The sequence below is a fragment of the Balaenoptera borealis genome (genome assembly GCF_965194805.1).
Source record: "Balaenoptera borealis genome assembly, chromosome: 13".
NCBI lineage: Eukaryota > Metazoa > Chordata > Mammalia > Artiodactyla > Balaenopteridae > Balaenoptera > Balaenoptera borealis.
The window spans coordinates 32,100,674-32,172,762 of record NC_138870.1 but is presented as its reverse complement, the minus strand read 5'-3'; the positions used below and the strand labels follow the sequence as shown (position 1 = coordinate 32,172,762).

The 72,089-nt window shown below is 35.9% G+C and overlaps 1 long non-coding RNA gene across 1 annotated transcript; it reads left to right on the top strand.

The window, feature by feature from the left end:
• The first annotated feature begins 28,098 nt into the window (after positions 1-28,098).
• On the top strand, positions 28,099-58,281 carry LOC309608882. The gene is made up of 2 exons (XR_014233145.1): positions 28,099-31,243; positions 38,430-58,281. It is a non-coding gene; the product is annotated as an uncharacterized lncRNA (long non-coding RNA).
• The last annotated feature ends 13,808 nt before the right edge of the window (positions 58,282-72,089 follow it).

Here is a 72,089-nt window from a genome sequence, read left to right as displayed (position 1 = left end):
GAATATCTTTATTCACTCTTCTTAAAGTTATTGTAGACAATAGATTCTGATAGGTTTACTTTACAGACTCAGTTTTAGCTTCAACTTTTATTTCAAATCACACCTATCAACTACCCAGTCAGAAATTACTGCTGCTTTTTACTGAAACTTCCAGAAATTCCTCAATGTTTAGATACATTTGACAGAAACAGCAGTTGTCTCCAAGTGAACAGTCAACCTAAACAAAGAACATTCAAAGCTGCCTATAAGGACAATTGTGTGACAATCACAATGTTTCATTTTTTTTTCAGTTAGTCCAAAGAAGAGGCTATGGATACCAGTGGATTTCCCTCTCAGAAATGTACTGATGACCATCATTATCTAGGAGCCTCTCAAGAAACATGCACAAGTTGAAGACTGGGTTGTACAATGTGGCCAGTAGGTCTCAGGGCTTCTTTCCAGCAGACCACCAAAATGATTGCCCTGAAGGGCTAACCCCACAAGAAAGCTAGAGGGAGGAAGAAATTGTTTTCGGAATTTATTTTATTATTTTTTAATTGAAGTATGGTTGATTTACAATGTTGTGTTCGTTTCAGGTGTACAGCAAAGTGATTCAGATATATACATATATATATTCTCTTTCAGATTATAGTTTATTACAAAATATTGAATATAGTTCCTTGTGCTATACAGTAGGACCTGGTTGTTTATCTATTTTATACATAGTGGTTTGTATCTGCTAATCCCAAACTCCTAATTTATCCTCTCCTTTCCCCATAAGTTTGTTTTCTATGTCTGTGAGTAGATTTCTGCAGAATATTTATAAACAATATTCTTCCTGTAATATTTTGGTTCAGCCTTAGTGTTGTATTCATGTCATTTTATTTTAATTTCTATTTTTATTTCTTATTTGTGGAGCATTTTGCACTATTGTGGTGACTCAAAGCAAAAAGCAAAAAAAAGGTTTTTTTCCCTCTCTATTATGTTTGTATCTTAATCATTTGATCAAAACTCAGCAGCTAAAGAAGTTACAACTAACTTTATTTTTTCTCTTTCAGTTGTAAGTTCCCCTGCTTGATATACAGATATATTTAATATTTTGTACAGCAAGGTATTTCTCACAAAATGGAAAGAAATACAAATCCTATTAGATGAAAATATTTTCTGAATTATTGTTAAAACTGAGCTGGTTAAAGAAAGTTTCTTCATTTTTCTACAATAGTACTATTCCATTAAAAATAATACTTGCCATATATTAAAACTTTTGAAATAATAAAATTTCATGATTATTAAAAAAGTGATTGATTTTATGTGAATAAGATTGATTACAATTTTATTTATATAAAATATTTTTTTTAGAGAATAATACAGATAATTGAAAATTTTAAGTGTATCTGTTTTCTCAGCAGTTAAGCAGGAAGCATGCCTTGATATGAGAGAGCAGTTGTAATTATTACATGAGAAAAATAAATCAAATATCAACCATATGTCAATACATTACATAGGAAAAATATTTATTCTTCCATAGGATTCCTCAAATGGATGCCAAAGTCATAAAACAGATATCATATATTGTTTGTATTAATTTTATGCATCTGCCTATTTTTAGAGGCTATATTCTTTTCATGTTTTCATTAAGGGATAATTTAGATACAGTAACACTAAAGTATTTTACAGTTCTCTGAGTTCTAACAAATGCATATGGTTGTGTAACTGCCACAACAAGATACACAGCAACAATTACTCCCTCCAATTCCTTTAAAAATATTTGTAATCAACCCTTTGCACCACTTTCAGTACCCAACATTCACTGATCTGTTTTTGTCCTTACAGAGTTATGTATTCTAGAATGTCATATAAATGAAAGTAAGTCTTTTGGGTCTTGTTCCTTTCATTCAACATAATGCATTTGAGATTCATCCATGTTGTTTCATGTATCAGTAGTTCTTTCCTTATTAATGCTGAGTAATTCCACTGATGGATGTGCTATAGTTTGTTTATACATTCTCAAATTTTTCTGATATTAATATCGGCAGTTTAGCATTCTTTTGATTACTGCTTATGTAAGTATACCTTTTTTTTTAAACATCTTTATTGGAGTATAATTGCTTTACAATGGTGTGTTAGTTTCTGCTTTATAACAAAGTAAATCAGTTATACATATACATATGTTCCCATATCTCTTCCCTCTTCCATCTCCCTCGCTCCCACCCTCCCTATCCCACCCCTCTAGGTGGTCACAAAGCACCGAGCTGATCTCCCTGCTATGCGGCTGCTTCCCACTAGCTATCTATTTTACATTTGGTAGTGTATATATGTCCATGACACTCTCTCACCCTGTCACATCTCATCCCACCCCCTCCCCATATCCTCAAGTCCATTCTTTAGTAGGTCTGTGTCTTTATTCCCATCTTGCCACTAGGTTCTTCATGACCTTTTTTTTTTTTTTCCTTAGATTCCATATATGTGTTAGCATACTGTATTTGTTTTTCTCTTTCTGACTTACTTCACTCTGTATGACAGACTCTAACTCCATCCACCTCATTACAAATACCTCCATTTCATTTCTTTTTATGGCTGAATAATATTCCATTGTATATATGTGCCACATCTTCTTTATCCATTCATCCAATGATGGACACTTAGGTTGCTTCCATTTCCTGGCTATTGTAAATAGAGCTGCAATGAACATTTTGGTACATGACTCTGTTTGAATTATGGTTTTCTCAGGGTATATGCCCAGTAGTGGGATGGCTGGGTAATATGGTAGTTCTATTTTTAGTTTTTTAAGGAACCTCCATATTGTACTCCATAGTGGCTGTATCAATTTACATTCCCACCAATAGTGCAAGAGTGTTCCCTTTTCTCCACACCCTCTCCAGCATTTATTGTTTCTAGATTTTTTGATGATGGACATTCTGACCGGTGTGAGATGATAACTATAATAGATGATATCTATTGTTGTAGTTTTGATTTGCATTTCTCTAATGATTAATGATGTTGAGCATTCTTTCTTTCATGTGTTTGTTGGCAATCTGTATATCTTCTTTGGAGAAATGTCTATTTAGGTCTTCTGCCAATTTTTGGATTGGGTGGTTTTTTTTTTTTTTTTTTATTGAGCTGCATGAGCTGCTTGTAAATTTTGGAGATTAATCCTTTGTCATTTGCTTCATTTGCAAATATTTTCTCCCATTCTGAGGGTTGTCTTTTCGTCTTGTTTATGGTTTCCTTTGTTGTGCAAAAGCTTTTAAGTTTCATTAGGTCCCATTTGTTTATTTGTGTTTTTATTTCCATTTCTCAAGGAGGTAAGTCAAAAAGGATCTTGCTGTGATTTATGTCATAGAGTGTTCTGCCTATGTTTTCCTTTAAGAGTTTGATACTGTCTGGCCTTACATTTAGGTCTTTAATCCATTTTGAGTTTATTTTTGTGTATTGTGTTAGGGAGTGTTCTAATTTCATACTTTTACATGTACCTGTCCAGTTTTCCGAGCACCACTTATTGAAGAGGCTGTCTTTTCTCCACTGTATATGCTTGTCTCCTTTATCAAAGATAAGGTGACCATATGTGCGTTGGTTTATCTCTGGGCTTTCTATCCTGTTCCATTGATCTATATTTCTGTTTTTGTGCCAGTACCAAACTGTCTTGATTACTGTAGCTTTGTAGTATAATCTGAAGTCAGGGAGCCTGATTCCTCCAGCTCCATTTTTCGTTCTCAAGATTGCTTTGGCTATTCGGGGTCCTTTGTGTTTCCATGCAAATTGTGAAATTTTTTGTTCTACTTCTGTGAAAAATGCCAGTGGTAGTTTGATAGGGATTGCATTGAATCTGTAGATTGCTTTGGGTAGTAGAGTCATTTTCACAATGTTGATTCTTCCAATCCAAGAACATGGTATATCTCTCCATCTATTTGTATCGTCTTTAATTTCTTTCATCAGTGTCTTATAATTTTCTGCATACAGGTCTTTTGTCTCCTTAGGTAGGTTTACTCCTAGATATTTTATTCTTTTTGTTGCAATGGTAAATGGGAGTGTTTTCTTAATTTCACTTTCAGATTTTTCATCATTAGTGTATAGGAATGCAAGAGATTTCTGTGCATTAATTTTGTATCCTGCTACTTTACCAAGTTCATTGATTAGCTCTAGTAGTTTTCTGGTAGCATTTTTAGGATTCTCTATGTATAGTATCATGTCATCTGCAAACAGTGACCACTTTACTTCTTCTTTTCCGATTTGGATTCCTTTTATTTCTTTTTCTTCTCTGATTGCTGTGGCTAACACTTCCAAAACTATGTTGAATAATAGTGGTTAGATTGGGCAACCGTGTCTTATTCCTGATCTTAGTGGAAATGGTTTCAGTTTTTCACCATTGAGGATGATGTTGGCTGTGCATTTGTCATATATGCCCTTTACTATGTTGAGGAAAGTTCCCTCTATGCCTACTTTCTGCAGGGCTTTTATCATAAATGGGTGTTGAATTTTGTCGAAAGCTTTCTCTGCATCTATTGAGATGCTCATATGGTTTTTCTCCTTCAATTTGTTAATATGGTGTATCACGTTGATTGATTTGCATATGTTGAAGAATCCTTGCATTCCTGGAATAAACCCCACTTGATCATGGTGTATGATTGTTTTAATGTGCTGTTGGATTCTGTTTGCTAGTATTTTGTTGAGGATTTTTTCATCTATGTTCATCAGTGATATTGGCCTGTAGTTTTCTTTCTTTGTGACATCTTTGTCTGGTTTTGGTATCAGGGTGTTGGTGATCTCGTAGAATGAGGTGGGGAGTGTTCCTCCTTCTGCAATATTTTGGAAGAGTTTGGTAAGGATAGATGTTAGCTCTTCTCTAAATGTTTGATAGAATTCACCTGTGAAGCCATCTGGTCCTGGGCTTTTGTTTGTTGGAAGTTTTTTTTTTTTAACATCGTTATTGGAGTATAATTGCTTTAAAATGGTGTGTTAGTTTCTGCTTTATAAGAAAGTGAATCAGTTATACATATACATATGTTCCCATATCTCTTCCCTCTTGCATCCCCCTCCCTCCTACCCTGCCTATCCCACCCTTCTAGGTAGTCACAAAGCACCGAGTTGATCTCCCTGTGCTTTGGAAGATTTTTAATCACAATTTCAATTTCAGTGCTTGTGATTGGTCTGTTCATATTTTCTATTTCTTCCTGGTTCAATCTCGGCACGTTGTGCATTTCTAAGAATTTGTCCATTTCTTCCAGGTTGTCCATTTTATTGGCATAGAGTTGCTTGTAGTAATCTCTCACTATCCTTTGTATTTCTGCAGTGTCAGTTGTTACTTCTTCTTTTTCATTTCTAATTCTATTGATTTGAGTCTTCTCCCTTTTTTTCCTGATGAGTCTGGCTAATGGTTTATCAATTTAGTTTATCTTCTCAAAGAACCAGCTTTTACTTTTATTGATCTTTGCTATTGTTTCCTTCATTTCTTTTTCATTTATTTCTGATCTGATTTTTATGATTTCTTTCCTTCAGCTAACTTTGGGGTTTTTTTGTTCTTTCTCTAATTGCTATAGTTGCAAGGTTAGGTTGTTTATTCGAGATGTTTCCTGTTTCTTGAGGTAGACTTGTATTTCTATAAACTTCCTTCTTAGAACTGCTTTTGGTGCATCCCATAGCTTTTGGGTCGTCGTGTCTCCATTGTGATTTGTTTCTAGGTATTTTTTGATTTCCCCTTTGATTTCTTCAGTGATCACTTCGTTATTAAGTAGTGTATTGTGTAGCCTCCATGTGTTTGTATTTTTTACAGATCTTTTCCTGTAATTGATATCTAGTCTCATAGAGTTGTGGTCAGAAAAGTTACTTGATACGATTTCAATTTTCTTAAATTTACCAGGGCTTGATTTGTGACCCAAGATATGATCTATCCTGGAGAATGTTCCATGAGCACTTGAGAAAAATGTGTATTCTGTTTTTGGGTGGAATGTCCTATAAATATCAATTAAGTTCATCTTGTTTAATGTATCATTTAAAGCTTGTGTTTCCTTATTTATTTTCATTTTGGAGGATCTGTTCATTGGTGAAAGTAGGGTGTTAAAGTCCCCTACTATGATTGTGTTGCTGTCGATTTCTCCTTATATGGCTGTTAGTATTTGCCTTATGTATTGAGGTGCTCCTATGTTGGGTGCATAAATATTTACAATTGTTATATCTTCTTTTTGAATCGATCCCTTGATCATTATGTAGTGTCCTTCTTTGTCTCTTGTAATAGTCTTTATTTTAAAGTCTATTTTGTCTGATATGAGAATTGCTACTCCAGCTTTCTTTTGATTTCCATTTGCATGGACTATCTTTTTCCATCCCCTCACTTTCAGTCTGTATGTGTCCCTAGGTCTGAAGTGGTTCTCTTGTAGACAGCATATATACAGGTCTTGTTTTTGTTTCCACTCAGCCAGTCTGTGTCTTTTGTTGGGAGCATTTAATCCATTTACATTTAAGGTAATTATTGATATGTATGTTCTTATTCCCATTTTCTTAAATGTTTTGGGTTTGTTGTTGTAGGCTTTTTCCTTCTCTTGTGTTTCTTGCCTAGAGAAGTTCCTTTAGCATTTGTTGTAAAGCTGGTTTGGTGGTGCTGAACTGTCTCAGCTTTTGCTTGTCTGTAAAGGTTTTAATTTCTCCATCAAATCTGAATGAGATCCTTGCTGGGTAGAGTAATCTTGGTTGTAGGTTTTTCTCCTTCATCACTTCAAATATGTCCTGCCACTCCCTTCTGGCTTGCAGAGTTTCTGCTGAAAGATCAGCTGTTAACCTTATGGGGATTCCCTTGTGTGTCATTTGTTGTTTTTCCCTTGCTGCTTTTAATATGTTTTCTTTATATTTAATTTTTGATAGTTTGATTAAAATGTGTCTTGGCGTGTTTCTCCTTGGATTTATCCTGTATGGGACTCTCTGTGCTTCCTGGACTTGATTAACTATTTCCTTTCCCATATTAGGGAAGTTTTCAACTATAATCTCTTCAAATATTTTCTCAGTCCGTTTCTTTTTGTCTTCCTCTTCTGGGACCCCTATAATTCGAATGTTGGTGCGTTTAATGTTGTCCCAGAGGTCTCTGAGACTGTCCTCAGTTCTTTTCATTCTTTTTTCTTTGTTCTGCTCTGCAGAGTTATTTCCACTATTTTATCTTCCAGGTCACTTATCCTTTCTTCTGCCTCAGTTATTCTGCTATTGATCCCTTCTAGAGTATTTTTAATTTCATTTATTGTGTTTTTCATCGTTGCTTTTTTCCTCTTTAGTTCTTCTTGGTCTTGTTAAATGTTTCTTGCATTTTGTCTATTCTATTTCCAAGATTCTGGATCATGTTTACTATCATTATTCTGAATTCTTTTTCAGGTAGACTGCCTGTTTACTCTTCATTTGTTAGGTCTGGTGTGTTTTGACCCTGCTCCTTCATCTGCTGTGTGTTTTTCTGTCTTCTCATTTTGCTTATTTTACTGTGTTTGGGGTCTTCTTTTTGCAGGCTGTAGGTTCGTAGTTCCTATTGTTTTTGGTATCTGTCCACAGTGGCTAAGGTTGGTTCAATGGATTGTGTAGGCTTCCTGGTGGAGGGGACTAGTGCCTGAGCTCTGGTGGATGAGGCTGGATCTTGTCTTTCTGGTAGGCAGGTCCACGTCTGGTGATGTGTTCTGGGGTGTCTGTGGCCTTATTATGATTTTAGGCAGCCTCTCTGCTGGTGAATGGGACTGTGTTCCTGTCTTGCTAGTTGTTTGGCATAGGGTGTCCAGCACTATAGCTTGCTGGTCGTTGAGTGAAGTTGGGTCTTGGTGTTGAGATGGAGATCTCAGAGAGATTTTCGCCATTTGTTATTACATGGAGCTGGGAGGTCTCTTGTGGACCAGTGTCCTGAAGTTGGCTCTCCCACCTCAGAGGCACAGCCCTGATGCCTGGCTGGAGCACCAAGAGCCTTTCATCCACACGGCTCAGAATAAAAGGGAGAAAAAATAGAAAGAAAAAAAAGAAAGAGGATAAAATAAAATAAAGTAAGATAAAATAAAATAAAGTTATTAAAATGAAAAAATAAAAAATAATTATTAAGGAAAATAGACAAAAAAATTTTTAAGTAAAAAAAAAAACAAAGCAAGAAAAAACGGACGGACAGAACCCTAGGAGAAATGGTGAAAGCAAAGCTGTACAGACAAAATCTCACACAGAAGCATACACATACACACTCACAAAAAGAGGAAAAGGGGAAAAAATAATATATCTTGCTCCCAAAGTCCACCTCCTCAATTTCGGATGATTCGTTGTCTATTCAGGTATTCCACAGATGCAGGTACTTCAGGTTGTTTGTGGAGATTTAATCCACTGCTCCTGAGGCTGCTGGGAGAAATTTCCCTTTCTCTTCTTTGTTCGCACAGCTCCCGGGGTTCAGATTTGGATTTGGACCCACCTCTGCGTGTAGGTAGCCTGAGGGCATCTGTTCTTCGCTCAGACAGGACGGGGTTAAAGTAGCAGCTGCTTCGGGGGCTCTGGCTCACTCAGGCAGCGGGGAGGGAAGGGTACGGATGCGGGGCAAGCCTGCAGCGGCAGAGGCCGGAGTGACGTTGCAGCAGCCTGAGGAGAGCCGTGTGTTCTCCCAGGGACGTTGTCCATGGGTCACGGGACCCTGGCAGTGGCGGGCTGCACAGGCTTCTGGGAGGGGAGGTTTGGAGAGTGACCTGTGCTCGCACACAGGCTTCTTGGTGGTGGCAGCATCAGCCTTAGCTTCTCATGCCCATCTCTGGGGTCCGCGCTGATAGCCGCGGCTCGTGCCCATCTCTGGAACTCATTTAAGCGGCCGTCTGAATCCCCTCTCCTCACGCACCAGGAAACAAAGAGGCAAGAAAAAGCCTGTTGCTTGTTCGGCAGCTCCAGACCTTTTCCCGGACTCCCTCCCGGGTAGCTGTGGTGCGCTAACCTCTTCAGGCTGTGTTCACGCCGCCAACCCCAGTCCTCTCCCTGCAATCCGACAGAAGCCTGAGCCTCAGCTCCCAGCCTCCGCCCGCCCCTGCGGGTGAGCAGACAAACTTCTTAGGCTGGTGAGTGCTGGTCGGCACCGCTCCTCTGTGCGGGAATCTCTCTGCTTTGCCCTCCGCCCCCCTGTTGCTGCGCTCCCCTCTGTGGCTCCAAAGCTTCCCCCCTCTGCCACCCACAGTCTCTGCCCACGAAGGGGCTTCTAGTGTGTGGAAACCTTTCTTCCTTCACAGCTCCCTCCCACTGGTGCAGGTCCCGTCCCTCTTCTTTTGCTTCTGTTGTTTGTTTTTTCTTTTGCTCTACCCAGGTACGTGGGGAGTTTCTTGCCTTTTGGGAGGTCTGACGTCTTCTGCCAGCGTTCAGTGGGTGTTCTATAGGAGCAGTTCCACGTGTAGATGTAATTCTGATGTATCTGTGGGGAGGAAGGTGATCTCCGCGTCTTACTCTTCCGCCATCTTCTCCTCTCCCCTGTAAGTATATCTTTTTCCATCCATTTACTTTTCTCCTATCTAGATGGTTTACTTAAAATGAGTTTCTTGCAGAATTCGCATTATTGGGTTTTTAAAATCTTATCTGGGAACTTCCCTGGTGGCGCAGTGGTTAAGAATATGCCTGCCAATGCAGAGGACACGTGTTCAAGCCCTGGCCCAGGAAGATCCCACATGCTGCGGAGCAACTAAGCCCATGCACCACAAGTACTGAGCCTGAGCTCTAGAGTCTGTGAGCCACAACTACTGAAGCCTGTGTGCGCCTAGAGCCCATGCTCCGCAACAAGAGAAGTCACTGCAATGAGAAGCCTGCGCACCACAATGAAGAGGAGCCCCTGCTCCCCGCAACTAGAGAAAGCCCGTGCACAGCAATGAAGACTCAACGCAGCCAAAAATAAATAAATTAAAAAAAAAAATCTTACCTGACAATCTATCACTTAATTGTCATCTTTAGAATCTTTTTATTTAATATAATGATTGATATGATTGGATAATTGGATTAAAATCTGTCATACCAAGAGCTCTTTCTCAAAAGGAGAGTAGTTATCTACAGAGGATGGCAGGACTTTGCCTCAAAATTGTAAGGGCCTTGGCTCTGGTTCACTTGTAGGGGCCTGCCGAAGCCTCCAAACAGCAACCTGATCTGTCACTGCCACTTCAAACAGCACTGGATCTGCTGGTTCACATGGCCCAAGTGACAGAGCATCTTGCATGGAAGCCTGGACCTGTTGTAGAGCCTTCTCTTATTCTAGGCCCTATTTAAACCTGGCTGCTTTTCCAGTCACTTAGTAAATGGGCATGCAAATGTAGCACCCAAATGAGTTATATGTTGCCTCAAAAATCCAAAGAAGCTCACCCACATTAAGGATAGTGTTGACTAAAAAAAATGCAAAACCTAAAAGTTGAGAATTATGTTTTATTTGGTGGTCAAAACTGAGGACTTAAGTCTCAGCGCCTGGGACACAGTCTCGGATATTTCTGAGGGACTGCTCTGAAGAGGTAAAGGAGGAGTCAGGATATATAGGAGTTTTTGCAGCAAAGACCAGGTAGTTGGACCTTCAAAATATCAATGTTAATTTAAGAAAATCAGACATCTCAAGTTAATGAGTTTAATGCTTTTCTATGTATGGGAAGATGCCAAAATACTGGCTCATTGAAATCATTCTTTTGATATGCACCTCAGCTATCTGGGGCCAGTGTCTTGTGTTTTCTCATCCTGAGTCTCTTCAGGGTGCATCGTTGTGGGTCATGCAGTGCCTGACTGCTTGATGGTAGGCATCCTGTTTCCATCCTGAGTTTCCTCAGGGCTCATTGTCGGGGGTGGCTGTAATGTGATGGCTTGATGGCTACAGCATCCTTTGTTTACTGATATGGCAGGCAGCATTTTTTTCATTCACAGTCCCTCACTTTGGTCATAAATTTAACCAAAGTTTGGGAGACATTTCATGACCAATTTTTGTCCCACGGTGCTAGGAAGATTCATTCCTAGATCAAGCAAAAGTTCTGTTGGTATGCCACTCAAGGTGTTAATTTCTGAATTAAGCCCATTGATACTTTAAAATTCTCTGGATCCCCTGTCTTACTAGTTTATTATGATCCAGGAAATATTTTCCCTCATTGCTTCTTCCCATAGCTAGAATCACACCATTACAATTATTCTGTGTAGAGTTATAAATGTGATCTCCTTCCTCAAGATGTTTAGCCATCATTGATTTTGTTGGAGGCCTGGTTACACATAGGGTAATTTAAGAGACAATAATCTTATAAAATAAAAAAAATATAAGTAATACAGCTAGGAACATTAATAAAGTCATAGTGCAGCAGAGAGAGACACAAAGCAGAAATAATTTGGAAACAAAGAACAAATTAAAACAATGATTAATATAACTAGTTGTAATCCAGGTGCAATAAATCATCAAATCCACAGGAGAGCCAGATGGAGAAGCCAAATTCTGGAAGGATCAGGTAGAATTAAAGATAAATGTTTTATCTTTGTTTACAAAGATATGCTTTATCAACTTGTGGCAGGTCATAGCATAAGAAGAAAGGTTTTTCTGGAAAACAAAGTTAAAAGTCAGTATATTTCAAAAGTCATAAAGTTATAAATCATATTTATCAGTTCATCAGTCCCATGCAATTAATTCCTATAGATCTGGATGAAGTCATCAAGTTTTCCACTAGAGTTTTGTAGTTTTTTGTTTTGTTTTGTTTTACCCAGTTCAGTGGTATGATTTAAAAGTTATCAAAAACTTATATTTGTCAAAAAGTCCTTTTTATGAATTTTCTTGGGAGATCTTCAAAAGCATCAGAGTAAACCAATAATTGTGTATAAATGACAAGACTTAAAATGGCATGGTGAAAGATTTGATTATAATGCAATTGATTAGAAACTTGGACATTTCTGTGACAGACAACATTTTAGGATAACTAGAATCATGACTGATATCATTATATCAGGGCATATCAGATTATAGGAATTCCATATAAATTTTGCAATATCTATATTAATGACATTTACCCATACAATATAACCTAAGATTCATCTCCAATCACTTGACAATCATTTTAACAGACCAAATAAGCCTAACTAGTTTAACATTCCTCTCTGAGATGTCTCAGGGTTCCTTTGAAGCATCCCAGGGTTAACTGGAGGCTAAAAGAATTTTAGTTAGAATTTGATATTTGAGAAGTTTGTTAAAAATATCAAAAAGATTTTAAAACACATGAAGTCACTGTGAAACAATACTTATTCAGTTAAGCAAAGTGACAAAGATTTTAAAAAAATACAGATCAATTAAAAGCAAAGAAGCTCACACAATCTGTTAACCAGAAGCAGCACTCCAAGAAATATTTGTTCGCTTAACAGAGAGAGAAAATCAAACTCCAGTCTTGTACTAGCTTACTTTTAACAACAAAATCAATTTACTTAATTAAATTCAATCTACGTTTAGCTAATCCTGACCATGCATAAAACTCTTTTCTCAGGTTTCTTTTTTCACAAATCTTCTAAAACTTTCTGTATCCATATTAGTTTGTCCCTTATTTTTCCACAAAAACAACCAGCTCTAGGTCAAAAATTTTTTTTCCCTTAACAAAATATTTTTCCACCCCTCATACTTCTTTTGCTGAAAACAAAAATCCTCCTTTCCTTGCATACTGAAATGTTTCCTTTATTATTTCTAGTAGCTTTCATTACATATTACAAATGTAACTTTTAAAAACCTGATCTCTACCAAAAACTGACAAGCAACAAGTAATTGTAAACTGTTTGTCATACCAGCATTTCCTGACTGGAATATCCCATAGCCTCATGAAACATCTTTCTTCTAGTTTCCCTCTCATAAGTAGGTAAATTTAAACCTGTTTAGCAATTAATGTTCCAGTATCTTATTTTCTTTGGAAATGACCTAGGTATTCAATAAACTTCCATTATTTAACTTAATTTAGCACAACTCTAGAATTTTAAGTTACCAAACATCTGGAGAGATCATCTTTAAGTAAACATTTCTAAAACATAATTATTTCAAAAGATTTCACTTAAAAGCGCTTCTCTCACTTGCATTTAATTTACATATAAGAATGTCATCACACCAAGTTATTTTTCTTATTGACAAATTTGTAACAGATATAACAAAATCTTATTTGACTTTTATTAAACCCAGAGAAAATAAAAGTATTATACTTAATGTTGATGACTCTGAAAACATGTCTGTATTAATTAGATCAATAAAATAACTTTAATACAAGGTATCAACATAATATTGAATATTTCCCTGTTCACATGAAGCTGAAAATCATTTTGGTCTTTTTCTTTTTTCATATTTAGAAATATTTAATTTGTAAAAGCTTACTTTTAAGTCAGTTAAATAGAGCTCTTATAAATTTAAGTTTGATAATATTTTCTAGAAATAGAGACATCTCATATATATAATGTGTACACAGATATATAAACAGACTAAACTAGAGATCTCATGGCTTCACTTAAAAAACTTAGTTATGAATCAGGTATTACAATATAAATAAATTATTTTTTTATAAATAATCTATAAAAATATAAATATAAATAATCTATAAATCTATAAATAATATATAAATATATTTATTTATAGCTTATAAATAATAGTTGGGATAAATTAAATTTGCTTGCTCAGATGGCTAAGGCTTTACTCTTTGTGGAAAAGACTTTTAATATTTGTATTTGTCCTTACATGATATCACTTATATGTGGACTCTAAAAAAAAGAAAAAAAATATGAAGGAACTTATTTACAAAACAGAAATAGATGCGGACACAGAAAAGAAACTTATGGTTATCAAAGAGGAAGGAGCAGGGGGAAGAATAAATTAGGAGGATAGGATTAACATATACACACTACTATATATAAAATGGATAATGACCTACCGTATAGCACAGGGAACTATATACAATATTTTGTAATAACCTATAAGGGAAAAGAATCTGAAAAAGATTATATATATATATATATATATATATATATATATATATATATATATATATATATAAACTGAACCACTGTGCTGTATACCTGAAAATAACATGACATTGTAAATCAACTATACTTTAATAAAAAAATAAATTAAGAAAAAAAAGATTTGTATTTTTCCTTGATAGGCCTTTAAGGAGGCCAGATTTCGGCTGAGGGAGACTTTCTAGTGGCTTGAGTTTTAAAAGGCCATTGTTTCCTTGTTTGCCCCTTGGTTTCAGGTTGTACCTGATTGAGCTAATTAGGTCATTATGGGCTGTATTTACATTTCTGATTTGTAGAGATTTGCAAGACCAAGACAGTTGCTTTTAATTCCCCAAAGAACTGGTCTGTCACTGATGAGATATTAAAAGATAGATTTGTCCAACTATATATGTTCTCTAATTTGCTTTTCTATATCAGTAAGAAGATTTCAAACTAAACTGAAATTTAAGAGTTCTCTGTTCTAGACTTTAGGGTTTAATTTATCATGCCTTCAAAAGCTTACATAAGGCATTCAACAAGGGCCCTCTTTCTGAGTGCACAAGTTAAACCCAGAGCAAAATCACTACTATTATTTTTATTAGTCCCTGAATATTAGTTCCCAGTTTTTACTTTATTGTACAGCTTGAGTAACACTATTGGTTTCCTTTAGTATGTTTAATAAGGGCGGATCTATATGCTTTGTCTTATAATACCACACAGGGGAAGTATTCTACAGTGAAACATGTCTATCCCACAATATAATTAAGCAAAAGTGATGTAACAATTTTTTTAAGCCTATTTAAGTGTACTAATTTGATACACTTCCATCTCATTTCTGTCAACTTTTATACCTTTAAGTTTTCATTAGGATCCAATCAACAAGTTTTGGTCTTACAAGAAGAGTCCTAGAAGATTTTCTTTCTCTTTATCTGCTGTCCATTTTAGCTATTTTAATATAAAAAGCTCTGGGTCCCCAGAGAGAGGTTGAGCCAAGGAACTCAGGCTCTTTTGTCAATCTTTAAACTCGATTAATTGGCCTAACTGTTGCCCCAAGTAATTGTTGGTCACGTATCCCAGTGCAATTTTTTTCCTAGCCCTTTTAAATATATATATTTTAAATTGAGATAAATAGAGCAGACTTGTTTGAGTCTTTAATATTGGGGACCAGTAGGGGGGCCCTTTGGCCCATTTAGCCTTAGGTAGTGTAGTATAAAAACCTTGTGTTTTAATCCCATAAATGTCCATCTTATTTATCCCATTTTAAATAACCATCTAAAGATTTTTTTTATCCATTTGGAGTAAGTCTCTTTAAAATTTCTACCTGTTGAGAAAAAGTCTCCTGACTTTCCGTATAGTTTTTTTCCTGTTAATCAACTTAATTAACATTAATTACTCTAATGTTTTTATTAGCATCTTTAAGACCCATTGAGGGGAAGTGGAGACCACTATGAGGCTTCCCAAACTGGTGTTTCTTATTTGATTTAAACTAATGGAGATCTTAGGTTAACATATATATGTGTATTTCACCTTTTTATTTGATTTTCCACATTTTAATTTGATTTTTTTATAGTTTAGAAGTTTAATTATATACTTTTTTTTTTATAATTTAGAAGTTCCTCTCACTGAAGACTTAAGCTAGGGAGAAGTGAGAGGCTGTGTCCCAGGATTAAACTGTCTCAGTTTTTTCCTCCAAGTAAAACATAATTCTCAACTTCTAGGTTGTACATTTTTTGTCAGTCAACAATGGCAATCTGTTTTACTTAAAGTCCACTGATTTAAATATTAATCTCATCCAAAAACACTCTCACAGAAACATCTAAAATGTCATTTGATTAAGTATCTGGGCTTCATGGCCCAGCCAAGTAGACACATGAAATTAATGATCAAACATACCAAAATCTGACTGAGAAATGGAGGGTTTAGGGAGCTAGGGTTTGCTTCAAAGACTGGCAGTGTCAGTGTAATCATAACATAATTATGGTTAGACTCTAACGATGGCCTGTAACAAATCTAGATGTAGGAGTGAACCTTGGTATGGAAGTTTGTACCATAATCGACCAGGGCAAGTGAGTGAATGATTTTCCCTTGGAGACTTCCTGGGATGGAGAGTACATCCTAATTCCAACTTCCAAATGACGTTCCATAATTATTGTATGAGTAGTAACTTATTTTTCAACTGGATTTTTATTTTCCTTTCCTCAACAAATTGACAATTTTCCATAATATACAACATTCTCCATACAAATGCCTTGTAGAAAGAATATCTACATTAAAAATATATGGTAGCTAATATATGATAGTTAAAAATGGTGTGTTATACATTTTAAATGTACCCAAATATTTTGTATTCTGAACATTTTAATTTTGTTATTCATTTCTCATGTTTCTTTTTATAGTTTTTCTTTTATTTTTTGTTGCTTTAACTTTTATGGCAGGGTTGCCTTGTGGCCAATTGGTTATACAGCAAAAAAGCTGCAGCAGAAAGTCTGTGGCAAAGATGTTTATGACAAAAATACCAAACATGAGTACTGAGTATGACAGTACTATAAAATAGCTGAGCAAGTTGTAGAGTTTTGTCTTCATAGTCTGGATGGTTACTTTTAAAATGTGTTAATTGTGATGGCATCACACTATTATTACCTGAGATCTCAAGGCCCAGAATAAAGTTAGTGTGAAGTTCAATCTTGTGATAGTGAATGTAAATCACATATCAAATAGAGTTCTTAACAATGTCTAATTACTTTGACAAACTTCTTGTCAGATTTTATAGGTTATCACTGATCTCACATTGTATTATGTGTGAAAAGGAATAAAATGTCAACTCTGCCTATATCTTTTTTCAAAGAAAAATTAAAAATCATTCTTCTGTGTGTGTTTTAATTCTGAAAGTGAATTGCTTATTTAAAAGGTTATGCCTTGATTATTGGCCATTATGGTGAGCAATAAATGAAACTGTACCTGGGTTTCTAAATATATTAGAGTATCACACCTTACAGTTTACAGGAGGACCCAAAGATCAGCCATCACTTTAATACACTATGTTCATGATTAAGGCATAAGGCTTTGTTTAAACAAAATTAGTTCAAGGAATTCAATTACAAACAGAAAGATAAGTCATTCATTTACTAATTGGTCTTACCTCTTTCTGACACAGGACCACTGGCCTTTAGGCATAACTTATACATCTATTAAACAAGATCTGAATTATCATCATTAGGATCTAGAGAGATCGTCTAGCCCCAGCCCTGGCTGTCTTATACAAAAGAACTAAAAACGGAATTTTAAAATGAGGTATAATACTTGAACATGTAAAGATTAAAAACAAAACATAATGATCACATACCTATCATAAATACAGTAGTATCAACATGTAGTAAAGTATAGAGAACAAAGAAGTGTTTACATAATTGGCCATGAAGCCAAACACATGAATCTGAAGTCTTTAGTGTAACCCAAAGAAGGCAACATTGAAAGTATCAATAAATCAACCAATAATCACAACTTCAGAATAATAGTGAAATTTTAAACTAAATAAGCTTTTCAAAATAAGTCATGAACTTAAAAAAGACTAAATTTGTACTTAAAGGTTCAAAGTAGCGTTATTCAAAATAGTCAAATATTGGAAAAACCCAAAGGTCCAGCTACTTGTGAATGGATAAATAAATTATTGTATATTTTTATGATGGAGTACTATTCAGCAATAAAAAGAAACAAACTACTGATGTACACAACCACATATATAAATATTTAAAGCTTTATACTAAGTGAAAAAAGTCAGACACAAAAACTACATACTGTATAATTCCATTTACATGAAATTCTAGAAAAGGAAAAATTATAGAGAAAAGTATATCAATGGTTGTCATAGGTGAGAGATTAGAGAGATGATTGAGTGCTAAGGGGCATGAGTTAAATTTTTGAGAAAGTAAAAATATTCCATATATTATATACGGCCACATGTATTTTTCAATATGTATATTTATTTTCAAAACTCATCAAATCAGACACTTAAAATTGGATTACTGTATGGAAATTATGCCTCAGTAAAGTTTACTTTTTTAAGAATAAAAAAATGGGTGTGTTAATATTTTCATTTATATTTGAGGGACTTATGTGGATATTAACCTCATGTTACTAAGTATGATAACATCTAAAAGTATTACAATAGTGAGGTCACTGATATTAACAAAAAGGATAATATTTTAAAATGTGAAACCATATCCATGTTTGGAAATGACAAATTTCTAATTGCAATGCAAAAAAACTTTTCAGCTCAAGGACAGATTCTGATTTAAAAGTTGGTAATTTTCATAAGTACAATGCTTATTATATAAAGCTTTGATTGTCACAGCACTCATTGACTAAACACTTCTTAATTTCTTGTTCTAAAGTCAAACACAATTCTCTCATTTCACTGAACAGCAAATTGAGAGTTTTGTTATATCAATGAATCCAACATATAACTTTGATTTGTTTTAGTTTTGTTCTAATGATCAGTGATTTGAAATTTCATTAAAATTTCTTTCAAGTAAAGCTGCCGGCCCCAATTATGACAGCGAGTTTTTAAATGGCTTATATTATCAACTGAGATTGTGAGCAATAACTGAAGAATAATGCTGTGCATTTAAATTATTCTTTCCTTCTTTAAAATATTTACATTATTATATCCTTGATTCAGTCCTTGGATGTAATCATATGTCTAGAGGACATATAATCAGAAAATCAGAGCCATTAAAATATGCATTTTATTTTTCAGCTAAGTTAAATCAGTAGAACACTTAAAATTAGCTCTATATAAGCAGACAGTTTGGGTTGTGGCAATTTCCTCTCCAAAACCTACTTAAAATGGTTGTGTTAATATTTTCATTTGTATTTGAGGCATTTATGTGGATATTTTATTCCATATTACTAAATATGCTAACATTCAAAAGGTATAATAATAGTGACATTGCTAATATAAAAATGGCTAAAGATTGTTCATTCTATAGTGCTTTTTATAATGTATGTTCCACTAATTCATTTATTCATTTTTATCCATAATTCCTCATTTATTGCCAACTTATGCTATTATTGACTATGGGCTAAGAAGAAAATCTGTATTTTAAGAGAATTGACATCATTTCTCAAGTTCAATTGGCCTTGGGTTTTCCAGATATAAGATATAAGATGCCTAGTCAACTTTGAATTTCAGATAAATAACAAACAATTTATCATAATTATTTTCCAAATATTGCATGAAAAAAGTCATCTAAAATTAATTGTTGTTTTTCTGAAATTCAAATAACAGTATTCTACATTTTTTTTTGCTAATTCTGGCAACCCTTGTTGGTCCAAATATTTACGTCATTAACACCTATTAGGGAAAGAAAGCATCTGAGAGACAGGATAGCACAGTGAGTTAGAGTTTGAATCAAGGTAGACGCTGGTTCCAGTAATGTCTTGGATGTTTTCAGCTATGCTACTTTGAGGGAAATTATTTTCCTCATATAGAAAATGGAAATAAAGATGTTTTTATAGGGTTATTGTAATGGTAAAATAAGATAATTTATATAAGGTTCTTATCACAGTAAATTCAGTAAATGATGGCTTTGTTTTTATTGTTTTAGCCTCATGATTTGAATCTATTGAAACACATGCACACATATGTATAAAAAAAGCAAATCTAAGCAGTCCTTAATAATTGCATATTTGTTTATCTTTTGTTTCACTCACTCTATGTTTTCTCTCTTGGCAATATCCTTGCTTCCACTCTCATCTCCCTATAGCTTACCCCCAAAATTGTATCTTAAGCTCTAACTTTAAAATTTCAGTCTAAGATTTTCAACTCCTTATCAGATGTCTTTCAGGATTTTTTAAACAAGAATTTTAGACACATTATATCTAAACTTTATTTACCATAATTCAATGCCCAAGAACTAACTTCTTATTAAATTTATAGCCTCTTACTCCCTTTTACAGATCTTATACTCCAGTAAAACCAATCTAGAGTACAAGTTCTGTTTCTCGAGAATTGTTTCATCTTTATAATTCACTTTAATTCCAACTTTTCCATTGAGTATTTCCCCATCAGCTCAGCTGGAAGCTATCTCTCCCCCAGCTGAATTCTCATGCAATTTATATATATCTTCATTATGGCTCGTTACTTTGTATTACCTTTCTTGACCTCTTTGTGTCTCCACCCAGTCTATAAGCTCTTCTTTTTTATTCACAAAGAAGCTAACAGAGTGCCTTGTGTATTGTAGGTATTCAATAGATGTTTATTTATAGACATGTGGCTATTATCAGACATTCATCTAAGGGATGTTAAGTAACAACAGACATATGATTAAGGTGCAAGATGTGGAATCCCATTTGGAGGTTAAAAGCCAATGAATATAGGAAAGTATGAACATGAGTACCACATCATAAGTGATGAACGTAAGTACACACCTTCTCTTTCCTCTCTCCCTCTTGGGTTGTGATAGGAAAGCTGGCAGCATCTTAAATTGAGGCCATTTGTTCTATTGAGATATCTGGATGAGAAAGAAAACTCAGAATTTATTCCCCTTGAGTTTAACAGAAGCTGAGGAGCTAATGTAGGGGAGCCTAGGGGAATACCTGGGTTGCAAGACACCTAGAACATAAAAGAACATTACTTCATGAATTGAATTTCCACTTCCTTAATTCCTTCAAATTTCACAGGACCAATTATTTCTGTGGGTGAGGTCAGTATGATAGCAAAGGATGCTCATATGCTTTCCCCAGTGATGCAGGCTTCCTTCTGTTATAGCCACCTTCTTACTATGCTTGGCTGTTAGAGATCACTGGAAAGACAGACTTATACTCCATACTTACATTCTGCGACTCCCAGGGGGACATGTTTACATCAGCTTTAAGAACCTTGATTCCTTTCTCCACCGTTGAATTTATAAAATGACTCTCTAAAGGGAAAAGAAAAATATTCTTCCCAATAGAGATTACCAGTTACTGATCTAGATTTTATTTAACATTCGTGTCCTTTAGTCTCCATGGCATCCAGCACTCTGACATAGAGCAGATAGTTATAAAAACCTTTGTTTATAGCAGAAGCTTTTTAAATGGAAAAACTAGAATCTTTTCCAGAATAATTCAATATTTTAATGGAAGCATAGTTTAAAATAGAGCTATAAAACTACTCTACTACAATACACCTATAATTTATAAGCTATATATTATTATTGCTTAAAATTTTTCCCACATAGTTCTAAAGTTCAAGGTGATTGCTTTTATAGAACAGTATAGAATTGGAGAATGAGAAAAAAAAAAGCACTCTTGTCTACCATTTGATAACTTGGTGTCTGGATTGAGTTCCTAGTACACACTGGAGGTAGACGCCTTTGTATTGCTCAGCTGCATGTGTTAGTGTTAGAATCATACAGATTTGGGGTTAAAAAATTCCCTTTAGAGGCCATCTTGTTTAACCATCTCGGTTTATAAATATAAACACCAAGCCACAGAAACACTAAGAGACCTTGTCCAATTGATGAACTGTTGCAATAAGTCTAGGACTCAAGTTGCCTAACTTCCAGTATTAAAAGAACTTCCACTATGGCCTAAGCTGCTGTCTGAGTCAGTAGAATTTAAAGTAAACTATGTAAGTAGATTTACACATAAATTTCTTTTTTTGAACCATTTAAATTTTTACAAGTACACCATTGGCAAAAACAATGATTTAGAAGAGTTATGTGCAAACTTCCAGTCTTTGTGTGGGTCAACCAAATGTATCAAACATTGACAGAATTTTTCCTCTTTTCTCCCAAAGTACAGTTTTAAGTCATTCACTAATAGACACACACTTCTTGGATTGGCTTATTAAAGACTGAAAATTTTTCCATTTATTTTATGAAATAAGATATGAAATCAAATTGTTTTAATAAAACTAATATATAGAAATATTAAATCTCACTTCATGAAGTGAGAATGGCTCTTTGGTAAAGAAATGGAGTCTCACAAAGGAGAACAATATACTATCTCATTATTTTGTAGTCACACAGCAAATTTCTGGGAGAAATTTTGGGAGCATTTACTGATTTGGGTAAGAAAATATAATATCTAAAACACTGTCTTGTCTTTCATGAAATTACCAATAGAATTGATCAGACAGATAAGACTGTTGAATACTGTTTTTTTTTTAAAAGAAATTGTAATAGGAAAAATATAAATATATACAATGCTAGGCAGAATAGTATAATGATTCCATCATCTTTCTGTCATCCAACCTCAACAATTATAAGACTAATGGACAGTATTGTCTCATCTATACCCAACCCTCCTTATTAGAGCAGAAGCACAGAAAACATTCATAGGATATTTTCTAGCATCTTACCAGAGCATAATGGAGCATTGACCAAAGTCTGTGATATTTGATAAAAAATAAAAGAGATTAAAAATGTTTTTTGCTATATGTACATTGTTTAAAACAAGCCAGAGTAAAATTCTATATCTTGGGGCTTCCCTGGTGGTGCAGTGGTTGAGAATCTGCCTGCCAATGCAGGGGACATGGGTTCGAGCCCTGGTCTGGGAAGGGCCCACATGCTGCGGAGCAACTAGGCCCGTGAGCCACAATTACTGAGCCTGCGCGTCTGGAGCCTGTGCTCCGCAACGAGAGACCGCGATAGTAAGAGGCCCGCGCACCGCAATGAAGAGTGGCCCCCACTTGCCACAACTAGAGAAAGCCCTCACACAGAAACGAAGACTCAACACAGCCATAAAAAAAAAAAAAAAAATTCTATATCTTAGCAAACTGAATTAGCTATATCTCTGGATTTCAGAATCTAGCTTAGCATTTAAGAGAAATTTCTTAGGTGACTAATTTCTTAGGTGCTCCATCCATACTTGAGTCAGAGTAGGGCTTATTTTCTCCTCATAAATATTTTACCATCACCTTTTACACAAAAGTTTAATATAGACATTGAGCTCTATTAATATTTCATTGAATACTGCAATCACATATAGTCTGTATTATAATTTATATGATTAGTGACTAGTGGCTAAGTAAAATATTTTAATTAACTATCAAGAAATAGATCTATGACAAAGGAGGCAAGAATATACAATGGAGAAAAGACAGTCTCTTCAACAAGTGGGGTTGGAAAAACTGGACACGTACATAAAACAATGAAATTAGAACATTCCCTCACACAATATACAAAAATAAACTCAAAATGGATTAAAGACCTAAATGTAAGACATGAAACCATAAAACTCCTAGAAAAGAGCATAGTCAAAACTCTCTTTGACATAAATTGTAGCAATGTTTTCTTTAATCATTTTCCCAAGGCAAAAGAAATAAAGGCAAAAATTTAAAAATGAGACCTAATCAAACAAAACTTTTTGCATAACAAAGGGAACCATCAACAAAATGAAAAGACAATCTGCAGAATAGGAGAAAATATTTGCAAACAACGCAACTGACAAGGGGTTAATATCCAAAATATACAAACTGCTCATACAACTCAATGCTAAAACAAACAATTTGATCAAAAAATGGGCAGAAGACTTGAATAGATTTTTTTTTCCAAAGAAGACATACAGCTGGCTAACAGGCACATGGAAAAAATGCTCAGTGTTACTAACTATTAGAGAAATGCAAATCACAACCACAATGAGGTATCTAACATCTCACACCTGTCAGAACTTCTATCATCAAAATGAACACAAATAAATGCTGGAGAGGCCTTGGAGAAAAGAGAATACTTGTACACTGTTGGTAGGAATGTAAATTGGTGCAGCCACTGTGGAAAACAGCACAGAGGTACCTTAAAAACTAAAAATAGAACTATCATACGATCCAGCAATTCCACTCCTGGAAAAAACAAAAACACTAATTCAAAAAATTATATGCACCTCGATGTTCTAGCAGCACTATGTACAATGCAAAGACAAGGAAGCAACCCAAGTGCCCATCAATAGCAACTGGATAAAGAAGATATGGTATACACACACACACACACACACACACACACACACACACACACACACACACACACACATACTGGAATATTACTCAGCCATAAAAAATGAACTACTGCCATTTGCAGCAATGTGGGTGGACCTAGAGAATATTATGTTTAGTGAAATAAGCCAGACAGAGAAAGACAAATACTATGTGATATCACTTATATGTGGAATCTAAAAATAATACAAATGAATGTATATACAAAATACAAACAGATTTACAGACATAGAAAACAAACTTGTGGTTACCAAAGGGGAGAGGGAAGGGAGGAAGGACAAATTAGGGGTATGGGATTAACAGAAACAAAATACTATATATAAAATAGATAAGCAACAAGGATTTACTGTATAGCAAGGGAATTATACCCATTATCTTGTAATAACCTATAATGAAATATAATCTGCAAAAGTGCTGAATCACTATACTGTACACATGAAACTAACACAATATTGTAAATCAACTATACTTCAATAAAAAATATTATACGTTCAGGCTTTAAAAATCTGAGAAAGAAAAGTAAAAAGAAACCCTTCTAATAATCAGAGGAAATAATTAGACAAGTCTTAACATCTATTTACATTTTTTAAAAGTTGTTGGGACTTCCCTGGTGGCACAGTGGTTAAGAATCTGCCTGCCAATGCAGGGGACATGGGTTCGATCCCTGATCCAGGAAGATCCCACATGCCACAGAGCAACTAAGCCCATGCACCACAACTACTGAGCCTGAGTTCTAGAGCCCATGAGTCACAACTACTGAAGGCCGCTCTCCCTAGAGCCTGCATGCTGCAACTACTGAGCCGGTGTGCTGCAACCACTGAAGCCCGCATGCCTAGAGCCCACGCTCCACAACAAGAGAAGCCATCACAATGAGAAGCCCGTGCACTGTAACAAAGAGTAACTTCCGCTCGCTGCAACTAGAGAAAGCCCGTGAGCAGCAATGAAGACCCAATGCAGCCAAAAAAATAAATAAAATTAAAAATAAATAAACAAATAAATAAATAAATAGAAGCTTGGGGGCAATATTATAAATAAAAAAAAAAGTTGTTTAAAATCCAAGGGGGAAATATTAGTGCATTTTTTGGATTTGGTTTTGAGGGAAAATTGTAATACAAGGAATAAGTAGAATGATGTATACACAAACACAATGAGTACTTACCTGCTCAAAGAAGCTTTCTGTGACCCAACACCTTTGAGGCTAGGGTGGAATACATGCCTTTTCTGTATGCTACTATGAGACATCTCTTTGTTTTTGAGCAAGACTGTGATCTCTGAGAGTGAGGACACCTTTTCTTATTTATCTAGGTATGCCCAGAAAATATTAAAGGATGGAAAGATGAATGAATAGTGTTGGAGGACTTATTCACTGTGCTAAGAAAAGATTGTCATTTTCCCACATAGCTTGACTTGCTCCTTCTTGTTCCATTCTGTCTTCCTGGATGCAGTGTTGACTCTTAACAACAAATACCTGTTTTATATGGATAAAATTCTTTAGCAGGAACCATGGCTACTCCCAAGTGAGTGGGCTGAGCTTTGGAAAGGCTCTGGTGGAAGTGGCAGCTCAGTACTTGAAGCTAACTGACATACATCCTCATCCCCATCACTTTGGATTATTATCTTTTTCCCTTACGTGATCCTGTAGATCAGTGGTTCTCAAAGTGTGGTCTCTGCACCAGTAGCATTAGTATCAACTGAGAGATTGTTAGAAATGCAAATTCTCAGGCCCTTTCCCAGACCCACTGAATTAGAAGCTCTGGGGATGGGGCCCAGAAATCTGTGTTTTAACAAGCCCGTGATTCTGATGCATGCTAATGTTGAGAACCACTACTTTAGATCATTGTACCATGGTCTAAAATGGCTACTATGTCCAAATAGTTTTGAGTAATACTACAAATTTGTATATCTCATTGAAAACTAAAGAGCCCCTTTCTAGAACTTCAAAAACCCTAACATTTCTACCTGAATGAACTATTTCACAAATTTCTTCACTGGATTGCTTTCCTATTAAGTTAACATACTCATCTTTGGGTATATTTATTTTAAGTTGGTCTGTTTATAGTTCTGGTGATCTTTCTTTGATAGAACCATCCCACAATTTTGGTTTTATTTGTCAAACTCTAATACAAAGATCTATTACAACGAGACATATGTGAGAAACACTACTCTAACTATTGCAGCTTTTACATATGTGATCAGGGTAGGGTGGTAGACAGAAATCTAGGTTTGAATCCTTGCTTCATTATTATTGACCTTGAATAAGTTACTTAATACTTCTGAGCCTTAGTTTTCTCCTTTATAAAAAGAGAAAATACTACTTCATTGGTTTATGGTGAGGATTAAAATAGTACCCCATGCTAAGAGCCAAACACAGTCAACAGCTCTAGTAGGTGCTCAAAATACTAGTTCTCTACTCATCTCTTTGATTATCCTGCTCCAAAAGAATTTTTGAACCAAGGCTGGTCTTCTCAAACTTGACTGATGTGTCAATATGTGATTAATGTAGGGCTTGTTTCTCGAGGTTTGCTTTGAGATTCACATTATCAGTTTATTATTGCTTTGGCACTTGGCACATTTATTAGATGACTGGCTTTTTTCTAGCCACCCTGTACAAATAATAAATCCTATACCATTTACTCTTGTGCATGGTTTTGATGAACATGAATGTTTATCATTTAAGCAAGACATGGATTTTAGTATATTTAGAATGTTTCAGGGACTTCCCTGGTGGTGCAATGGTTAAGAATCCACCCGCAAATGCAGGGCACACGGGTTCAAGTCCTGGTCCTGGAAGATCTCACATGCTGCGGAGCAACTAAGCCTGTGTGCCACAACTACTGAGCCCGCGTGCCACAACTACTGAAGCCCACATGCCTAGAGCCTGTGCTTCACAACAAGAGAAGCCACTGCAAAGAGAAGCCCACACACTGCAACAAAGAGTAGCCCCGCTCACTGCAACTAGAGAAAGCCCTCATGCAGCAAGACCCAATGCAGCCAAATATAAATAAATAAATAAATAAATAAACTAAAAAAATATTAAAATAGAATGTTTCAGTGATTAATCACCAGTGGTTATGTATTTAGTAGAGAGCTTTATAGTGGAACTCTACTTTTCAAATTATACTTTTAACAAATTATACTTTTGACAAGAGAACATATGGCATACACCGTTGGTTGTTCACCATACAGTACTATTCTTTTCTTCTTTGTGAAGAGAACTCTATTTTATTTGAGTGATAATGTGGCAATCCCATGCTTCTTTGCTAATGACTATTTGAGATGAAGGTGTGTGACCCTGTTTTAGCCAGGAACCTGTCTGAAGAAGTTTACGAAATGCTCCTGAGAAAGATTTTCCTCCCCAATTAAGGCATAAGCTGTACAAGAAAAGTCATTTTGCCCTTGCCTTTGTCCTTCCTGCCTGGGATGCTGTAATTTGAGAACACAGTAGCCATTTTGCCATCACAGAGCAACAGACAGCAAGATTAAACACAGCAGAATAGGAAGACAGAAACAGTATTTCCTTAAGCCATAGAATCACCTCCAGAAATAATAACCTCCAGATTTCTCTTAAAGTAAACAAATAAAGGTGCTTATAATTCCAGACATCTTTGGTCATCTTCTCTCTCGAAGCCAAAAGCAATACAAATTAAATGCATACAGCATGAATGATAAAAATATGTTTATAAAAGTTCCAGGAAGCATTTTGTTTAAATGTATTTGTGTTTAATCAGCCATGGTAAAATTTTTGGAAATTCCACTAATGTTTTCCACTTGTCTGTCCTTTACTCAGGCCACACAGCTATGCTCCTCATGTTCTATTAAAAGCTGGTATTCAAATAGACATTTTAGCTTTGGAATTGCTACTGAATCTTCTTTGAAATGATATTTAAATGACAATAAATCCTCAAGTAATATCTTGTATAAGTATTGCAGACATTTGATAACTCTTCTATCTTATATGTACATGAGAGATTTTACTGTGCATGTGTTCTCTTGAACAGCAATACTGAGTGATTTAATTACCTTGTAAAAATATAAAAAAGCAAATTTATGTTAGTTTAACCTTTTTCCCACATACAATTTTTTATTAATTAGAACACAAAAAATTTAAATTATTTAAAAGTTTATATTTAATTTTGAGAAGGGGACTTTTTCAGTAAAACTTCTGAATGAAAGTGGCAACATATTTAAAATGTTATGATTTTCTTCCCTGTAAAAATAACATATAAACCTCCAGTTAGGCTAACCAAGAGAAAAAGAGAAGACATACATTATAATATCAGAAATAAAAGAGGTCCATTATTACTGCTCCCACTGACATTAAAAGGATAATAAGGAATATTATGAACAACTCTATGCTCACAGTTTTGTTAACTTACATGAACTGGACCAATTCCTTAAAAATAACACAAGACTAGTGAAAATAGAAGTCACTTGAATATACATATCTCTCTAGGAAAACACAGGAACACAGTAGTTTGCCCCTACTTTAATATCCCATGACTAACCAGCAAAGGGTGCCATAGTCACCAATTTGTTTTAACATAACATTTCAATTTTTGAAGGAAATAGAATAGGCTTAATATAATTTACTTCATTTGGGTCGCTTTTATTACCTGTGATTGACAGTTTTGCATGCTTCAGTAGGTGGCATTGTATAAGCACCTAAGATGAATATAATTTTATAGACTATTTATAGGTGACTCAGTGAAATCCTTTGGGGAAAAGTTCTGCACAGGACTGAATGGTCAAATGTTGGCAGATTCTTGGACACCAGAGATGTTGTGATTGGTATTTAGTATTAGTAGATCAATAACTTACTTACCACATTACTAATAGAGAACATAAAATATAGTGAGCCAGTGTTACTGATTATTTGTACTTGTACTTTATTATTTCCATCACCACTATATCTCCATATCTTCCTATGACTTTTTTGACTATTGAAGAAGTCCTTATCTTTACATGTTTTGTGGTATCATACCTGAAAATATTGTCCAGCAAAGCACATATGTGAATATAATCTATGTGATTTGTGTTTAAATTATCCTTATGGTGCTAAAATTTCTCATTATTCTAAAGCGTAGAGTAAGGAGGAACAATTAATAAAATCATGAACTGTGTTCTAGCTCTTGAGTCTCAACTTAATTTTTCCCCAGCTTTATTGAACCATAATTGATGGATAATATTCTGTAAATTCAAGGTATACAATGGGACCATTTGATATATGAATATATTGTGAAATGATTAATTACCATGATAAAGATTAGCTAACATATCCATCACCTCACATAGTTACTTTTTTTTTGTGGTGAAAACTTTTAAAATCTACCCTTTTAGCAATTGTCAAGTATACAACAGTAATATTAACTATACTCACCATGCTGTACATTAGACCCCAAAAGTTATTCCTCTTACAACTGGAAGTTTCTGTTACTGAATGCAAGTTTGTGTGCCCGATGTAAGATGAGGCCGAACAAACCAAAACATTGGAGTTTGGAGCAGAGAAAGTTTTTTTGTAGGGCCATGAAAGGAGAACAGGTGGCTCATTCTCAAAAAAAACCCAAACTCCTCAAAGGGTTTCAGCAAAGCATTTATAAAGGCCAGGTGAGGGAGGGGCGTCCGGGGTATGTGATGGTCTTATGCACAGTTCTCTGATTGATTGATGGTGATCAGTTGTTAGGCACCAGAGGGTCTGGGGGCTACTTGCTCATGATCATCAAGTAGTTAACTTCTTCCATTTGGTGGTTGTTTTTAGCATCTGAAAAACTCAGGAAATATGCATGAGATACTATTATCTGGGTACTTCAGAGAGCAGCTACAGCAGAAGATATGGGGGAGGAGTCCATTCTGGAAGGTCCCATTTGTACCCCTTGATCATCTTCATTCATTTTCCCTACTCCCTTGCCTCTGGCAGCCAACAATCTACTATCTAAATGACTTTTTTTTTGTTACCACGTATACATGACATCATAATGTATTTGCCTTTCTCTGAATGGCTTATTTCACTTACCATAATGTCCTCAAGATTCATTCATTTTGTTATAAATGGCAGAATTTCCTTCTTTTTAATAGCTGCAAATATTCAATTGTATATATGTACAACATTTTCTTTATCCACCCAACCATAGATGGACACCTAGGCTATTTCCATGTCTTGGCTCTTGTAAGTAATTTTGTAATGAATAGGGGGTGCAGTAATCTTTTCAAGATCTTTTTTGTTTTTTATTGAAGTGTAATTGACTTACAATATTATATTCATTTCAGGTACACAGCATCTTGATTGGATACTCTTATACACTACAAAATGATCATCATGGTAAGTCTAATTATCACCTGTCACCATACAAATCTATTACAATATTATTGATTATATTCCCTATGCTGTACACTACATCCACATAACATTTATTTTATAACTGGAAGTTTGTACCTCTTAATCTCCCTCACCTATTTCACTCATCTTTTCACCTCCCTCCCATCTGGAAACCACCAATTTGTTCTCTGAAGCTGTAAGTCTGTTTTGTTATGTTTGTTGACTGGTTTTTTAGATTCCATATATATGAACTCATATGGTATTTCTCTTTTTCTGCATGACTTGTTTCACTTAGCATAATGTGAACTTTAAGTTCACCAATGCTGTCGCAAAAGGCAAGATTTCATTCATTTTTATGGCTGTGTAATAATAGTCCACATCTTCTAAACCCATTCATCTATTGATGCACACTTAGGTTGTTACCATATCTTGGCTATTGTAAACATGCTGCAATGAACATAGGCATGCATAGATCTTTTCTAATTAGTGTTTTTATGTTCTTCAGAAAAATACTTAGAAGTGGAATTGATGGATTGTATGGTAGTTCTGTTTTAATTTTTTGAAGAAGCTCCATACTCTTTTCTATAGTAGCTGTGCCAATTTACATTCATACCAACAGTGCATAAGGGTTTCCTTTACTCTACATCCTTGCCAACACTTGTTATTCGTTATCTTTTTGATGATAGTCATTCTGATCGGTGTGAGGAGAATCTCATTGTGGTTTTGACTTGCATTTACCTGATAATTAGTGATCCTGAGTATGATATATCTTCCAATTTGCTCATGTTTTCTTTAATTTTTTTCATCAATGTCATATAGTTTTCTGAATACAGGTCTTTTACCTCCTTGGTAATATTTATTCCTAGGTATTTTATTCTATTTAGTGCCATTGTAAATAGGATTGTTCCTCAATTTCCTTTTCTGAGAGCTTATTGTTAGTGTATAGATATGCACCTGGGTTCTGTATATTAATGTTTTATCCTTCAACTTTACCTTATTCATTTATTAGTTCACATATATATGTGTGTGTATAAATATATATATATTTAGTGACATTTTTAGGATTTTTTTTTTAACATATTTATTGAAGTATAATTGCCTTACAATGGTGTGTTAGCTTCTGCTTTATAACAAAGTGAATCAGTTGTACATATACAATATGTTCCCATATCTCTTCCCTCTTGCATCTCCCTCCCTCCCACCCTCCCCATCCCACCCCTCTAGGTGGTCACAAAGCACCGAGCTGATCTCCCTGTGCTATGCGGCTGCTTCCCACTAGCTATCTATTTTACATTTGGTAGTGTATATATGTCCATGACACTCTCTCACCCTGTCACATCTCACCCCACCCCCTCCCCATATCCTCAAGTCCATTCTCTAGTAGGTCTGTGTCTTTATTCCCGTCTTGCCACTAGGTTCTTCATGGCTTTTTTTTTTTTTTTTCCTTAGATTCCATATATATGTGTTAGCATACTGTATTTGTTTTTCTCTTTCTGACTTACTTCACTCTGTATGACAGACTCTAACTCCATCCACCTCATTACGAATACCTCCATTTCATTTCTTTTTATGGCTGAGTAATATTCCATTGTATATATGTTCCACATCTTCTTTATCCATTCATCTGTCGATGGACATTTAGGTTGCTTCCATGTCCTGGCTATTGTAAATAGAGCTGCAATGAACATTTTGGTACATGACTCTTTTTGAACTATGGTTTTCTCAGGGTATATGCCCAGTAGTGGGATTGCTGGGTCGTATGGTAGTTCTATTTTTAGTTTTTTAAGGAACCTCCATAATGTTCTCCATAGTGGCTGTATCAATTTACATTCCTACCAACAGTGCAAGAGTGTTCCCTTTCCTCCACACCCTCTCCAGCATTTGTTGTTTCTAGATTTTTTGATGATGGCCATTCTGACAGGTGTGACATGATATCTCATTGTAGTTTTGATTTGCATTTCTCTAATGATTAAGGATGTTGAGCATTCTTTCATGTGTCTCTTGGCAATCTGTATATCTTCTTTGGAGAAATGTCTATTTAGGTCTTCTGCCCATTGTTGGATTGGGTTGTTCGTTTTTTTGTTATTGAGCTGCATGAGCTGCTTGTAAATCTTGGAGATTAATCCTTTGTCAGTTGCTTCATTTGCAAATATTTTCTCCCATTCTGATGGTTGTCTTTTGGTCTTGTTTACGGTTTCCTTTGCTGTGCAAAAGCTTTTAAGTTTCATTAGGTCCCATTTGTTTATTTGTGTTCTTATTTCCATTTCTCTGGGAGCTGGGTCAAAAAGAATCTTGCTGTGATGTATGTCATAGAGTGTTCTGCCTATGTTTTCCTCTAAGAGTTTGATAGTGTCTGGCCTTACACTTAGGTCTTTAATCCATTTTGAGTTTATTTTTGTGCATGGTGTCAGGGAGTTTTCTAATTTCATACTTTTACATGTATCTGTCCAATTTTCCCAGCACCACTTATTGAAGAGGCTGTCTTTTCTCCACTGTATATGCTTGCCTCCTTTATCAAAGATAAGGTGACCATATGTGCGTGGGTTTATCTCTGGGCTTTCTATCCTGTTCCATTGATCTATATTTCTATTTTTGTGCCAGTACCAAACTGTCTTGATTACTGTAGCTTTGTAATATAGTCTGAAGTCAGGGAGCCTGATTCCCCCAGCTCCATTTTTCGTTCTCAAGATTGCTTTGGCTATTCGGAGTCTTTTGTGTTTCCATACAAATTGTGAAATATTTTGTTCTAGTTCTGTGAAAAATGCCAGTGGTAGTTTGATAGGGATTGCATTGAATCTGTAGATTGCTTTGCGTAGGAGAGTCATTTTCACAATGTTGATTCTTCCAATCCAGGAACATGGTATATCTCTCCATCTATTTGTATCATCTTTAATTTCTTTCATCAGTGTCTTATAATTTTCTGCATACAGGTCTTTTGTCTCCTTAGGTACGTTTATTCCTAGATATTTTATTCATTTTGTTGCAATGGTAAACAGGAGTGTTTTCTTAATTTCACTTTCAGATTTTTCGTCATCAGTGTATAGAAGTGCAAGAGATTTCTGTGCATTAATTTTGTATCCTGCTACTTTACCAAATTCATTGATTAGCTCTAGGAGTTTTCTGGTAGCATCTTTAGGATTCTCTATGTATAGTATCATGTCATCTGCAAACAGTGACAGCTTTACTTCTTCTTTTCCGATTTGGATTCTTTTTATTTCTTTGTCTTCTCTGATTGCTGTGGCTAACACTTCCAAAACTATGTTGAATAATAATGGTGAGAGTGGGCAACCTTGTCTTTTTCCTGATTTTAGTGGAAATGGTTTCAGTTTTTCACCATTGAGGACAATGTTAGCTGTGGGTTTGTCATATATGGCCTTTATTATGTTGAGGAAAGTTCCCTTTATGCCTACTTTCTGCACGGCTTTTATCATAAATGGGTGTTGAATTTTGTCGAAAGCTTTCTCTGCATCTATTGAGATGATCATATGTTTTTTCTCCTTCAATTTGTTAATATGATGTATCACGTTGATTGATTTGCATATATTGAAGAATCCTTGCATTACTGGGATAAACCCCATTTGATCATGGTGTATGATCCTTTTAATGTGCTGTTGGATTCTGTTTGCTAGTATTTTGTTGAGGATTTTTGCATCTATGTTCAACAGTGATATTGGCCTGTAGTTTTCTTTCTTTGTGACATCTTTCTCTGGTTTTGGTATCAGGGTGATGGTGGCCTCGTAGAATGAGTTTGGGAGTGTTCCTCCCTCTGCAATATTTTGGAAGAGTTTGAGAAGGATAGGTGTTAGCTCTTCTCTAAATGTTTGATAGAATTCGCCTGTGAAGCAATCTGGTCCTGGGCTTTTGTTTGTTGGAAGATTTTTAATCAGTTTCAATTTCAGTGCTTGTGATTGGTCTGTTCATATTTTCTATTTCTTCCTGGTTCAGTCTCGGCAGCTTGTGCATTTCTAAGAATCTGTCCATTTCTTCCAGGTTGTCCATTTTATTGGCATAGAGTTGCTTGTAGTAATCTCTCATGATCTTTTGTATTTCTGCAGTGTCAGTGGTTACTTCTCCTTTTTCATTTCTAATTCTATTGTTTTGAGTCTTCTCCCTTTTTCTCTTGATGAGTCTGGCTAATGACGTATCAATTTTGTTTATCTTCTCAAAGAACCAGCTTTTAGTTTCATTGATTTTTGCTATTGTTTCCTTCATTTCTTTTTCATTTATTTCTGACCTGATCTTTATGATTTCTTTCCTTCTGCTAGCTTTGGGGTTTCTTTGCTCTTCTTTCTCTAATTGCTTTAGGTGCAAGTTTAGGTTGTTTATTCGAGATGTTTCCTGTTTCTTGAGGTAGGCTTGTATTGCTATAAACTTCCCTCTTAGCACTGCTTTTGCTGCGTCCCATAGGTTTTGGGTCGTCGTGTCTCCATTGTGATTTGTTTCTAGGTATTTTTTGATTTCCCCTTTGATTTCTTCAGTGATCACTTCGTTATTAAGTAGTGTATTGTGTAGCCTCCATGTGTTTGTATTTTTTACACATTTTTTCTGTAATTGATATCTAGTCTCATAGCGTTGTGGTCGGAAAAGATACTTGATACGATTTCAATTTTCTTAAATTTACCAAGGCTTGATTTGTGACCCAAGATATGATCAATCCTGGAGAATGTTCCATGAGCACTTGAGAAAAATGTGTATTCTGTTGTTTTTGGGTGGAATGTCCTATAAATATCAATTAAGTCCATCTTGTTTAATGTATCATTTAAAGCTTGTGTTTCCTTATTTATTTTCATTTTGGAGGATCTGTCCATTGGTGAAAGTGGGGTGTTAAAGTCCCCTGCTATGATTGTGTTGCTGTCGATTTCCCCTTTTATGGCTGTTAATATTTGCCTTATGTGTTGAGGTGCTCCTATGTTGGGTGCATAAATATTTACAATTGTTATACCTTCCTCTTGGATCGGTCCCTTGATCATTATGTAGTGTCCTTCTTTGTCTCTTGTAATAGTCTTTATTTTAAAGTCCATTTTGTCTGATATGAGAATTGCTACTCCAGCTTTCTTTTGATTTCCATTTTCATGGAATATCTTTTTCCATCCTCTCACTTTCAGTCTGTATGTGTCTCTAGGTCTGAAGTGGGTCTCTTGTAGACAGCATATATATGGGTCTTGTTTTTGTATCCATTCAGCCAGTCTGTGTCTTTTGGTGGGAGCATTTAATCCATTTACATTTAAGGTAATTATCCATATGTATGTTCCTATTCCCATTTTCTTAAATGTTTTGGTTTTGTTATTGTAGGTGTTTTCCTTCTCTTGTGTTTCTGGCCTAGAGAAGTTCCTTTAGCATTTGTTGTAAAGCTGGTTTGGTGGTGCTGAACTCTCTCCGCTTTTGCTTGTCTGTAAAGGTTTTAATTTCTCCATCGCATCTGAATGAGATCCTTGCTGGGTAGAGTAATCTTGGTTGTAGGTTTTTCTCCTTCATGACTTTAAGTATATCCTGCCACTCCCTTCTGGCTTGCAGAGTTTCTGCTGGAAGATCAGCTGTTAACCTTATGAGGATTCCCTTGTGTGTCATTTGTTGTATTTCCCTTGTTGCTTTTAATATGTTTTCTTTATATTTAATTTTTGACAGTTTGATTAATATGTGTCTTGGCGTGTTTCTCCTTGGATTTATCCTGTATGGGACTCTCTGTGCTTCCAGGACTTGATTAACTATTTCCTTTCCCATATTAGGGAAGTTTTCAACTGTAATCTCTTCAAATATTTTCTCAGTCCCTTTCTTTTTCTCTTCTTCTTCTGGGACCCCTATAATTTGAATGTTGGTGCGTTTAATGTTGTCCCAGAGGTCTCTGAGACTGTCCTCAGTTCTTTTCATTCTTTTTTCTTTATCCTGCTCTGCAGTAGTTATTTCCACCATTTTATCTTCCAGGTCACTTATCCTTTCTTCTGCCTCAGTTATTCTGCTATTGATCCCATCTAGAGTATTTTTAATTTCATTTATTGTGTTTTTCATCGTTGCTTGGTTCCTCTTTAGTTCTTCTACGGCCTTGTTAAATGTTTCTTGCATTTTGTCTATTCTATTTCCAAGATTTTGGATCATCCTTACTATCATTATTCTGAATTCTTTTTCAGGTAGACTACTTATTTCCTCTTGATTTTTTAGGTCTGGTGTGTTTTTACCCTGCTCCTTCATCTGCTGTGTGTTTTTCTGTCATCTCATTTTGCTTATCTTACTGTGTTTGGGGTCTCCTTTTCACAGGCTGCAGGTTCGTAGTTCCCATTTTTGGTATCTGTCTCCAGTGGCTTAGGTTGGTTCAGTGGGTTGTGTAGGCTTCCTGGTGGAGGGAACTAGTGCCTGAGTTCTTGTGGATGAGGCTGGATCTTGTCTTTCTGGTGGGCACGTCCACGTCTGGTGGTGTGTTTTGGGGTGTCTGTGGCCTTATTATGATTTTAGGCAGCCTCTCTGCTAATGGATGGGACTGTGTTCCTGTCTTGCTAGTTGTTTGGCATAGGGTGTCCAGCACTGTAGCTTTCTGGTCGTTGAGTGAAGCTGGGTTTTGATGTTGAGATGGAGCTCTCTGAGAGATTTTTGCCGTTTGGTATTACGTGGAGCTGGGAGGTCTCTTGTGGACCAGTGTCCTGAAGTTGGCTCTCCCACCTCAGAGGCACGGCCCTGATGCCTGCCTGGAGCACCAAGAGCCTTTCATCAACACGGCTCAGAGTAAAAGGGAGAAAAAATAGAAAGAAAGAAAGAAAGAGGCTATAATATAGTGAAGTAAAATAAAGCTATTATAAAGCAACGCTATACAGACAAAATCTCACCCAGAAGCATATGCATATACTCTCACAAAAAAAAGGAAAAGGGGAAAAATTAATATATCCTGCTCCCAAAGTCTACCTCCTGAATTTGGGATGATTCGTTGTCTATTCAGGTATTCAACAGATGCAGGCACATCAAGTTGTTTGTGGAGTTTTAATCCACTGCTTCTGAGGCTGCTGGGAGAGATTTCCCTTTCTCTTCCTTGTTCGCACAGCTCCCGGGGTTCAGCTTTGGATTTGGACCCGCCTCTGCGTGTATGTCGCCTGAGGCCGTCTGTTCCCTGCCCAGACAGGAGGGGGTTAAAGGAGCAGCTGCTTCGGGGGCTCTGGCTCACTCAGACCGGAGGGAGGGAGGGGTATGGATTGTGGGGCGAGCCTGCGGTGGCAGAGGCCAGCGTGACGTTGCAGCAGCCTGAGGCGCGCCGTGCGTTCTCCCGGGGAAGTTGTCCCCGGATCATGGGACTCTGGCAGTGGCGGGCCGCACCGCCTCCCGGGAGGGGCAGTGTGGAGAGTGACCTGTGCTCCCACACAGGCTTTTTGGTGGCGGCAGCAGCAGCCTTAGCGTCTCCCGCCCGTCTCTGGGGTCCGCGCTGATCGCCGCGGCTCGCGCCCGTATCTGGAGTTCGTTTAGGCGGCGCTCTGAATCCCCTCTCCTTGCGTGCCACGAAACAAAGAGGGAAGAAAAAGTCTCTTGCCTCTTTGGCAGCTGCAGATATTTTCCCGGTCTCCCTCCCGGCTAGCTGTGGTGCGCTAACCCCTTCAGGCTGTGTTCATGCGGCCAACCCCAGTCCTCTCCCTGCGATCCGACTGAAGTCCGAGCCTCAACTCCCAGCCCCTGCCCACCCGGGCGGGTGAGCAGATAAGCCTCTCGGGCTGGTGAGTGCTGGTTGGCACCGCTCCTCTGTGCGGGAATCTCTCCGCTTTGCCCTCCGCTCCCCTGTGGCTGCGCTCTCCTCTGTGGCTCCGAAGCTTCCCCCCTCTGCCACCCGCAGTCTCTGCCCGTGAAGGGGCTTCCTAGTGCGTGGAAATCTTTCCTTCTTCACGGCTCCCTCCCACTGGTGCAGGTCCCGTCCCTATTCTTTTGTCTGTTATTTCTTTTTTGTTTTGCCCTACCTAAGTACGTGGGGAGTTTCTTGCCTTTTGGGAGGTCTGACGTTTTCTGCCAGCGTTCAGTGGGTGTTCTGTGGGAGCAGTTCCACGTGTAGTTGTATTTCTACTGTATCTGTGGAATGAAGGTGATCTCCACGTCTTACTCTTCTGCCATCTTCTCTCCTCCCCTCAGCATTCTTTTTTTCCTTTGCGCTTCATCTAATTTCACTTGCTCACAGGATACTGCATGAACAGGCCTCACACCCGGCACTTCAGAGTAGAGTTGCCACAGTGAAACAACTGTGCCGGCGCCTCAGCTTGAGACCGACTGCAGAAGCCAGGATTTTTTTTTATATGTTGTATCATGTCATCTGCCAACAGTGACGGTTTTACTTCTTCCTTTCCAATTTGGATGTCTTTTATTATTTTTCTTGTCTGACTGCTGTGGTTAAGACTTCAAATACTATGCTGAATGAAACTGGTGATAGTGGGCATCCTTGTCTTTTTTCTGATCTTGGAGGAAATGCTTTCAGGTTTTTGCCATTGAGTATGATGTTGGATGTAGGTTTGTCATCAAAGGCCTTTAATATGTTGAGATATGTTCCCTCTATGCATATTTTGTTGAGACATTTCATTATAGATGCATAATAAATTTTGTCCAAAGCTTTTTCTGTGTCTATTGAGATGATCATATGATTTTTATTCTTCAACTTGTTATTAAAATGCTGTATCATATTGATTGATTTGCAGATATTGAAAAATCCTTGCATCCCTAGGATACATCCCACTTGAACATAGTGTATGAATCTTTTAATGTATTATATAATTTGGTTTGCTAATATTTTGTTGAGATTATTTACACCTACATTCATCAGTGATATTGGCCTGTAATTTTCTTTTCTTTTCTTTTTTCTGTGGTGTCTTTCTTTGATTTTGGTATCATGGTGATGCTGGTTTCATAGAATGAGTACAGAAGCATTCCTTCCTTTTCAATTTCTTGAAATATTTTGAGAAGAACAGATGTTAACTCTTCTTTAAATGTTTGGTAGAATTTCTCTGTGAAATCATCTGGTCCTGAATTTTTGTTTCTTGGGAGTTTTTTGATTACTGATTCAATTTTATTACTGGACATTAGTCTGATCATACTTTGTATTCCTTTACAATTCATTCTTGGGAAATTATATGTTTCTAGTAATTTATCCATTTTTCTAGATTGTCCATTTTATTATTATGTAAATGTTCGTAGTAATCACTTATGATCCTTTGTATTTCTGTGGTTTCAGTTTTAAGTTCCCCTGTTTTATTGATTTGGGCACTGTCTCTTTTTTCTTCATGAGTCTGCCTAAAAATTTATCAATTTTGTTTATCTTTTCAAAGAATTCAGCTCTTAGTTTATTGAGTTCTATTGCTTTATTAGTCTCTAGTTCATTTATTTCTATTGTAATCTTTATTATTTTCTTTCTTCTACTAAATTTTGATTTTGTTTGTTCTTTTTCTAGTTCCTTTAGGTTTAAGGTTAGATTGTTTACTTGAAAATTTTCTTATTCCTCTGGTAGGCTTGTATCACTATACAGTTCTCTCTTAGGACTGATTTTGCTGTATTCCATAGATTTTGGATTTTTGTGTTTCCATTTTCATGTCTCCAGGTGTATTTTTAATTTCCTTTTTTATTTCTTCAGTGACCAAATGCTTGTTTAGTATCTTGTTGTTTAGCTTACATGTGTTTGTGTTTTTTATGTTTTTTTTCTTGTTGGTGGTTTCTAGTCTCAAATTGTTGTGTTTGAAAAAGATGCTTAATATGATTTCAATATTAAATTTATTGAGACTCATTTTGTTGCCTAGCATGTGGTCTATCCTGGAGAATGTTCCATGTGTACTTTTTTTTTTTTTTGGCCACACTGTGCCACATGCGGGATCTTAGTTCCTCAACCAGGGATCAAACCCATGCCCCCTGCAGTGGAAGTATAGATTCTTAACTGCTGGACCATCAGGGAAGTCTCGTTCATGTGTACTTAAAGAATGTGTATTCTGCTGCTTTTAGATACAATGTTTTGCATAAATCTATTAAGTTCATCTGTTCTAATGTGTCATTTAAGGCCAGTGTTTATTGATTTTCTGTCTGGATGATCTGTCCATTGAAGTAAGTGGGGTGTTAAAGTCCCCTACTATTATTGTATTACTGTAAATTTCTCCCTTTATGTATGTTAATATTTGCTGTATGTATTTAGGTGCTCCTATGTTGGGTGCACGTATACTTACAATTGTTATATATTCTTGTTGGATTGACCCCTTGATCTTTATGTAATGTCCTTCTTTGTCTCTTTTCCAGTCTTTATTTTAAAGCCTATTTTGTCTGATAAATGTTGTTACCCTGGTTTTTGTTTTATTACCATTTGCATGAAATACCTTTTTCCTTCCCCTCAGTTTCAGTCTGCATGTGTCTTTAGATCTGAAGTGAGTCTTGAAGGCAACATATAGATGGGTCTTAGTTTTTAGTTCATTCAGCCACTCTGTCTTTTTTTAATTAAGTTTTTTGTATTGGTGATAAAATTGAAATCTTAAACACGTAGAGCAATAATGTCACATAAACATTTTCCAAGGCCTCAGCACAATCTCTACTGACCTTTTCTTCTTTTTTAGCCACATACCACAGAAACTTTCTTACTGGCTGGCTAGTACATCTACATTCATCACTACACCCTCATCACCACTCTATGCCCTTTGATGGGAGCATTTAATCTATTTGTATTTAAAGTGAACATTGATATGTATGTTCTTATTGCCATTTTTTACTTGTTTTCCAGCTGTTTTTGTAGTTCTTTTCTGTTTGTATCTTCTTTTACTTTCTTTCCTTGTGATTTGATGACTATCTTTAATGTTATGTTTGGATTCTTTTCTCTCTTTTTCTGTATGTATCTGTTACAGATTTTTGGATTATGGTTACCATAAGGTTCATATGTAAAAACATATGTATGATTATTTTAAGTTGGTGATCTCTTAAGTTCAAAAGCATTTTAACAACCTTGCATTTTTACTCCCCCACTCCCATGTTTAATGTTTTTAATATTATTATTTCCCCTTTCAATTTTGTGTATCCCTTTTCTAATTGTTGTAGATATAGATGACATTACTACTTTTGTCTTTTATTCTTTCTACTAGCTGTATAAGTGGTTGATCTACTATCTTTGCTGTATGCTTGCCTTTACCAATGATAGATTTTATTTTGTAATTTTCATATTCCTAGTAGTGGTTGTTTCTTTTTCAATTAGGGAAGTCCCTTTAACATTTCTTGTAAAGCTGATTTAGTGGTGCTGAACTACTTCAGCTTTTGCTTGTCTGTAAAACTCTTTAACTCTCCTTCAGATCTGAATTATAGACTTGCTGGATAGAGTAGTCTTAGTTGTAGTTTTGTTCCTTTCAGCACTTTGAATATATTGTGCCACTCTCTTCTGGCTTGCAAGGTTTCTGCTGAAAAGTCAGCTGATAGTTTAATGGGAGTTCCCTTGTCTGTAATTGTTGCTTTTCTCTTGCTGATTTTAAGATTCTCTCTTTAATCTTTAATTTTTGCTATATTAATTACAATGTGTCTTGGTGTGGATCTCTTTAGGTTTATCTTGTTTTGGACTCTCTGTGCTTCCTGAACATGCATGTCTGTGTCCTTTCCAGGGTTAGGGAAGTTTTCAGCTATTATTTCTTCAAATAAGTTCTCTGCCTGTTTCTTTCTCTCTTCTTCTTCAACCTCTATCAAGTGAATGTTAGTACACTTGATATTATCTCAGAGGTCTCTTCAAATTTTCTGATTAAAAAAAAATTTTTTTCTTGTTCAGCTTGTGTGATTTTCACTGCTCTACCTTTCAATTCACTGATTCATTACCCTGTATCATCTAATCTACTCTTGATTTCTTCAATTATACTTTTTATTTCAGTTATTGTATTCTTCAGCTCTGATTGGTTTTTCTTTATACTTTCTAACTCTTGTTAAACTTCTCACTATGTTTATCCATTCCTCTCCTGAGTTTGTTGTGCAGCTTTATGATCATTACCTTGAAATCATAATTGGTTATATTGCTTATCTTTTTTTTTTTTTTTGGCCATCCCTCATGGCATGTGGGATCTTAGTTCCCTAACCACGGATTGAACCCATGCTCGCTGCAATGGAAGCATGGAGTCTTAACCACTATACCACCAGGAAAGTCCCTAGGTTGTTTGTCTTAACTTCACTTAGTTCTTCTTCTGTGATTTGTCTTGTTCCTTTGTATAGAATATTTTCCTCTGTCTCCTCATCTTGCCTAATTCTCTGTGTTTACTTTTATGTATTAGGTATACTGGTTATATCCCTGATCTTGGAAAATGGTCTTATGTAGGAGACATCCAACAGACCCATCAGCATACACCCCTCTCATTACCAGAGCTATATGCTCTATGGTGTCCCCTTTGTAGGCTGTGTGGGCCCTTCTTTTGTAGGTGGGGCCAAATATAGTGGGCATGCTGGTAGGTGGAGTGGACACTGGCCTGGTTGGCTCTCAGGTCTTGTCTCGTCTAGTGGCTAGTTGGCCTGCTGGTAGGTGTGGCCAGGTCCTGGGGCAGCTGGCTGCTCAGCCTAGGGAGTCCCAGGACTCGTGCCAGCTCACTGATGGGCTGGTAAGTCCTCAGCACTAATAGTCTAGAGGGAGGACTTCCAAGTGGCACTTGTCAGCACTCATGTCCTCATAGTAGAACAAGCTTCTAAAAATGACTGTCTGTGTTCCTAGGGGGAACACTTGCTGTCTCCTGCCTCTCTGAGATGTTCTCTAAGATCAGCAAGTGGGTCTGACCCTGGGTCCTTTCAAATTTCTGCCTCTGCCATGGGACTCAGAGTATGTGAGATTTTTGTGGGTGCCTTTTAAAGTGGAGTCTCTGTTTCCTACAGTGCTCTGGCTCTTCTGTACACAAACTGTGGTGGTCTTGAAAGCCAGACTTCTGGGGGCTCATTTTCCCCAGGTAGGACCCCTGGCTGAGAATCTTGATGTGGGTCTCAGACCCCTTGCTCCTTAGGGGAACCTATGCAATTGTGATTCTCTTCTCATTGGTGGGTCACCTATATGGGGGTGTGGGTCTTGACTCTACCACATCTCCACCCCTTCCACACACCTTACTGTAGTCCTTTCTTTATATTGTTAGCTGTGAAAAATCTTTTCTGCTAGTCTTTAGGTTGTTCTCATTGATAGTTGCTCTTAAATAGTTGTAATTTTGGTGTGTCTATGGGAGGAGGTGAGCTCAGGATCTTCCTACTCTGCCATTTTGGCCACACCTCCCTCTTCATAATCTTGATTTAATTTTCTTTGGCTGTATATCCACAAGTGGCATGGTTATATCATATGGTAATTCTATTTTTAATTTTTTGAGGAAACTTCTTACTGTTTTCCATAGTGGCTATGCAAATTTACATCTTGCTAACAGTGCTACAGGATTCCCTTTTCTTTACATCCTCTTCAGCACTTGTTATTTTTTGCCTTTTTCATAACATCAATTCTAATGGCTGTTAGGTGACACTTCATTGTGGTTTTGATTTGCGTTTCCCTGATAATTAGTGATGTGAATAACTTTTCATGTACCTGTTGGCCATCTGTGTGTTTTCCATGAAAAATATCTATTCAGATCTATTCAGGTCTTTGGCCATTTAAAAATTGGATTACTTATCTTGTGCTCTTGAGTTGTATGAGTTTCCTATATATTTTGAGTATTAACCCTAATTTTCTCCCATTCCATAGGTTGCTTTTTCATGTTATTGATTGTTTTGCTATGTATAAGCTTTTTAGTTTGATTTCATCTCACTTGTTTACTTTTGCTTTTTTTTTTTTGCTTCCAGTGTTATATACAAAAAATCCTTACAAAGACCAATGTCAAGGAGCATTTTCCTATATTTTCTTCTAGGAGTTTGAGTTTTCTCTATGTTTTCTTCTAGGAGTTTTACAGTTTTAAGTCTTACATTTAAATCTTTAATCCACTTCAAGTTAGTTTTTGTGAGCTGTGTATAATAGGATTTTATTCTATTGCTTGTGATTATCCAGTTTTACCAACACCATTTATTGAAGGGATTATCTTTTTCTTCATTGAGTATTCTTGGTTCTCTTGCCTAATATTAATTGACTGTACATGTGTGGGTTATTTCTGGGCTCTAGATTCTGCTCCATCTGTCTATGTCGGTTTTTATGCCCATACAATTTTTTAATCATTACAGCTTTTTAATATAGTTTGAAATCATGAAGTGTGATACTTTTAGCCTTGTTCTTTTTTCTCAATACTGCTTTGGCCATTTGGGGTCTTTTGGGGTTCCATACAAAATTTGAGATTATTTTTATATTTATCTGAAAAGGGCATGTGTTTCCATTTATTTGTGTTTGTCAATTTCTTTCATCAATGTTTTATAGTTTCAGCATATAATTCTCATTGGTGTATAGTATAGTGTATTGTGTATAGTAGGTTCTGTATGTTGGGTGTTTGTGTATAGTTTAGTACATTATTTACCACTTTTAACCACAGAATCACAGTTTGCTTCTGCATTAATGTGAGGTAGAAAAGAGAGAGAAGAGGATAGGATGGTTTTCAGGATTCTGCAATGAGTGAGTAAATTAACAGCAATATTATGACCTTTGATGAAAAACAAAATGGGAAATGATTATTGGTTAAGAAGAATTGGGGGGGAAATCAGTTTAATTTTGAATATGTTTTATTAGAACATTGATTCTTAAAGTACAGTCCCTGGACCAGCAGCATTGACATAACCTAAGAACTTTTTAGAAGCAGATTCTCAGGACCTACTGAATCACAAACTCTGAGGATGAGCTCATCATTCTGTTTTAACTAACAGTCCAGGTGATGCTGAGGCAACTAAATTTAAAAACCACTGTGATAGACTAATCTGTGGCTCATCTAGGTATAGATTTTTGGTAATTCATTGGAAATGAAGGTTTAGAGTTCTGGACTAGGCCTTTGTTGGGAGATTTTGGACTCACCAGCACATGGTTGGTAACTGAAGCCATAGAGGTATGTTAGATTGTCTAGAGACACATAGAGTTATGTGAAATTATGTAGGACAAAAAGAGCTTCATACCAAGAACAAGTACCAAGTACCACCCTACAACAACAACAGTTATGGAAGGATGAAAGTGAAGTTATTTAAGCACCAAGGCTGGACAACAACACCTACATTCTCTAGCTGGTTACCTTTGGGGTCTAGCCTCCCTAGTTTTATTGTAGCCTCATCCCTTATACTGTAGAATCTAGAAAACTACAAAGTAGTAACAAAATGAACATATCTGTAAGAACAGTTTTTCCAACTTTTCCTGGAAAATTAGGTATGAGAAGTACATTATGGTTGATATGGAGAGAAGGAAAACTTCTAGATTTTCATTTCTTTGGTTTTTGCCCACATGATAAATCATTTATTTTATGTTGGGTATAATTTTCAAGCCTAGTTTTGTTGGTTTGCTTTGTCTTTATGGTAATATTTGAAAACTCCTGAAACTGAACTATTATTCATTACTTTTCTGAAACTGTCAAACCAGCAAATAGACTCAGTAGAAAATAAGAAAACTGAAAAATTTAGTAATTATCTCTTAATCACTCTCCACTCCTCTTGTGTTCAATCTCTAATTATGAGATAAGTTTATTACATTTTAGTTCCTTATATACTGAAACTAATTTTTAGTTGTGTTATGTAGAAGAATGTTTTAATTAAAAAATAAATTTGTAAGTTTTTATAAATATATATACAATATAAATATTCCAGATTATTTCAAGTGAGGTCACTGAGCATGTTCTATTGTTATTTACATCAGTTCTTCTCAAACTTTAATTTTCATAGGAATCATCTGGAGATTTTATTAAAATGCAGATGCTGCATTTCTAACAAATTCCCAGGTGTTGCTGATGTTGCTAGTTCATGGACCACACTTTGAGTAGCACAGATTCAGGTAAAATAGACTAAATTTGAATGCATCAATTCAGTAGAATATTTTGGAGCCATTAAAAAGAATAAGGTCAGAAATGGAGAAATCTGCAAGATGTACTGTTTAAATGAAAAAAAGCAAAATGAAAAACTTAGTGTGAATTTTTCCCATCTATATATTTATAGGTTCATTGCTTTCACATAATTTATTTTATCCTTAGCACAATTCTAGGAAGTAGATCTTCCTGTAATCATGTCTCATCAAAATTAAAATTCCATGAATTGTAACATGCATCCTTATTTTATGTACCATTAAGGAAAAAACAAACATGTCAATTAAACCCTATCACAACGCCTTCTTATTTATTAGAATTTGTACTTTGTACTTATTGAAAGTATAGTTTCTAGGCTTGTTTAGACTTTTTTTGGTCGTATATTACCCTTGTGCACACAGAAAAAGAAAAACATGAGTGAAATAAGTTGGTGTTCTTAAAACTTTTTCACATTCAGAGTCCATTTCTTCTGAGTCATTGACATAGTGCTTTCCACCAGAGGCCCTAGTCTTGCATTTCAGGTTCTATGCAAGCAGGTGACTGGTGTAATTTAGAAGTTACCATAACACCAGCCTTGAAGTTATAGCTATTATCTGCTAATTCTGCTTTAAGAAAGAAAAATTCCAAATGCTTTCTTTGTATTTCATTTGGTTTCTTCATGGTGGGCATGCCCCAGTACATCTCTCTTGGCTAAGGAATTAGTTTATTTTTAGAGAAGAGGATAGGGTAAGGCCAACCAAGGCCTAGTCCAGAACTCTAAACCTTTATTTCCAATGAATTACTAAAAGTCTACACCTAGATGAGCCACAGATTATTCTATCACAGTGATTCTCAAATTTAGGGTGCCTCAGCATCAGCTGGACTGCTTGTTAAAACAGAATGATGGGCTCATCTTCAGAGTCTGTGATTCAGTAGTTCCTGAGAATCTGCTTCTAAGAGGATAGAGGATATATTACAGATGACTCTGAGATTACTAAGTTTGCTTGATTAGCCATTAGGCCTCTTAAGCTTCTTATTTCTCCAAATTTTGCTTTTTTCACAACTAGTCAAATTCAATGATAGTTACTGCAAGATACAAAAAGCTGTGGTCATTGAATAGAGGAGTAAACATTTTTATGCAAACAGAGGTTTCTCCTTGTGAAATTGTTTTTCACTATTTAGTTTGAGTGATTATAGCTCTCTATTTACATTTCCTAAGCAATTACAGTCATTTGCAAGCGCAGCGATTCAGTTCCCACTGAATCATGATGAAAAAGAAAGCAAAACCGAAAGAACAAAACTAAAATTCTAAAAATCGTAAGTTACCATATTTCCCTCAGGCTTTTGGAGGTATGAGGATGCTCATCTCTCCTCATCAGATGATACTGGGAAACAGGAAACGGGATATGAAATCTACCTTGTGTTTTCCCTGATAGAGTACTGAGCACAGGAAGTGAGGACCAATAGCCATCTGAAGCAATGTGCTTAAAGCCCCTGGGAGCTGGGAGCTGGGAGCTGATGAAGACTCACCAGGTACTTCCAATCACTCTTCTAAGAGTAAGCTTCTAGTAAGAGGGTGGAGAGCAGGAATCCTGACACCATCAAGATGATATTTAGAGTGGTAAAGTGGCATAAAGGAAAAAGCACAGGCTTTGGAGACAAACATACCTGGATTGGGTTTTTGTCTCAGTCACTTTTCAGGTGTTTGAGGTAGAACAGACTTTTCAAAAGGCTTTTCACAGGGCTGAGTGGTGCTGACATGCTGAGAATAAAGACTCGGGGAAGCAGAAGAAGAGTTTCCAGATTCTCAAGTCTATTTTTCCCTGTTACAAAAATGATGAGGCCAGTTCCCTTTTTCTGCAGGGGGTGGAACATTACTACAAAATGTCCAGATTGCCATTGTTTTCCCTTTCTATGCACATCCTGCAAGTGTCTTTAAAGTGAGTTGAAGATTTCATGAGCAGATGAAAATTTTAGTCAAAAAAGATATACATGGTAACTTGTTAAAGAGATGTTTAATACATAAAAATTTAACAGTTTTATTATATTTTGTTTTTTTGAGAGGGTAGTTTTGAAAACTAACTGGCAATAAGTCAAATTTAAATTTTTCAGAATTAACTCTTAAAAATCTTGGAGCAACTCATTTTCTTTATAGATAATCAAAGTAGAATAACGTTTTTTCTTTATTTCTGCTTTTCTAAGTAGTTCAGAGCCATTTTGCATAAATGGGATGATTTACCTTCAAAACATACTTGGAATATAACTAGAGAAATGCCATCATTATCTCAATTTTGAATATGTAGAAGAGAGAGAGAAAATTTACCCTGGCAGCAGATTCCGGACTCGACTTAGATGCATTTGTGCCCTAGATTTTTCTAGTTGTCTTGCTCTCATGTCAGTGAAGGCTGTTGGTACAGCTAAAAATGAGATTTTTTTCCCCCCAGAAGACATTAACTCCCTTGACTCTTTTTTTGGCCACAAGATGGCCAAAACAGTAAATAAATTAACCAAAAAATATTAAACATTTCCTATGTGGCTGGAATTATGAATGGCGTTGGGATAAAATGGGGAGCAGCAAACCAACATGATTTTCATCCTCACAAAACTTGTAGTCTAGTAGGACAAGACAGTGTCAAGTAATTATAGATTTGGAGATTAGAGGCAATGTTGGACCAAAGACCTAAATTTGGACTTATTTGTGTATACAGTAATTGAAGCTCTAGGTATGAATTCGATTGGCTGGAGGAGTATTCCTCAACCCTTAATTGCACATTGAACTAACTTAGGGAGTTTAAAAAATTTCTGAAACTTAGGTTCTATCCTAGACCAATTAACTCAGACCATCTCCTGGGTTTGGGCCCCAGTGTTGGTATTTTAAAAAGTTTCTCAGGTAATTGCTAATATGCAGCCAGAATTGAGAACCACTGGTCTAGAGAGGACAAAAGAGGCAGATAAAAGAACTTATGGAAAAGCATAAATTCTAGTTATTAATGAGATTTTAAAAAACTATTTTAAAGAGGAGTTGGAATATCAAGTTCCTAAGTATTGAGGAAAATGATTTGATCTGCATATGTGTGTAATTTGGAATTTTGATGCTTTTCCTCAAGCATCAGAATGACAAACCAGTCTCATAGTTTCCCAGAATTAACACTGTTTTGATAGCTGTGGAGTTGGCACTGGCTTTGAACTTTGGTCAATGTAAGGGTCAAAATAGACCTGAAAATACATTTCTGTGCTTGACTATTTCTGTTCTTTTACTACATGAAGACATTTGGACTGTTACATGTCTGATTATAACACATTATTTTCCCTGGTGTGTTCCCTCCTACTTCATAATTCAGAAATTATACCCATCCACAAAAGGCTTTGGTAGTTTTTTTTATTTCAGAAGTAATAGGTATTATTACCTATGTACAAAATCCACAGTGGGACAAAATTCATGTCTGAATTTAAAGAACTCCATATTCAACTTGATAAGTATCTTTTATTCTGAGTGTTTACCACTGTAATAAGTTCAGAAAGTGGAGAGGGAAAGGAGGGGGGCATCTTACTCCCCACTCTCAAGGAGCTTACAGAATTGATTAAGTAGCAAATAAGGGCCGCATGTTATAACAATTAGTGTTAGAAGGGTTATAATGTATATGAAGAAGGCATTTCAACTCAATTCAGAAGGGCAGAGATGATGGGTCTATCTTTTACTTTGGGCATAATGGAAGGCTTAAAATATTTCACCTCCTGAAATAGTCTGACTTCCTTTCCTCCACTGTGTGCCCATTTTGCTTTATCCAATAATGAAGGACTCTGACTATTGCCCTCTAGGAACCCATCATTTTGGTAAAGTGTTTCTTCAAACTATTCCTTCAAAGATAGAATTATTCTCTTATTTGGAATTCTACCTCACAGAAGTCCCAGAGCACTGCGTAGGTTATTTGTTCTTCTAAATTGCTTTTCTCTCAAGAACAGGTCTTGATATATTTCTAACTGAATGCAGTCAGCAGCTTTGCTTTGAGATGTGAATGGTCAGGATTCAGGGTGTCAGGCAAACTGAAGGACAAAGCCAGAGCCCTAATAGATGGCTGGGCCTGGCATTCATAGTACAAGTTGGGCAGGAGAGTCCATCTCCTTGTCCACCTTACCAGGCACCATGCTAAGTGCTTTATATTCATTGTACCATCAAATCCTCTCATGATTCCTATTGAAAAGGCTCCCTTTTAAACTCCATCTTAAGCATGAAAAGTATAAAGATCGTAAAGCATAAGGCCCCATAACTTCTTCATGGCAGAGCTTAGATTTAAATCCAAGTCTGACTCCAGAGTATATCATACATCCTATAGTCAAAATATGTGTCAAGTCAATATCCAGAAACCTAGTCTGGGTATAGGAGACAGGATCTGTAGCTGGAATTTGTGTAGCAATCCCAGCAAAATGTGGGTGTTGAAAAATCCAGCAGACATGAACAGACAACTCTATACAATTAGAGTATGTCTATCTTCTATTTAACAAGAAAATGTATTTTCCCCTCACAAATGAAAAACTTATTTTTAATATTATCCTTTCACTCAAATATTTCAGAAAAAAACATGACAGACACATATATCCTAATCACATAGCACTTGGTAAACATGGTGCATTTGGGTTAGCACTAAGTATAACTTGAGGCACAGGAAGTAGAAATTTTCAAAAAATAATGGCACGTCTCTACATTTAAATGAAGAATGATAAAAGGAGTTTTCCTAAATAATTATTTTTGTGATAATTCAGGGAGCCAACTTATAGGAAGATAGTCTTTACAGAAATCAGTCAGTATTTTACTACTCTTCAAATCTTGAGCATTTCAGTGACTATTTTAGCTTATTAAGTTTGCTTCAAACACTGAACCAAATATTGGTATTTTCTGTGGTGGTGACTAGCGTATATATCGTCATCAATAAATGCAGCCTAGATAAGTTGCAAAATTCTGGGACCTATTAACTCTAATGCAGACAGAATGATTTTGGTTATATCAGCCTTCATAGTCATGTCCTAGTTAGTAGGGGGTGCATTGAGTTCTATGAGAATGTTCTTTAGAATACTGCATCCTTATATGACAGTCTCTGTTGTAAGGTTTATTATAGAAAAATGAAAGAAATAAAAGTCTTTGACTATTTTTCCCTAGTTATGATTTAGTTGTTTATAATCAACTGAATAATCACTCAATCACTCAGCAATAATCACTCAGTGATTCTTCTAGACCGTTGCAAACGGTTTTCTGACAGTCAAGGACTACCTGGAGGTTTTTTTCTGCTAAACCTTAGAGGAACCTGTATATTGCTCATACCTGCTCTGTTAATTGGAATTCCAGAGTAAGATTTTATTTGAGAAAAAGGAAATCTATAGTAAGAAAAGTCTGAAACTCATTGATATAGATTATACTTCCTCAGATTATTACGGTATTTTATTGCAGTATTTCATACAGTATTTTACATTCATTTAGTATTTCATATTTCATTTAAAAACTATTAAAAAATATTTGGTATAAACAGATAATAGTAGTCCTTTCCCATTTACCTAGAAGTTTCATTATTTTGTGGGGAGGAAAAAAAAGAGATTATTATTGTCCAGTAATTAAATACTATTGTTTATATGAAAGAAGTAAAAGAAAAAAAGTTTCCTGTTCTTTAAGGGTATACAGAACAAGAGAGACAAGTAATAATTTTTGCTCTCATATGTGCTTCTAAAACAAGGGTCAGCATTTTTTTTCTGAAAAGGATAAGATAGTAAATATTTTAGGCTTTATGTTTCATATGGTTTCTGTCACCAGTACCCAACTCTGCTGTAGTAGTATGAAAAGAAGTGTCATTAGGCAATAGTAATGCCAAATGGGCATGGCCGGAAATGGTCTTCAAGCTGGGGCTGACCAACCTGAGTTCTAAAAAGTCAATGTTCATGAATATACAAAGGGAAGAATAGACAAGTTGTCATATTTAGTAGTAATACCTTTTTTTAATGCTAGAAGACAGATTTTAATGATTACACCTAGAATTTTAGAGAATAGTTCACTGTAAAAATTTATCTTGTGATTTCAGGTTATATGCTTTTAAGATTTCAAATATTTTATTCCTGTATAATACTTTGCATACTAATTATACATTTGAAGATTTTTGAATTATTTTTGGAATGGGTATTCACTTTCACTTCATCATAGCTATCACTGATAAATATTTGTCTGTACTGACATTACGCCCAGGGTTTGCTTGGGAGATTAAGAAATTTTTTGTATTTTTCTAGTTACAGACAAAACTATTTTCTAGAGAAAATGGTTATAACTCAGCTCAAATATATTTTGTTAATGTCTTTAATTTATTTAAGATGGTGAATAGAGAAGCAGTAATTTATTGTTTTTAAGTAGCTGTCCAATTTTCTCATTTTTATATGTTAAATTTACAAGGTCAAAGGAAGATCATTTTCCTCTTTAATGTTTTACTTTATTATCTGTTATATATATTGCCTGTGACTTTAATTATTTTTGACAACTAGCTGCAACAACTCAAAAGCATATTAAAATGATCTTAGTAAAGGATTTAAAAACCTATCTATAATTACAGAAGTTAAAGTCTTACTTTTTAGTAAATGCCAGAATTATCAGGAAAAAGTATACCAGGGAACAAAATTATCAATGAACTTTTAAGTTATTAAAAGACATTAAGCAGTGCTTGGAATATTAAAGAATATTTGTAATTACAATATTTAAAAATTACCCTTCTGTAATAACAACAGCTTCAAATGGAGCTATTTTTCAAGCACCAATAAATAAAAGCCCATGCAATAGCCCTTCTCATAGGCAGTAATAAGGAATGACCTGAGCATGATGTTTTTTTCACCACTGAAGGAAGTACTCAGTTGATCTTTCAATACAAGCACTTATATCTTTGAGCCCTGGGATTTAGATGTTGCCCCTCTTGGTATAATTTTCTAATTTTTCTTTCATTTTTCTCCTATTTATTGGTGATTTTCTTGGCCTTACATTTTACTCTTTCTATTGAAATAATTCTCATTTATTATATTTTTTAAAACTATTGCTCTTTCTTGCCTGATGTTTGTTTCGTTTCTTTTCATCCTGTTCTGGTTTTATGGGCATGATATCTTCTTTTACTTCTCCAATGAAATTATTATAGTCTTTTCCTTTTTTGAAATTATTTTCTGTTTAACTCATCATCATTGTTTCCTTTAGTTTCCCTTTTGTTTTCCTCTTTGTTTTGGCCTTTCTCCCTCAAATTGAACCTTATCTCAAATGTTTGGTGGTTCCTTAGCTGTCTCTTACTTAAGAGTGAAACATTAGAAAGCACGAAGAAAGATCTATGACTGGAGATGGGGTTTGTGACTGGTGGGCTCCATTTCAGGATGATCATCAGCTTGCCAACTTTGGGGCACTAGCACATATCTGAGGTAATACAGTTTCTCAAAGAAAGAATGAACCAGACCCCTGCACACTGTTACAGTGGACTGGGAGCAGGTGTGAGGAGGCTGAAATACTAACTGTTTATTATGGAAATATTCATTCTATTTCCTTGTTTTCAGCTTACCACCTCCTTTCAATCCTAAATGCTGTCTGGAGTCCCTGGGCAAAGAGATAAATTTCTGACCTCCTGTAAGGAATGTGGGGATCAGATGGGGAAAAAGGAAGCTTTCTCCAGCTGGGTACAATAACATGGCTGAATATGCAGTTGATAGATTCAGATATTACCATTTTCATAGGGAGTAACCACAAATACTCATCCTGGAGTCATATTAGTGAGTTATACTAATGAAGATGAAACTGACTTTGGGGCATACAGATTAGAATTCATTGTTGTATAGTCATGACTTTTGTGTAGAATCGTTATCAAGAGCTATATGTTTGGAGAACTTCATAAACTCATTTTTTTTTGGTAATCAACATGAAAGAAAGGGAAATAGAGCATAGAACATGATTATGGAAACTGACTCTGCCATATCCACCATTAAATTTTTGAACAGTGTTACATTTTTTTTTCATTTATTTGTCTTTAATTTATCTGGAAATGGTGATTATAAATTTTGACTAAATATTCAGACTAACAAAAACAAAAAATACTGCACATAGAAATAAACCTGTAAGACTTCCCTGGTGGCTCAGTGGTTAAGAATCTGTCTGCCAATGCAGGGGACATGGGTTCGAGCCCTGGTCCAGGAAGATCCCACATACTGCGGAGCAACTAAGCCTGTGTGCCACAACTACTGAGGCTGTGCTCTAGAGCCCGCAAGCCACAACTACTGAGCCTGTGTGCCACAACTACTAAAGCCTGCGCACCTAGAGCCTGTGCTCCACAACGAGAGAAGCCACTGTAATGAGAAGCCTGCGCACTGCAACCAATAGTAGGCCCCACTTGCTGCAACTAGAGAAAGCCCGCAAGCAGAAACCAAGACCCAAAACAGCCAAAAATAAAATAAATTTAAAAAAAGAAAAAGAAAGAGACCTGTCAACTGTACTTTTGGAGTGAAAAATGGTTTTATGTATTTGAAAGATTACCACAGGGAAATAAATTAATACTTTATGCTACTCCATAAAAGACAAAAAAGCTATGTCTCTCATAATTATTTTAAGACTTTTCTATTAACATGTTGTCTCCAGTTTCACAATCAAAGAGTAAGAATTCTATTCCTACTTCCAACTCAGCATTAAAAAGCCTCCCTTTATACACCGCCACCCACATATATACTTTCCAAGAACTGGCAATTATGTATCTGTTATGTTGCCAGTTGGAGTCCTTAAATAAGAATAAAATTTCTTTAGATATGTATTTTTTTCAATATGAAGAGGTATAATTCTAAGTCTTTTCATAACTTACAAGTAAGAATAACATTACTTTCAAAATCTGAACTTAATGAAATTAAAGCTATGAAAATTGCTTACTGGAAGACACAAAAATTGGATCTGTCTTCACACGGCAAATTTTTTTTACATAGTGTATTGATTTGCTAGGGCTGCCATAACAAAGCACTATAGACTGTGTGGCTTAAGCAAAGCAAACTTATTTTTTCATTATTCTGGAGACTGGAAGTCTGGGATCAAGGGGTCTGCAAGATTGGTTTCTTCTGAGGACTTTCTCCTTGCCATCCTCTCCCTGTATCATCACATTGTCTTTCCTCTCTAAGTGTCTGTGTCCAAATTTCCTCTTATAAGGACACCAGCTGTATTGGACTAGAACTCATTCTAAGACTCATTTTAACTTAATTACCTCTTTAACTTTTCTCCAAATAAGGTTACAATCTGAAGTGCTGGGAGTCAGGACTTCAAAATATGACTTTTGGGGAGGGAGCACAATTCAGCCCATAACACCCAGATTAGAAGTGGAGCCATTAACCCTCAATCTATTCTATTCGTCAACTTTTCTCTAAAAGGTAAAGAAAGAGGGATTTGAACTGAATCAGGCAGTCAAAACACTAAGTTGTGTATAGATACTGTCTGATTTAGATACAAGCTGTATAACCAGGTTTAATCAGCTGTAGAGCCACAGAATTTGCTCAACACATTTTATGGTGATTAGTAAAGGCAGAAGTTACATCATTCCCACCATGTGCTAAGTAATATATATATGGTTTGAATACTCACAGCAAGCCTATGGTGAACATTTCACAGATGAGTGAACTAGAAGTCAGACATCTAAGAAATTTTAATAAATTAGCACCATTATTAAATGATGAAGCTTGAATTTGAATCTTTGTCTGTCTGATTCCAATGACCATATTCTTTATTATTTTATACTGCTAAATTTGACCATTCTCTATATTGGAAAACTCTAATCATGTGAATCAATTTTGTACTGACTCTGTCTTTTACAAAAGCAAAATGTAAAAAGAAAGTTTAACAAATCTGTGAAAATGGCTCATATTTGTATTAATAAATAAGTATACACTACAGGGTAGTATTTATGTTACTGAAATCAAAAGCCAGTACACAAGAGGCAGGTGTTGGTAGAAAGTTTCAGCTGCTCGCCCCTCAAAAGCCAATACTAGAGAGGAAAATGTTGGTAGAAAGGAAAGTTTGCTTTAATCAGAAGGTCGGCAAGCTGAGAAGATGGACTTGAGTCCTCAAAACCAATTCCAAAGATTCTGCTCAGCCATGACAGTTTTTAAATGGAAAAAGGAGAAAGAATCTCAGTTAATCATCAGGCAGTAGGTCAAGCCCTGTGTCATTTTCCATTGTTTGCAGGCTGGCTGACTCCTCATGATCTTTCTTCAGATGTTATCTTGCCTGCTTGGTCTGCCTGCAGGATTGCTAAGGGGGCTTTGGGGGATACAGAGCTAGTCATTCTTTAATTACTTAACTCTTCATTTATAATTCTTTTAATCTAGGGAAAGAATCAACGGGTTAGGCAAAGTATTGTGTGCATTTAGTAGGGCATAAGTCAGGATAAATATTACCTAGTGATCTCATTTTTATAATTAAGGTTTAAGGGGAATAAAAATTGGCAAGAAGGAAAGGGGCAAAAGAGCTGCTTACATTCTGGAATTGAAAGATTATTAAAAATATTGTGAACATTATTACACTAAATCATAACTAAAAAGGAAGTAAACTTAAAAATGTAATTCAAATGCTTACACCTGGCTTTAAAAAGCTTTTTCACAAAATTTGTGCAGTAACTTATATTCTCTAATCCTTAGCAGATGGTGTATAGTTATATTTCTACTACTCTCTTTCAAGACTTCATTTTTATGCAATAGTGATCAGTTTCTAATTTGTTATATATTAGAAAAGGAACCATGCAGAAATTGTTTATCCTTAGAATATTAAATTTTTCATAAAATTTTATGGAAAAATATGGCATATTTAATACAAAAGCACTGAAGAATTAATTATCCCTCATGCTCCAGTGCTTCTATGAATGCTGTATAAGAGAATCAGCATTTGTTCTAAGTAGTTTTACAACTATTAGGAGAACAAAACACCTACTTATTAGCTTGGTGTTAGCTTTACTGTGGAGGAAATGCATGTATCAAACACTGGACTTTCTTACACATTTCATAACAATCTATATAAATTTTAGGTATGTCAGTGCAATTTATTATCCTAGAAATAATTATGCTAGAAAATCTGCTGGTATTCTCCATTATGTGTAAAGAAACATATTTCATAAAACTCTAACAAACAAGAATTTCCTTTTGAGTCTTTAGAAATACGCTTAGCCAATGGAGGTCACAATAGTACCATGATTATCTTGAAAAGCATCAATTTTTTAAAAGTGGAGTGAAATAATTGGTCATGATAAACTAAGATGTGATATGGAGAAAACAAATGAAACAGATTATTTTCTCTGTTAACAACTAGCCACAATCTTAAAATCTTTTCAGAATTTAGAGTGATGAGAAAAAAGGAATTTTGGATGGAGTGGGTAAAATTCACAAAGAAAATTTAGTAACCTGTTTTGAAGTATGGGGATAAAATCTAAACTACTTAAGGTAAAAGAGTATTATTCTCTTTTAAGCTGAAGTCTTGTGATTAAATGTAAACAATAAGCAAACAAACAACAAAACCCATAAAATTTATCCACAGAAAATATAGTGGTAGGTTAGTAATTTAGGAAGTATTGCTGACACATTAGATTTTGGTATTATATTATAAATATAAAGAAGATAAAATTAAGTTTTGCTGGCAACTATAAATGTGGCATGCTAATAGATTAGAGTTAAATGCATGTGAGAATTATAAAAATTAATATGAATATGATCCTCCTATGAGTTTATAACGTTTGTGGCAATTACTTTGTTTCAGTAATAACGCAATTTTCATTACATGCAACATTATAAAAAGGCATCTTTATTTACTGGTGGAATTGTCATGTGAGACAGCTTGATGTTAACATAAACAAAAATGAAGACATGAACTGATATTAAGGGGTTAAATGCAAAGCTTTTTTAGGAATATTGCATTAAATTTTTCTTATGGCATTTTTCCCCCTCTTTTTAGGAATCAAAATGTAAAGTAGTTTGCAAGTCAAGTAAAAAATCCTTTTGGGGGAAGTGGCGGGAGTGTGTGGTGGTGGCAGGATGAACTGAGAGATTGGGATTGACATATATACACTAATATGTATAAAGTAGATAAATAATAAGAACCTGCTGTATAAAAAATAAAATAAAATTCAAAAATTCAAAAAAAAATCCTTTTGAAGTTATGAAAGATAATCACCATGTTTTCTCAACGAGAGAATACACAGACACACAGAAAAGGTACTTAAATAAAAATATAAAGAGTTGAAATCCAATGTGTTTTTCAATTCAACTGGAAAAATATGTTTGGATTGCTGTGATTATTGATTCTCAGAGGCTGCCAAAAATGGGCAAAACAATAAAAACAAATATTAGAGACAGATGTTTCCCAAGTTTGTGTGTGGATACAAGTTTTGCATAACTCCTAAAATGGAGTTAACCTGTATACCAATTTTATCAAAGCATATGCTAGCAGCAGATATTATATTTAATAATTCTAAATAAGCATTTCCCTAAATGTTAAATGCTGAGTTTTTGTACTGCTAAGAGACAGATTATAGTATGACCCTGTAAGAAGTTACCTTTCTTCTTGGCTGAGGGAAGAACTAGTTGTGATATGAATCTTTGTGGTCTAATTCTCTTTGGGATGGAAAAAATGATTATGAAAATGATCTGTCTTCTTGAAATAATGTGAAATATTTCTGGAATTCCTAAGCATATGAATTGTCCACTGTGATTCAAACACTTTACATACCTTACTTAAATGAAAGTAATGTCTAGTTTTTAAGTGGTGTAAAAAGATTGTTAGTGATACTGCTGATACCATCTAAGATATTTTTGCAAAGATCCACTATTGTGTCAAGAATTGAAATATATAGAGGAAAAATTCAACAATTATCTGCTCCAGAAAATTGAAAAATTGAGGAAAGAATGACCCTAAATTGATAAACTTGCACATCCCAATTATGTGTTTCAGATAGTCCTTCCTTTTAATAGGAATGAAAAAGAGATATAGAGGGAGAGGGAGAGAGAGAGACTGTGATTTCTAATCTTTCTTAGGTGATTACCTCTTTCCACTTCACTTTGTTCTTCTGGGGTTTTATCTTATTCCTTCCTTGGGAGTATGTTCCTTTATTGCCTCATTTCTACTATCTTGCTATTTTTATTTCTGTGTATATGGTAAGTTGGTTATGTTTTCAGACCTTGGAGAAGTGGCCTTTTGTAAGAGACATCTATGCATCCCAGCAGAGCACTCCCTTTTTGTCACTAGAGGTACATGCTCTGGGGGTGCCCCCTTTATGGGCTACCTGGGTCCTTCTGTTGTGGTAGGCTGACTGCTCTGGGTGGAATAGTAGGCTTGGTTGGCCCCCAGTCCAGTTGGTTGCCAGGCCCTGACTTGCGTGGAAGATGTCAGCCACTGATTGGCTGGACCAGGTCATGAGATGGCTGACTTCAGAACCCTGGGTGGTCCAGGGCTAGTGCTGGCTCACTGGTGGGTGGAGTCTGGGTCCAGGAGACCTTGGGGCTGGTGCCTGTCCACTGGTGGGTGAATCCAGGTCCTCTGGCTAGTGCCAACCCACTAGCAGGCAGAGCCAGATCCTGAGGTCTGGCTGCAGGTCTCAGGGATCCCAGAGCTCATTTCAGACTGCTGGTGGGTAGGGTTGGTTCCTGACACAGAAGGCTGTGGTGTCTGAAGTGTCCCAAGGCTTGCTTTGTCTTACTTGTGGGCAGGGCCAGGATCCAGCTGGTCCCAGGGCTAGAATTGGCCACTGGTTGGTGGGCTGGGTCTGCAGGCTGTGGGGATGCAGTGTCCTATGGCTTGTGTCTACCCACCTGCTGGTGAGTAAAGCTAGTCCCAAGACTAAAGCAGACTCACTGGTGGGCAGGGTTATGGATTTTGGGTCTGATGCCTGCCTACTTGTGTGTGAAGCTGGGTCCTAGGGTGTCTGGCTGCAGTGCCCTTCAGGTCCCAGATCTAGTGTCTGCACACTGGTGTTTGAGGCCAGGTCCTGGGCCCTCTGGTGGGCAGGGCCATGTACAGGAGTAGCTGTGGGATCAGGGGTTCTTAAGGCAGCTATCTGCTAGTGGGTGGGGCTGTGACCCCTCCCAGTTAGTTGCTTGGCCTGAGAGGTCTCCATAATGGTGCCTACAGGCTGTTGGATGGGGGCTGTTAGACTCCTGCCCCTCTGGGAGATTCTCCAATGTCAGCAGGTAGGTCTGACTCAGGCTCCTTTCAAATTACCTCTTCTGCCCTTGGCACGTGAGATTTTGTGTGTGCCCTTTAAGAATGAAGTCTCTATTTCCCCCAGCCCTCCATGACTCCCAAAAATGAACCCCACTAGTCTTCAGAGCCAAACATTTTGGGGGCTCATATTCCCAGTACAGGATCCCCTGTCTGGGGAGCTCAATGTGAGGCTCAGAACCCTCATTTCTTGGGGAGAACCTCTGCAATTGTAATTATTCTCCTCTTTGTGGCTTGCCCACCTGGGAGCATGGAACTTGACTATATTGCAACTTTGCCCCTTCTATCCATCTTGTTGTGGTTCCTTCTTTATATCTTTAGTTGTAAATCTTTTCTGATAGATTCCAGCCTTATTCATTGATGGTTGTCCTGTAAATATTTGTGATTTTGATGTGCCTGTGAGCAGAGGTGAGCTCAGAGTCTTTCTACTCGGCCATCTTGACCGATCCTAACTTTTTTTTTTAAGTGGCTCTCTAGTTGGGAAAATATGGACTATACTACATTTAATATTGTTTTCCATTAAGGTGTTTGTGGTATTCTGTAACATATTCCATAAATGTCACTAGATCACTTCCAGGATGAAACCAAGTCATATGGAATAATTTGTCATTTTTAATGTCAGTTCACTTAACTAATGATTAGGTCATTATTACCAAAACATTTGTTGCACCTAATATTAATATCTTTCTGCCTTTTTGTCCACTTGGCCTCAATTCTTGTTGTGCAGCATGAACAGTCTGATTAAGAAAAGCTAGTTACTTTTATGTCTACAAATAAAGTTTATCAAAACGTGATTTTTCACATTCAAAACCAGATTTGTTTCTGATCCTCAGAGTTATGGAATAGACAAAACATTCCTTTGGGGAAGAGCAATAAGCATCAATCCAAGAAGAGGTAAATTCTATAATTTTATGCTGCTATCATGGCTTTATTTTTTTAGAGCAGTTTAAACTTATTTTTATTTTGTACTTAAAACTAAGCCAGAGATATCATGGCTGCATTTAGACTTTGATATTAAATTTTGAACGGGTCATATTTCTATAATTATAACAAGTTAATTCTTCCCTTGTTCAACATATCTAAACAGACCTGAAAATATCTTCAGGTTCTAAAGTACCCACAAAAGAATTTTATAGAAATAATATTTTGTACTAAGGAATAAATACCTAGAGACCATTTAGATTATTTCATATCTAAAAACAACATTTCAGAAAGACACCTTTGAAAACGTTTCAACTGCTTCATCTGGTCTTTTCTGACCTGAGTATTGGCAATCACTTCCATTATTTGATTTTTAAAATCACTGTTGTCCGAACGGTTTCTCTATGACAATACTAATCAAGTACTTATCTTCTCAAAAGACTTCTTTGCTTCCAGGTTAAGGTCCTCATCCCCTGACATGGCAGGACAGCCCCTTTACCATCTGGCCCTTCATGACTTTATCTCCCATTACCTTTCAGTTCGGACATGCGCCCACCATTATTCCTCCACACTTTTTAAACTTGTTGGCAGACTCTTTTTGTACTCTTGCTGTGCCGCTGGTTAAATATTTTTTACATAATCCTTGGAGGTAGCAACACATTCCTCAGGGAAAATGTCTGAGTTTGAAAGCATAATGCACATGGTGAAAGCTTTGTAAATGCAAAGGGACTACGGAAATATGTTTGCTTATTTTTACTAAAATTTTGATAAGTGTGTTAAGTCAGAATTGCCTATAGTTAGCATTTTCCAATAAGTACCTTTAGAAACAGTTTACACTGTTTAGATCAAAGGTCCTATGTTTTAGAGGATGACTAATATAAGCAACCAAAAGTCCAAATATCCTTAGTCCATGAGACAAGAGTCAGCATTAACATCAGATACATGAAACTGGTTGAAACACTGCCTCTCCTCACCAGTCTTTCGCTTTTTCAAAACTAACTGGATCTATCAGCAGTTCAGGTTTGTAAAACTTTACATTTCTCTATATTTTGAAGGGCAATACAGAGGGTGTGTATGCAGTTTCACATACTCTTGGTATCATTAATCTCCCACCCCTCAAATTACATTTATACATGTCTCTAAACAGACAGGGTATAAATACTAACTCATGAAGCTATGGAATAGGAATGAAACAACAGATTTGATGGAGAAATGAGTTGAATTTTAAACATATTGAGTTTATAGGCATATAAATATAGTACAAAATAGTATTGTACTAGAGAATTCTTAATGTAGATCAGTTTCATAAGGGAGAGACAGACTAGAGATGTAGATTCTATAGTTTCAGAGGAGGAGTAGGTAGGTGAAAACATGAGAGTAAATTGGATAACAAAAAAACATATGGAATGAGAAACAAACAAGTCCAATGAAAAAGGCCTGGGATGTATCACTATTTAAGTTAATAAGCTCTTAATATATTTATATATATATTAATTATTACTGGTTAGAAAAGAAATGTTTGTTTTAATTTTTAAATTTCTTGAATGTTATTTTTCTTATGAGCTCATTGACATTCTGAGAGTAATTTCTTGATTTGCCCTTTGTGGAAAAGCTTGATGAACTTTATTATTTCTTAATTTATTTGTATTACTAAATACTTAATTTCATAATGACATATTGCTGTTAAAATATATTAAATATATTCAGTAAATGTAAGTTTTCAATTAATTACTTGCTCCAAGCAGTTTAGAAAACCAACTCTGCTTTTTTTCAACACTATCTAATCTGATGTCTGCCTTCAACACTCTCTTAAAACTCCTCTTGTCAGAGTTACCAGCCTTCATGTTTCCAAAGCCAATGAGTGCTTTTCTGTTATTGTTTTATTCACTCTCTCAGCAGTACTGGCACTTTTCACCATTCCCTTCCTGAAACCTTTTCTTACACATGTCTGTAAATTCAAAGATTAGCTCTGGAGAGGATGCTCAAGAATCTGGTAACAATGGTTGACTCGAGAGGGAAACAGTGGAGACAAGGAGAGTAACCTTTTGCTGAAAAGTCTTTTACACCTTTTGTATTTTGACCATGTCTTTGTATCATCTATTCAAGGAAATAATACAATTTTATACAAAGAGCAAAGGCCATGAAGTTGTAATTTCCTGAAACAACATAGTTTAATAGGTGCTTTAGTCATTATATAGTAGAAATGAAATATACTGTTCCAAGATTTATTTGATGATGCTCTCACCATGTTTTAATGATTCTGCAATTGTTAAAGGTATAATAATTTAGGTCTTCTAAGTATTATCCTTGGTTTAGAGTGGCTTATCACTTTTACAGGATTAGGCTTTGTCTCACAAACAAGCAGTCCTAAGATGGGTAGTTCAGGGTTGATTTGACAGACCAAAAATGGTATCAGAGACCCAAGCTCTCTCTATGTCTCTACTCCAGTATTCTTAATATGAAGTGTTCTGTTATTGTGTTTGTTGTCTCAAAAGCACGAGATGGCTGGGTGCTCCATCTGTGGCCTTTTCTATAGGAAGAGAAAAGAGCAAATGTAAAACATATACTGATAAGTTGATGTCCTTAAAATCTTTTCCTGGAAGAACCACTAAATAACATCCATTTAACTCTTTGCTATAAGTGTGTCATGTGATTCTTTTATAATTTTGTGAAATTAACATTTGTTAAATGGAACACAGAGTGCCAGATGGTGAGCCATGGTTCAACAACTGACAAGAGTAATTGAAATAGAGAAATTTATTACTCACAGGTCCTGGAGGAAATACACAGCACGCCTTGAGGGGTCACATGAGAAGGGCAAGGCAGAGTGCAGAGAGGCAGAACCTGGAGCACTTGCCTTTATTAGGTCTATGGGTAGAGTGCTTTGGGGTTCCTGGGCTAGGTCTGAACTGGTCAATTCAAACCAAAAGAACAGGGTTTTGATAAACCCCATGGAGGTCTTATCTAAGGAGAGCATAAAGCATACAGGTGCTGGGAGGCAGGAGAGACTGTGATCGTAAGGGCTGTTGGGGAAATCATACAGGAGCTTACCGTTCTTTGAGACTGTAGTGCTATCTAAGGCATGCACTAGAGGAGGAGGAAGGGCTAGTGCCAATTTAAGGTCTCTGCAGGCTGCCTGACCAAACAAACTTGTTGCTCAGGCAATAATTTCATGCAATAGCATAGCTCAACTTTCTACAGGCTTTCTCTCTCTCTCTCTTCTTATTTTTTTTAAGAGTATAATTGCTTTACAATGTTGTGTTAGTTTCTGCTGTACAATGAAGTGAATCAGCTATACGTACATCTATATCCCCTCCCTCTTGGACCTCCCTCCCACCCCTCCATCCCACCAGTCTAGGTCATCACAGAGCACCAAGCTGAGCTCCCTGTGCTATACAGCAGGTTTCCACTAGCTATCTATTTTACCCATGGTAGTGTATATATGTCAAACCTTATCTCCCAATTCGTCCCACCTTCTCCTTCCCCCCCAATGTCCACATGTCCATTCTCTATGTCTATGTCTCTATTCTTGCCCTGCAAATAGGTTCATCTGTACCATTTTTTCTAGATTCCACAAATATGGGTTAATATACGATATTTGTTTTTCTCTTTCTGGCTTACTTCACTCTGTATGACAAACTCTAGGTCCATCCACATCTCTACAAATGACCCAATTCCATTCCTTTTTATGGCTGAATAATATTCCGTGGTGTATATGTACCACATCTTCTTTATCCATTCATCTGTCATTGGACATTTAGGTTGTTTCCATGTCCTGACTATTGTAAATAGTGCTGCGGTGAACAGTGGGGTACATGTGTCCTTTTGAATTATGGATTTCTCAAGGTATATGCCCAGTCATGGGATTGCTGGGTAATATGGTAGTTCTATTTTTAGTTTTTTAAGGAATCTCCATACTGTTCTCTATAGTGGCTGTATCAATTTACATTCCCACCAACAGTGCAAGAGGGTTCCCTTTTCTCCACACTCTCTCCAGCATTTACTGTTTGTAGACTTTTTGATGATGGCCATTCTGACCGGTGTGAGGTGATACCTCATTGTAGTTTTGATCTGCATTTCTCTAATAATTAGTGATGTTGAGCATCTTTTCATGTGCCTCTTGGTCATCTGTATGTTTTCTTTGGTGAAATGTCTATTTAGGTCTTCCACCCATTTTTTAATTAGATTGTTTGTATTTTTGATATTAAGCTCCATGAGCTGTTTGTATATTTTGGAGATTAATCCTTTGTTGCTTCATTTGCAAATATTTAATCTCATTCTGAGGGTTGTCTTTTCATCTTGTTTATGGTTTCCTTTGCTGTGCAAAAGCTTTTAGGTTTAGTTAGGTCCCATTTGTTTATTTTTGTTTTTATTTTCATTACTCTAGGAGGTGGGCCAAAAAAGATCTTGCTGTGGTTTATGTCAAAAAGTGTTTTTCTTATGTTTTCCTCTGAGAGTTTTATAGTGTCCAGTCTTACATTTAGGTCTTTAATCCATTTGGGGTTTATTTTTGTGTATGGTGTTAAGTAGTGTTCTAATTTCATTCTTTCACATATAGCTGTCCAGAATTCCCAGCACCACTTATTGAAGAGGCTGTCTTTTCTCCATTATATGTTCATGCCTCCTTTGTCATAGATTAGGTAACCATAGTTGCATGGGTTTATCTCTGGACTTTCTATCCTGTACCATTGATCTATGTTTCGGTTTTTGTGCCAGTACCAAACTGTCTTGATTACTGTAGCTTTGTAGTATAGTTTGAAATTGGGGAGCCTGATTCCTCCTCATGATACAAAGATGACTGTTTTGCTCACTTCAACAGCACATATACTAAAATTGGAAGATAAGCATGGTTCCTGTGCAAGAATGACATACAAATTTCTGAAGTGTTCCATATTTTTTGTGACTAGATCTTAAATGTTCTCACCACAAAGAAAAAAATGAAAATTTTGTGATGTGATAGAGGCGTCAGAGTGGTAATCATGTTGCAATATATAAATGTAGCAAATCAACATTGTACACCTTAAATTCACACAATGTTTTATGTCAATTATATCTCAATTAAAAAAAAAAAAAAGCAAAGATGATTGGAGAGCTAAGTATTTTTTGCTGGACACATTTGGGTCCCCAGCCTCACTCCCCAAATGAGGGCACTATTATTAAGGAAAAAGGGTATTAGATTAGCAATAGCCACAAAGTAGAGTTGGCTCATTATTAATTCATTCATTTATTTATAAAATGTGTATTGAGAGCCTATTATGTGATGAGAATTATTCTGGATCCTGGAGATAGAACAGGAAACAAAACAGACAATATTTGGCTCTCAAGTGCCTTTGTTTGTAGGTAAAAAAAAAAGTCAAATATCAGCAATTTCATATGATCTAATTTATTAACAACTATGTAAGCATTACTTAGTATGTACAAATAATTATTTGATATCAATGCTTCCTTATAGTAGATCCTAGAAGGAATTTTAGTTTACAACGTAGCCTCTTGTGATGAGGTGGGGTATATAGACAGACATGTTTGAACTGGTTTAAATAGGAGATTTATTATTTTTTAAAAAGCACATAGGTTGACAGAAGGAATCATAACAGCCTCATAAAGACTAGTGATAGAAGACAGTTTTGAAATCAAGTTGGCTACAAGGAATTCAATGGCCATAGTTTGTGGATCTTCATTCTACTTTTATTAACTTTCCTTGGCTTATACATTACAGTTTTTCCTCTATCTTCCTATGAGCTGGATGTCAATGACTTTACTTTGTTATAGTCTCTCTGATCTGGATTCTTCCTACTGGCATGTTTTCCTTCACCATTTTTCCCACTTCAGCCGATGGAATTATTGGAACATTTTTTTTCATTTTCTTATATTCCTCATTTATAGACTGAATGTTTGTGTTCCTCAAAATTCACATATCGAAATCCCAACCCCCAAGGTGTTGTTGTTAGGAGTTGGGCTTTTGGGAGGTGATTAGATCATGAAAGTGGAACCCTCATGAATAGGATTAGTGCTCTTTTAACCATGGACTCTAAGAGGTCTTTTGCCTCTTCTATCATGTGAAAGGTTACAGCAAACAGTGGCCATCTATGAATCAGAACGCAGGTTCTCATCAGACAGTGAATCTATCAGAGTCTTTCTCTTGGACTTCTCAGCCTCATGAACCATGAGAAATAAATTTTTGTTATTTTTAAGCTACTTAGTCTATAGTATTTTCTTATAGTAGCCTGAGCTATGACACCTATGTTTCTGATTTTAAATTACTGAAAGAGAAGAATAACCTGATTTACCAAAATCAGCTTTCTTCCCCCAGGCTGCATAAATTATAGTTTGAAGAGTAACCCATGTTTAGATTGCTTTTGGGTCACAAGCTCACCCTAGTTCAATAACATGTCACCAAGATAGACAAAGTCACTTGGTCTTCTATATAGCACTTACTTTAATATTTCTTATGCACAGCATGTCTTTTACTACTAGATTATTCATTTTGTTACTTCCTTTGGTGAGACATGAAATATGGAGATTTTTCTTATTGAATTTATGAAGAATTGATTCAGGTACAAAGAAATAAACAATATTATCTGTGACACAGGTGATTTTCATTGAACATGCTTATTACTTGTCGTACTTATAAAGCCAGACGTGAGCAAAATATGTTACTTTCAATTAATGTTAATATTTCACCAGCAGCTACAACGGTATTTAAGGATAATAGTGTTAGAAATGACCATTCATATTAGCGCTCAGAATATTATAATAACCTGATTGATTTTATCAATAATTTTCAGAATGTGTGTCACAAAGATACTCTAGGGTCTCTGCAAATAAATGTATAAAATTTAGGTTTTGATATTTCAAACTGTAGTTAAAACAGTAATATAATGCACTATTCAAAGGACAAATATGTAGCAAATACTAACACATTGGAGGATGCTAAAGTGTTAACATGTATTCTTTTTCCTTTATTTAATTATTGAAAATGTTTATTTCAAAAGTAATTCTTAACACAATTAACATAAAATATCATAATTTATGTTTATTGAATTAAAAAATCAGAAATTATGATAAAAAACTTAGAAAAAAAGTGAGCAGATTCATATAGCAAGTTTTTACCTTGGAGTATTTTTGAACCTGAGTGAACTTGTGAAAGAAATAAAACAAACACATAAGCCAACCCACTGTGGAGGATCAATATTGAAGACTCCATTATATAAATATAGGATTTCAAGTTCCTACAAACCCAATGTAGAAGTGAGCTAGAAATAAGTCTGTGAACCTCAAACTCCAAGAAATTAAAAGCAAAATTACAAGTCTTAAAATCTGACACTGGGTAAAGAGGGAAAAATTATCTCTGAGAATGTATAATTATAACAAGTTCTCAATTGGGTTTACAGCCCACAATTCCCACTACTTGAGTGGTTAAAAATTTTTTAGGAATATCTTCTAAAACTAGAGTTTGTGGTTGGTAGAGCCTGAAGTCACATGGCAGAAAAAAATACATATGTTTTCTGAAGAAATTCCAATTTTAAATCAGGTCTCAACAAATTCTCAGATAAAGAGATTTAAGAAATATCAAGTTATAGGAAAAAACAGTCATAGACCATGAAAGGAAACAAGACATTATGGTTGAGAAAAAGCAGAAAAAAGACTGAAAGGTCAAATTGAACAAGACTTCAGATATTAAAAGCATATTTAATATACATGAAGAAATAAAAGAAGGAAATCAATATATGAATAAAAAGCAAAAGGCAATTTTAAATCTATGAAGATTTGAAAAAAATGAACTTCTAGAAAAGAAGATATATTTAATAGCATATGAAACCCATTTGAAGATAGAATTAGAGAACTAGTGGATAGATCTGTAGAAGTTATTTGGGCTGCAATACAAAGAGGGCAATGGAATGGAAAATGTGAAAAAGAAGAAGTACAGAGGGCAGAGTGGACTCATCCAGAATACATGTAATTGGTGTTCAGAAGGAGAGGAAAGGGATAGTAGGGAAGACGCACTGTTTGAAAGAATAATGGATGAGAATTCTTCAGAATTTATGAAAGACAACAAACCATAGATTAAAGAAGCCCAGTTACACCAAGCAGAATGAATATTTTGATAATCCACACGGGGGACTTCCCTGGAGGCACAGTGGTTAAGAATCCTCCTGACAATTCAGGGGACACATGTTCGATCCCTGGTCCAGGAAGATCCCACATGCTGCAGAGCAACTAAGCCCGTGCACCACAACTACTGAGCCTGTGCTCTAGAGCCTGTGAGCCGCAACTACTGAGCCTAGGGGCTGCAACTACTGAAGCCCACACCCTCTTGGGCCCACGTGTCACAACTAGCGAGCCTGCATGCTGTAACTACTGAAGCCCACACGCATAGAGCCCATGTTCCACAACAAGAGAAGCCACCACAATGAGAAGCCTGTGCACTGCAATGAAGAGTAACCCCCACTTGCCACAACTAGAGAAAGCCTGCATGCAGCAATGAGGACCCAATGCAGCCAAAAAAAAAAAAAAAAAAAAAAATCCACACCTAAACACATAGTGAATCTGAAGAATGTGAAAAACTAAGAGAAAGATTTAAAAGCAACCAAAGGGGAAAAAATAGATTACTTTCAAAATACTATACCTACAGTTAGACATATAGCTGGCTTTCCATTTGCAACAATGGGAACCAGGAGTCAGTGAAGTGATCATTACAGTGAGCTAAGAGAAAATAACTGCCATTTAGAATTCTATACCCAGTGAAAACATATTTCAAAGGTAAGGTAACAAGCAACAAACAAAACAAAAAAAAAATCAGAGTTTACCTCAAAAAAAATAAAAAATTCAGGCAGAAGCTCTGAGTACCAAGAAGGAATGTTAACTGAAAAACAAGGATTTAAAATTAGACATATACACTACCAAATGTAAAATAGATAGCTAGTGGGAAGCTGCTGCATAGCACTGGGAGATCAGCTCAGTGCTTTGTGACAACCTAGAGGGGTGGGATAGGGAAGGCGGGAGGGAGATGCAAAAGGGAGGGGATATGGGGATATATGTATGCATATAGCTGATTCACTTTGTTATACAGCAGAAACTAACACACCATTGTAAAGCAATTATACTCCAATAAAGATGTTAAAAATAAATAAATAAAATAAAATTAGACATATATAAAAGACAGTAAGAGTTCAAATCAATGCTTTAGATAATGCCTGGTCCATAATTCCAAATGAATTATATCCTTAGGTACTAAGGCAGCACAGATGTGGTGATAAGACAAGAGCTGATGATAGTCTTTTTTTTTTTTTTAATTATTTAATTATTTATTTATTTATGGCTGCATTGGGTCTTCGTTTCTGTGCGAGGGCTATCTCTTGTTGCGGCAAGTGGGGGCCACTCTTCATCGCGGTGCGCGGGCCTCTCACTATCGTGGCCTCTCTTATTGTGGAGCACAGGCTCCAGACGCGCAAGCTCAGTAATTGTGGCTCACGGGCCTAGTTGCTCCGCGGCATGTGGGATCTTCCCAGACCAGGGCTCGAACCCGTGTCCCCTGCATTGGCAGGCAGATTCTGAACCACTGCGCCACCAGGGAAGCCCCTGATGATAGTCTTTAAGGCATGGTAGAGTAGAAGAAAAGTTTCCAGAAGATTATATCTAATGATTTTTAGTTTACAAAGCAACTGTATATGCCAAATATTAGTTACTTTTACCTGCTACATGCTAGGAATTGTGCTAAACCACGACTGGCAAACTATGACCCACAGGCCAGTGTCAGCTCACTCCTGATTTTTGTGCTAAGAATTGTAAATTAATGGTTTGAAAAAATCAAAAGAAGATTTCATGTCATGTAAAATTTACATGAAAATCAAACTTCAGTGTCTTAAATAAAGTTTTATTAGAACACAGCCACACCTAATTGTTTATATATTTTCTATGGTTGCTTTACTGCAACAATGGCAGATTTGGGTAGTTGTAGCTAAAGCTTATGGCCTACAAAGCCTAAAATATTTACTATTTAGTCTTTTACAAAAAAAAAAAAAAAATCAATTCCTAGGCTAGATGCATACCTGATGTTATCTGATGTTATTTCTAATGCATGGCAACTGTGAACATTTGTGTTTCATTACTCTCCAGGTGAGCTGGGTAACCAAGATAAAATGGAAGCTTAGAGCATTTAAGTGACTTGTACAAGGTTACACAGCTCTAATGGGACTTATGTTGGGCTTCTGTTCACAAAGTCCACACTTTTTAACCACACCCCAGAGCTAGAAGACTAGGGAGATGGCCAGATGTTTCACTTTTTTTTTTTAATTGGAGAAAAGAGTACTCCAGGAATTGTATATGAGTGAGTTTCATTTTAAATTTCAGAAAAAAATTTAAAATAAATTGCTAAATGAGTGGCTATAAAATGTAAGAAAAGAAAGTATTCATGGGAACACTTTCCTGCTTTGATCACATTTTTATACTATAAAACATTTCAGGTTATATGTGTATTAAGATATAAGAGAAATAAAATTATATAAAAAGAAAATATGAATAATTCTAAACAATCATTGACTGTATAAGATAATGGTATTTTTTAAAAATTAAAACAAGTTAAAACCAAGATTCATGACAGAATAGCATATATGTTGTAAGGGAGTCATCAGGGTTCAGAGGTCAGTAAAAACACTGAATAAATTTAAATGCTGATAAGTTATACTTGCATGTCCAAATTTTTAAAGTAAGCATTTGAAGAAAAGAAAAGGAGTTATAATTTGACTGGATTCTAAGTATTTTGCCCATTTCATTAGCCTAGGGTATAGCATTCTGTTTTTAAGACTTGTGATGTTAAGATTTATGTATCCTAGCACAGAATCTAACATTGCCCAAGACACAATTTCCATAGTCAGATTTTGACTG